The sequence below is a fragment of the Papaver somniferum genome, chromosome 8, assembly GCF_003573695.1.
Source record: "Papaver somniferum cultivar HN1 chromosome 8, ASM357369v1, whole genome shotgun sequence".
Taxonomy (NCBI): domain Eukaryota; kingdom Viridiplantae; phylum Streptophyta; class Magnoliopsida; order Ranunculales; family Papaveraceae; genus Papaver; species Papaver somniferum.
In genome coordinates, this window is record NC_039365.1 from 19081130 (window position 1) to 19153218 (window position 72089).

The following is a 72089-nucleotide window of genomic DNA, read 5'->3' on the forward strand; positions in this document are numbered from 1 at the left end:
GCTAGGATAAATTATTGTGCATATTTTCTTTATAAAAAGAAATCTGTTCATCGTAGCTCGGAGAATAATGATTTTGGTTCACCAGGGACAAGGGACCAATTTCTAGCCATCTTGATTCAGCACAAGGCAAATGTAAACATTCAATAAAGAAAATATGTCGAAACCCAATTACTGTACCCATCATCAATTTTCGAAGGAAGGAGTCTTTACCATGTGTGTGGTATCACATTCCTTATTTGGCTTAGCATAGACTTGGTTTCATGCACGTATAGACGCAGTTTTGCAAGCAGAAGCACCTTCTTAATAGTTCCCCACAAACTACCTTGTATACTCCATCATCAGTCCATTGTAGCTTTCCTTCTAAGTTCCAACTCTCTCTTGATTTTCCGTCATCAGAACATCATGAAGTTTCTACAGGTGATGATTCTCTCCATGATCTCCTTACTTCTTCTTCCAGCAACATCACAAGACCTACTTCATCTCTTTTTCCTTCTCTGAATCATACATCTCCAGTCGGAAACATAACAAGAGGTTCATCTATTTCTAGTTTTGGGAATATTAGTCGTTGGCTTTCTCCCTCCGGGACCGTTGCTTTTGGTTTAGACCAATTATCATGTCCAGATTCTTCACCACATTGTCCTGATCAATATGGAGTTGGCATCTACTCTGTCGAATCTCAGTCTCCAACCTTGGTCCAAACTGATCATTATTATTACAAACCATCTGTAGTTCTCTTCACCAGCGATGGAAAATTGGTGCTGCGGACAGATAACAAAGAGGAACCCTTAATACCCAGCATACAAGAACCATTGTCATATGCAATGATGCTTGATGATGGAAACTTTGTGTTATATGGTTCAACATCTCAAATTGTTTGGCAAAGTTTCCATCATAGCGGCGGTCAAAATTCAGGATCTGGAGGTGATCATGATATGAGTCTACTTGACATATGCTTAGTCGCAGTAATGGCAGTTGTTGGTTCTATTGGGCTTTGCTTACTTCTGATGCTCTGGTTTCCTTGCTGCTGCGTTTGTTTCGCTTTGGTTGCTGTGCTTGGCTTATTCCTGATTTTCTGGCACATACTTATATATTAAGATTTAGCTCGTGTTTATTTTACTCTAGTCTATTGGAATGTTTAGCAGTTATATGTTCATTGTTAAACATTTGTTTCATGTTCAGTAAATGCACCTATCTATAGTTGCTGCTTCCAATTTTTACCAACGCCATGTTGCATAGTTTGCTAAGTTCCAACTTATAGATTATGCAACAAAAAATTCATCAGCTCTGTTGGAGATGCGACCTTACGACCCATGAGACCTAGCCGAAAAGACCAATTACACTGACTGAGAATTTTTTTCTTTTCTCCGGTCTGCAAAATGAAGGATTTTCGTATTAAATACTGTGACAGGTTAAACTAACTCGGCAGTCATGCGAATGTCAAGTACAAAAAAAAAAAAAAAAATCTATTGGCTTCGCCCAGGTTTGAACTGGAGACCTTCAGTGTGTTAGACTGACGTGATAACCAACTACACCACGAAACCGTTGGTGCCCATTTACCTAAGTTTTATTAATTAGACTCTCACTTAGTTCAAAATCACATATGATTCTGATAGCAGTAAGCTCATCAAAATATCGTCTAAAAACTCATGTAACTACAATGCTTCATTTACGAAAACTGGGCACCTAATCACGACGTATCATCCTTGCTGTTTCATGCAGCATGCAAAGTCCGAACCGCAATTGCAAACCTCGATTATGGCCGTCAAGATTACAACATCTTGGAAAAATAAAGATTACAACATTAATGTAGTACAATGAAAATGATTGGAAAAATAACACCACTAAATATCTACTGTAACAACATTCTTTCTTAACAATGAGATCCATAGACATGCTTATTTTTATAAGCAGGAAATTGCCTGGAATCTTAATGCTAAAATTATTCTCAGAGAACAATTAAGGAATTCTAGAAAATTCTAATATGATAAATAAAATACCTTCAACTTAAACTTTCAAGTATGGGCGTGTTACCACACAAATTTCCGCTACCACTTTCAGATCCATTGCATCACAAGCTTTATACAGGACAGTATTTAGCAGTGTTCCTTTTCTATGTTGTTTGACGCGCGAGACGAGGCGATAAGCCGGTCGCCCCACGCATCAGGCGCCTAGCTAGCTAGGTGCGCTTAGAGCGCCTAACGCAACTTGCACGTGGTGGGACTGGGGCGGTTCCTTTGGCGCCTAGCTTTAGCTCGTCTATGGAGAATAGAATGACAAATCAGGAAACAACCGGTTAAAATGGCAACATGTAGATGAGTTAAGAAAATTGGATCAAACTCACATATGGTTATAATATTGGCGGTTAGTATATATTACTTTTAATATGAAGATTTATGACAGGTTTTTCCTTCTTTTCTTTTTTTTTTCTCTTAATCTACTCCTTTTTTAGAGTTATAATATTGGCGGTTAGTATATATTCTCTCCGTCTCAAATTAATTGAGCTAATTGGTTTCAAATTTTGTCCCACAAATAATTGAGCTATCTCCAAATCAAGGAAATATTTCTAAAACTACCATTTTAATTGATTATTGTTACCGTAAGAAATATGTATAATTTGATAGTATAAAATGCTTTTCAATGGTGTTTTAAAATGCTTAAGAGCGGTTCGTATGAAATGAACAAACTTGGAGTTTGTTCATTTTGCTCCCACTATGGAAAGAACAAACATGAAAAATGGATGTTCGAATCAATATATTTGTTGATTTGAATATTGAGATGGAACACCCAGCGTGTGCCTGTGGTAAGGACGGGCGAGCTTTCTAGGAACGCTGGTGTGTGAAGAAAAACCGCCAGCACTTGTACATCCAACGCGCGGCTTGACTTCAAGCGCCAGCGTCTGTACCTTGGGCGCCAACGGCTCAATCTGAACGGCTGGAAAATCTTGTGATCCAACAGCTACATTTTTCGAATTCTATAAATACTCCTCATTTCAACTCTAAATTCACGCATTCTACACATTCTTCTCTTCACTCTCAATTCTTGATTGAACATGTCTCAGCCCCTGTTAGTTCGGCGAGATCCGTATACTAAAGAAGAAGATGAATCCCCTTCTTTGTAGTTGTTGTTCCACCTAGTACTTCTTCTCCATAGTGAAGCTAATGTAATGTAGTCTGTCGTAATTTAGTGAAACCAATGTAAAACGCTTACTTTTAAACATATGTAATTTTATTTAATTAAGGATGTCGTACTTTTAAAACTAAAACTACAAATATAGCATAATTAAAAATTACAATAATCTCTCTAACGTCACCCATCATCAATTCAGAAAGTCCTGGGGATAGACCTGGAAAATCCCCAATTGCCAACATATTATATAAATTTCCAATTGTTGATAGACCTGGGGATAGACCTGGGTGAACAAAATTAGGAGATTGGAAAGGACTTTGTGTACTCGGTCCTCCAAGCATATAAGAGGTTTGTTGTTGTGGTGGTGTTGGTGTGTAGCATTCATTTGGGTTGTATGGCGCATTTGGGTTGTTGGACGGGAATGATGATGAAATGCGCCTAGGTTCAAGCCTAAATGTCTGAGGTTGAGATACATGCACAATTTGTGGTGAAGTATTATGTTGTGTTGCTCGCACCACATTGTGATGTGTTTCTCGCACCACTGTTTCTTCACTTTTGTGTCATGATCTGTTGGTTTATTCACTTTCGATCCATGATCTGTTGCTCCTGGTGGAATTGGAAGAATGTGACCGCTTCCCATCATCATTTACATTTGGACTTACAGTTGGACTCAATCCAAATATTGTGTTTGTCTGCCATTTCCGTAGTTGTTCCAAGTGCAGCGCCTCTACTTGCCGATTTAGCCAATACAAATCGTTGACTTGACTCTGTAACTCATCGTCACTGTCAGTGACGTTGTAGTAAGGATAATCACGGTCCATACCTTGGGAAACAATGGGGATCGTGGTTGGATCACCTTGTGAAGTAATACTTTGCAGCTCCCAACGAATTTTGGGCATATTTGACAAAGATGATGGAGAACTTGCACCCATCCTGGGATAAGTCATAAAGCTTGGCTATTTTGGAGGTGGTTGGCTAGGAACGATATTTGGTAATGGGACATGTTTGATAACCCTGGGAAATCAAACACATAGACGTGCATGTTTTTTGTCCCAATCACAAGCTTCACAGTTGACTTGTACCAGTTGACATACTGCGCTTCAGTAATATTCCTCCTTGTATTTAGTTCATACCTCTCCCAACCGGTTATTCTCAGCCGATAAAAATCTTATGCAGAGGTTTGCATTTGTTGTAGCGGTTTAATACAATTGCAAATATACATTGTATCTGGTACTACACTCTTTCTCTCAGATACCAAACCCCTATTTGTGATTCTGGACTGTAAAAAACAACTCTATGCGTAAAATAATCAAGAATACTTACTCCAACATCATCACCGTACTGAGGTAAATCAACGTAAAGGTGAACAACTATGTTGTTGTGGCTCCGAGTCATCTGATGTACGTAACCTGTAAACAAAACTGGAATCCAAGACGTCGCTACCAGTGTTCTTCTCTAAGTTGTTATTCATATACATGTCCAACATTGGAAATCTAAGTGTCCCGTCTTTTAGGATTGGTTTACCAACACGGAAGTAGGTATACCACCAATACTGCAAATTACTCCATAATTTTAGTATTTTGACTAAATAATCTATATTTGTTCATAAAAATTATTTAAATTTAGTATTAACAATAAATTTAAAAAATAAGAATTTTGATATTTACCTCTATGATGCCCCAGAAACCAGTGAAGTTTTGATCGCCCATGGACGCTTAATCCAGCGCACAATACAATTCTACTAAAATTGCAGATCCCAGGTCATAATCTGGTGCTTTGTCAAGATCTTCTAACGCTCCAAGCAAACCAACATGAGCAACAAAAATTGAGTTTGGAAAGAACGCCTGACCCAGTACCCATAAGATAAACATCCTTTCGAGTTCAGGATAGTCATCTACATGTTCTGGTTTTCTGGGTTTGATTAGGAAAATCTTCAAGGCCGCACATCTAATCCCACCTCCTTTAAAATCTTTATAATCTTGACGTATTTTAGATTCCACAAACGAGAGAAAAAGCGTCTCTCATTTACTATTTGACATCCATTCGTCTTGGTTGAAGGGTGGCGGGTTTCCCATTCCACTTGGGATCCCAACAATGAAATACAAATCAAGGGGAGTAATTCCTACTACAAGTATAATATCAACTATGATTAATTCTTTTCATTATTTAAAAATTTAATTTAAGTTAAGTTAAAAAAACTTAACAATTTCGAAATCCATAAAATGGAATGTGTGCGTCGTCATCCACCACCTTTCTACCACTGCTTTCGGAATTTTGTTGTTATGTTTTCTAGGCTTCATTCTATAAAGCGCACGCCAAGGATATCTGTCAACCCTTTCTCGGACTGCAGGCGGTAGACCAACATAAACATCATTTAATTCTGAAAATCCACCTCTCATGGTATAATAATCCTCAGACCGATCATGATGCCCCGACACATGACCTGGGACTAATGATGGAGAAACAACGATATTTGGCGAAGCAAACTCTTCTTATCGATTTTGAGAAAAATCTACACCTGTTTGAGGCAGCAATGCCGATTCATTTTTTTCGATCTCTTTTCTTCTTTATACTATTCGTCGCTCTTCTCACTAAGTTGTTCATATTGTATTAGAAATTCTTTATTTAGAAGAGTTTTAGAAGAAGAAAATGGCAGTGGTGTGACTGAAAATAAAATCAGTAGAACGAATTTATAGTATTGAAATTCGACCGTTGGAAATATAGGCGTTAGAGAGTCGACCGTTAGAGACTTTGTGTCTAACATCCGCGTTGGGTCTTCCATCCCCCGAGTTGGGTCTTCCAACGCCACCGGTTGTGTCGTCAACGCACGCGTTGTGTCTTCCAACACCAGAGTCTGTTTTTCGGCCGCGCGCCTGATGGTCCAACGCCCTACACTTTACCATAGTGGAAAACCCAGTTTGGTCATCCACGTGGCTCAACAAATGTTTGAGTTTGGCCATTGCCGTAGGAATTGCCCTAAATATTTTAAAATGCTTTTCAATGGTATAAAGTTTACGAAAAACCGTAGTATAGTTTAAGAGATAAATCATTTCTAAGTTTTACTAGTTATCATCCATAAGGGTATAATTGCAAAAAATACTTAAACATACTTCCTTTTTCTCCTTGCCTTAATAATAGTGCAAACTACAAATAGATCAATTAATTTGGGACTGAGGGAGTATATAGATTTAATATGAAGATTTATGACAGCTTCTTCCTTTTTCTTTTCTCTTAATCTACTCTTTTTTTAGAGTTAGAGAACGTATCTCTCTATCGGAGGCAGGACGTTGACAAATAAAACTCCTAGAGCAATTCCTATGGACTCAACAAATATGAACCATATTCATTTTGATCCGTTTGGACAACTGATCATTATTATGACAAATCATCTATAGTTCTCTTCACCGGTGACAGAAAATTGGCGCTGCGGACAATGCCAGATAACAAAGAGGAACCCGTAATACCCAGCATACAAGAACCATTGTCATATGCAATGATGCTTGATGATGGAAACTTTGTGTTATATGGTTCAAGATCTCAAATTGTTTGGCAAAGTTTTGATCCTCCTACTGATACCGGCGGTCAAAATTCAACATCTGGAGTTGATCATGGTATGAGTCTTCTTGACATATGCTTAGTCGCAGTAATGACAGTTGTTGGTCTTTGCTTACTTCTGATGCTCTGCCTTCCTTGTTGCTGCGTTTGTTGCGCTTTGGTTGCTGTGCTTGGCTTATTCCTGATTTTCTGGCACATATTTATTGAGATTTAGCTCATGTGATAGGATTTTAATTCATCAAATTATGTTCTCTGATTGAGAGATTGTTTCTCTCTTTGTGAGAGTTTATTTTACTCTAGTCTATTAGAATGTTTAGCAGTTATGTTCATTTTTAAACATTTGTTTCATGTTCAGTAAATGCATGATCTATGGTTATTTCGTATTTGCTGGTTCTTAATTATTGTTGGTAACTATTTGTTGCTTCGCTTAATGATCTAGATAAAACATTGTACTTGGATCGTCATCAAAATCTAGATAACCTCCTCTGCAACATTGTGCATCGGATGGGACAATGTGCTATTGACGTTCTCTTTAATCAAGCAGTTGAGTAGTATGTTCGTTAATGCTTGTGCATATTCGTTACTTCCAATTTTTACCAACGCCATGTTGCATAGTTTTCTAAGTTCAACTTATATATTATGGAACAAAAGATTCATCAGTTCCTTTAAAGATGAGACCTAGCCGTAAAGACCAATTACACTGACTGAGAATTTTTTCCTTTCTCCAATCCGCAAAATGAAAGATTTTCTTCTTAAAAACCCTGGAAGTTTAACTTGGCTGGGAATTACATATCTAATTGTGGGTGTGGCATGGCAATCATGATATTTGCGTCTCAAACAGGGTTTTAGTTGTACCGATGAAAACAAAAACAAAAAATGCTTGGCGACGTAATAACCAACTACACTACGAAACCGTTCGTGACCATTTATCTGATTAATGATATTAGACAGAGTTTAAAAATTAATGACACTCTAACATCTGGTTCATACCATTTTAAAGTTAATGGCTCAATAATGCTCTCAATCGTATCCATAATATTTCTAAGTTAAACTTACATAAGGAATTATTTTTATTGGGAGTCCTTGAACAAATAAAAAAAATAAAATTATTTGCGTTTATGATTTTAACAAAATTGCCATGAAGTGAACCAAAATTAGCAATTAAATTTGCATAATGTAATATTTATTTAGTTCGTTTTTAGCTTGAGATTGCATTAATTCAAACATTAAAAAAAATATCATTCAAAAAATTATCGCATTAAAATGAATTTTTTTCTTTTAGAGATTTTAAAAGGAAATAATATGGATCCGTCTTTGGATATATTATTAAAATTCACTGGTTTTTCTCACCCATCAGAAGGTTCTAGAATATAACTTTCCATAATAAACAATTCAGTATCCTCTGACATGTTAGAGTTTATATTATTAGTCTTAAGGATCTTTAAATTATAAATAATAAAAATACACTCTACTTTCTGGTCTATAGCCGGGATTAATTCTGTAACCCAGATAAATTATGGTTAGAACTAGACAATATATATAAGCAAGAAAATGTGAATACAAATCCTATGACTCTTGCTTATTTTCCCTACTTGCATTCAGTTTTTTGGCCTCCATATATGCATGCAAAGAAAACATAAAATTAACTTGGTGTTTTATTTATTTCAACTTCACATGATTTTGATGGTATAAAATTTTCAATAAAAAGTCATTTTAGTTTACTAGATACTTATGTATCTTCATCATGACTAGTGGAAGTAACCAAAATTAAATACAAAAAAAACAACATATAACAAAAGATATATTTGGAGTGGGAAATAACTAAATGCAACCTACACTATAGTTAGATATAACACTATCAATATATTGTAAACCTTGTTTACGTGGGTAAACAAAACTCTCCATCTTTTCCCACTAAACCCTGAATGAATCATTAATTAATTCAAGAACAATCAATGAAATTGTTGATCGTATGTTAAAAATCAGAGATTATGATGTTGCTTTTCCTAATATTAATAGGCATTCACTGTTATCTTTTCAAATCGCACTGGTTCATAAATCAAAATATGATAAGAAAAAAATAAAAAATCCTTAAATCAAATCAGAAATTTGAAGTTTACCATTTATGTAAAATCTCGGATGGGTATGAAGCTTGGTGATTTCGATCTCAAATCAATTTTTTGATGGACCAAATGACTGTTGATTTCCACTAAAGCTTAAGGAAGAACAAACCCTAAGTTTTTGGCAAGACAAAATCCAAAACTTGGATCTTGAAAATACAGTAATAATCTACTGTATCAATTCTGCGATAAGTGATTTCTTCATTGAAGTTTACTCCAAGAGCCTTTCTTTAGTCGGTTTACTCCACGGAACACCATTTTTTTTCTTTTTTCAGAGACGTAATATTTGCCCATATTTGTATTTGGATATGATTAATTTGATCATTTTATTTCTTCTGTTTCATACTTATCAGAATCCAGATTCAATTATTTGGATATGATTAATTTGATCTTACATATTGATTTTTGAGATCGTACAAGTACTCTTCTAAACGATTAGGTTCATGGACTCTATTGTATAGACTTTTTGATTGTGAAAAGATAAAGATACAAACTCTATATAATATTGGGAAGGATCATTAAGTTGGTATACATGCAATACATGTTACCGAACGAAAAAGTCAGTGGTGTACTTAATACCCTCTCATTTTTAGATTATGTCTTTAATAATTGGAAATTACAAATGAAAAACAACAGATTTATCTTCAGGATATATCGAAAGATCTTTGAATTTTTCTTAATCATCAAAAAGACTCTTGAGCACTAAATTTCCGTAATAAACAACTCGGTCGCAATAAACTGGAAATTTTTGCGTTTACTAAATTAGAGAATACAAAAAGAAAGAAAGAAAGATTTATCTCCTAGATACATTCAAACACCTATGGAATCTTCCTAAACATCAAAAGACTCTTTGAACCCTCATTTTCTGTAATAAACAACTCAGTTTTCTCCAAAATCTTAGTGTAGACATCGAATTAATAGACGATAAAAAACATCAACATACACTAACATTTTTGTTTAATTTTGGTATGTATCTCAATGTATTATGCTTAGAGCTAGACAATATATATAAACAAGAAAATATGAATACAACTCCTGCGAGTCTTGTTTGTTTTCTTTACTTGCATTTAGTTTTTTGGGCTCCATATATGCATGCAAAAAGTGCATAAAATTAACTTGGCATGTCTTTTATTCCAACTTCACATGGTGTTATTGTGATGAATTATTTTTATAAGAACCAACTTTAGTTTGATAGGTACTTCTATATCCTCATCATGACTAGTGGGAGTATCCAGGATTGAATAAAGAAGAAACAAACGATAAAATTTCCGTGTATTATGGAAAAGTAGATCAATAAGTTTATGTTAAAATATGCTTAATTATCTACTAACTAAAGAATTCAAAATTTACTTCGGGAGAAATTCCGAAGTATAAAACAAGGAAATGCATCCACTTTAACCGCATCAATCCCCATCCTGGAATAGCTGCCAGTGTCATGGCACGCCTGGACCTGCCTCCTGACAAATCCACAGTTACTCAGTCTACTCTCCTTAACAGACTCGGCCCAACCCCACAGTTTACATAAAAAAAAAAAGGAGTTTTCAAGAAATCTCCAAACTCTTGAACGCAGACCGGATCCAGCCTACTCTTCTGAACAGACTCGGCCCAATAAGAAGAGTTTTCGCGAGATCTCCAAACTTTTGAACTTAGACTCGATCACTAACCTCAAGTATGAGTGTTGGCTCCTGGCCACCTGAGCTAATCCTTGTTGGTTCAGTGTCATTGGATTTTCCTTCGGAAAAATTTGGGTCATTTGGCGATTAGTCTAGGATCGTTGTAGCTAAAAACCCTAATCGCAGTCCAGCCAAGGATAACCTTAGTGCTTGCGCACACCAAACATCTGTTCGTTTGTTCTTTTATTTTAAACGAAGGATTTTGTGCACATGTTTGAGAAGTGGATATAGACATGAAGTTTCAGAAATTCAATAAAACCTAAAACCCTAAACCCTTTCATCACCAACGAGAGATAAAAATCAAAACCCAGAAATGTTAGCTCGAAAGTTCTCACCTTTCAAATTCAAACATGGGTTTCACCTCGCCTTCATCAGTTCTTCTTCGCAGGTAAGCAATTTTCAATCTTTAAACTCTCACTTACTTTCCAATTTCAATTCAACCCTTTATAACCAATACCCACACCAATTTCCTTCGAATCGTTCAAGATTTTTCTCTTCTGAATCACAAACATGTTTGAAATTCATAAGGGAAGGAAATTTCGATGAGAAAACATCTCAAAATCATGTAATTTGTCCTGGTTGTGGTGTTCATATGCAAGGGTTAGACCCAAAATTACCGGGTTACTTCATGAAACCTTCAGAGAAGAAGCCAGATTATAAAATGAAATTAGATAGACAACCCATATTTGATGAAACTGAGATCTCAGATTCTATCAAAAGGGGCAGTCTCAATGAAGTTAATAATGAGCCTGAACAACTCCCAAAAGCTACTAAATTTGGTTCGAAACCGGTTGTTTGTGCTAGATGTCATTCGCTACGTTATTACGGGAGAGTGAAAGATGTTACGGTGGAGAACTTGTTACCGGATTTCGATTTCGATCATACAATTGGTAGGAAATTGGTGTCGACAAGTGGGGCAAGGTCAGTTGTTTTAATGGTTGTTGATGCTGCTGATTTTGATGGGTCATTTCCTAGGAAAGTTGCGAGATTGGTTTCGGATACTATTGATGAGAATTCAGTAGATTGGAAACAAGGGAAATCAGGGAATGTACCTAGAGTTGTTCTTGTGGTGACGAAAATTGATCTGCTTCCACCTTCTTTATCGCCTACGAGGTTGGAGCATTGGATTCGTACACGTGCTCGTGAAGGAGGAGCTAATAAGGTTACTAGTGTTCATTTGGTTAGTGCAGTTAGAGGTTGGGGTTTGAAAAATCTTGTGGATGATGTTTGTAAGCTGGCTGGTGCTAGAGGAAATGTTTGGGCTGTTGGAGCTCAGAATGCAGGGAAATCGACGCTGATTAACTCGATAGGTAAACATGCTAGTGGAGGGGAAGTTAATGAATTGACTGAAGCTCCTGTGCCTGGGACTACTCTGGGGATTATCAGGGTAGAGGGTATTCTTCCTGGTCAAGCGAAATTGTTCGATACTCCAGGACTTTTGCATCCTCACCAGCTTACGACAAGACTTACGAGGGAAGAACAGAAATTGGTGCAAATAAGCAAGGAGTTGAAACCAAGAACCTACAGAATCAAGGTTAGTAGATTATAATATTAATTTGAGATGTTGAGTTTGATGTGAGCTCTGCAATTTTGCTTATAGAGTATGATACGTAGTAAATCCAACATTAGTTTACTGAAAGGCTAGTTTGTTGCCTTGAACGATTTATATGATGTTGGTAATTTAGTTAGTGATATCTCAGAAGGTTTGTAGCATGTTTTGTTACTGCTCAGCAGTAAATGTGAAACAGAATCATCAGTCTTTATTCGTTCAACTGAATGAAACTGTTGTGTTTGAATCTAAGTGAAGAGCATTAATGTAGGGACTATAGATATGTCAACTTTGAGAGCCATGATCTACTCGAATATTACCTGTTTCCTCTCATGTCTGTTTTAATGTTTCGAGTATTATGTTAGATTGGAGTTTGGAAAAAAAGCATGTCGAGGATATATTATCGAGGGGGATAAAAATTTCCTTATTACTTTTCAAATTCTTTGTGTAGTTTATAATTCTTTTTCAGCGCCCCCTGATTCTTTCTGTTAGTAATAGCCTGACAAGAATTAGGAAGGGTGTCATATAGGTTGGGACTCTTTTGAGTGTTATTTGTATATATAGGCAGATCTGGTAAAAGTGGATGGGATGACAATTGTTGCATAGGCTAGATCATTTGATAATGGTCAGACCAAGCTTAGTTACTTGGTTCTTTTGATATCTTGATCTTTGTGACGCTGATATTATCATGACAAATTGACAGGCTGGTTATACTGTTCATATTGCTGGCCTAATGAGACTGGATGTAGAGGAAACATCTGTTGATACAGTTTACGTTACCGTCTGGGCTTCTCCTTACCTTCCTTTGCATATGGGAAGAACAGAGAATGTTGAGACTATGCGCGAACACCATTTTGGTCGTCAGTTACAGGTATTATTTTGTCTTTGAAATATCAAGAAGTCTCTCGTGAACAGAAAAATAATCAATATTTAAGGTTTGTTGAATCTGAGCCTTGTTATGCATTTATGTTTTGTAGCCACCTATCAATGAGGAAAGAGTCGAGGAACTTGGAAACTGGGTCCGGAAGAAATTGCATGTGTCGGGAAACAGTTGGGATGTAAGCTCCATAGACGTCTCAGCTTCTGGCGTTGGTTGGTTTGCCGTGGGACTAAAAGGGGAAGCCCGTATAGGTGTTTGGACTTATGATGGCATTGATGTTACATTACGGAACTCACTTATCCCACAAAGGTCAAACCACTTTGAAGTGCCAGGATTTACAGTCTCTAAGATTGTATCTCAAGCAGATCGAGCTACAAATAAACAACCTCAAAGCAAAAAGCAGAAGAAGCAAAAGCATGGCAAAGATGCTGCGTCTGATTCATCACCATTTCCAGATAATGCGGCAGATACAAGTTCTTGCTAGCATAAGAGTTCCATGCTGGTTTCAAATTTCACCTAAAGGTGGACGTTTGAAGTGAAGGTGAAGAAAGGAAGCAACTGACTGGTCTGAGGGAGAAGCAAATTGAGATTTCTCAAGAGCCAGATGGTTGGGATTATTTTGTTTTGCACAACGATCTTGTCATTCCCCGCATAAACCCGAATCAAGTTTGTGTATGTTGGGAATGGCACAGAGGGATCATTGGGTACTTATTTTTGGAGTGGACCTTTAGCAGGTCTAAATTTGGTCGCCGTGTTTGTTATTAGCCAATGTGAACCATCATGAAGTACTCTCCGGCTCAGTCAAATGATTACAATTACAAATAAACATCCTACCCTGTATATGTGATTGATGGTCGTTTTTTTTTTTTTTTTTTTTTTTGCTTGATGATAACTGTAATACTAGTACTTGTTTATGCAGCAAAAAATTCTCTGTCAAACGGTAATGGTAGTCTTAAAAACCGCGAGGTACTACAAACGTATCTGTAGAATTCAGCTAATATCAGTAGAACAACAAAAGTACAAATCAACACACAAAAAAGCCAAAAACATATCCAGATACCATGGCATTTCATCGGTCATATTACATGTCATAAACCAATTCTCCACTCCTCCTTGCCAGACTTTTACCTCCTTGAGTGGAATTACCTCTTCATTAAAGCAGTGTCTGTTTCAGTTAATGGTGCTGCAATGCCAAGTAAAATCAACTTTGAGAAACTCCTATTAACCAGCAAAGGAAAAGATGCTCAAAAGAAAAATGGAAAAAAATAAACAGTGGCACTCAATAATCAGGTCCCAGAAGGAAAGGAACAATGACACTCCAGCAATCAGTGCAGTTGTACAAACCTAACAATTGTAGAGAAAAATCTCATTGTTGATCTATATCCATGTTAAACTTGAAACACTTACAAAACATCTTTACTCCAGCTCGAAGTCACCATTATCTTTATTCTTCTTCAACAACCATATATCAACACCACCAGCAGCACAATGATAATAAGTAACACTTACAAAACCACCTAAAACCCCTATATATCGACTACCAGTTCGTGTCCAACAAGGTGGCGCTGGAAGATGACTACACTTTTCATCAGCTAAATGGAAAGCAACAACGGTTCCTTCCCAGTCCACCCAATGAAGAGCTCCATTTGCAAACGCACCATGACACAGTGGAACATATTTTAAATTCATGTCCCTCGCTCCCGCGTTTCTCCATCCAATACCACTACCAAAAGTGTATACCTGAACCATTCCAACACTTAGGTCTCTCTTGGGATTCTGGATTCTAACAACCTTGTACTCATTCGTTGACAGAATGTAACCAAATCCAGTTAACAAGTTTAGTATGCCTTTCCCTTCAAATTTTGGAAGGTTAATATATTCTCTAGTAATAGGATTACAGATATAAGCAGGTGAATGATGATCTTCGTTTATAAGGTATTCATATTCATTGAAGCAAATTAAGCCATTGCAGGATCCAGCAAAAGAAAAATCATGCTTAACTGAAGGTTCTAAATCCATCCTTGTTATTCTATTAAAGGGTGTCTCATGACAATTCTCATCATACTCAGTATAATAAAATTCTTTAAGCCCTTGTTCATAACTTAAGAAAATGAAACTCAACTTACCAGAATCATTAGTAGAATCAAGATGATTCAAGTACATTTGAGAGAACGATTGATGATGAACAACACCCCTCCATAGTTTAGAGACTAATTTGCAGTGTAGAACCGACTCGGTATGTAAACGGCATAGGATTTCTAACACAATATCTTTTGGTAGAATGTTAAACCTCCCCATCATGAAACCCTTTATTCAAAGAGGAGTGATAGAAATAGCTGAAGAGAGTGTAAATTGAATCCCAATTTCTTTTTTTTGCTAGAGATCAAATGAGAAACGGATCAGAGAGTGGTTCCCATAGTGAAAAATTGAAATGGGTCTTCTTGATTTGGTCCTTGGAGAGAGACTGATAATGAGAAGATGAAAATTTTATTTGGTTAATGAGGGTTCAGGTGAAAAGAGAACTTTGCAAAATGCAAATAAAATGGTAAATGAGATTTAGACTCAGCTCAGTGTCTCTTCTAGGTTTGATTGAAAGAAAAGAAATTTAAAAAAAAACAACTGGCTTCGCCCAGGTTTGAACTGGAGACCTTCAGTGTGTTAGACTGACGTGATAACCAACTACACCACGAAACCATTGGTGACTTTTCCTCAAATACTATTGTACAAATATGAATACTAAAATATGGAAAGGATTTTCATCTCAGATCTCACAATTGATATTCGTGTAGGATCCCTTCCTATTTTTAAATATAAAAAAATTATTGGGACTTAACCCGTTCACCATTTCGGGGCTTAAATGTTTAGGGGAGATAAATTATAGATAGGGGGAGATTCAAGTGATTGAAAAGTCAGATTTACCCTTTTTTCTAAATAATCCTAATCTTAATCTTAAATAAAAACCAAACATCAAAATCCATTCATTTTCTTTATTCTTCTTCTTCTTCTTCTCAAAAACTCTCAAAAACCAAATATCAAAATTCCTCTTTTCTCCATTGATTCTCAAGATGACAACAAGATCAAGAGTGACAAGATCCGGCCGATTGAACCCCGATTCTGAATCAGGGCAAGTTATTGATGTTCGTTTTCATGGAGATGTGGTGAACCAATCTCTCCAAACACCTACAAGTCCTCATGTGGTGAACCAATCTGTCCAAACACCTGCAAATCCTCCACAAATGACTCCTACTAGGTAAGAATCGAAAAACCCACCAGTTATTTTACCATTAGATTGAAAAAATAGGTTCAATTGATGATTTTAGGGTTTTTTCAAAATGCTTTTCTGAAGCCTTTTCGGCTGGGATATCATATCGTCTTGGCCTTCAACCTAACGGTTGGGACATCAAGAACTCCCAATGGTTAACGTCTTACGCGGTTAGGAAAATCAAATGGGTATATTAATTAAATACCCTTAGTTTTGACACCCAACAAATATACCCTTATACAACAATAAATATACCCCTATCATTTAAAAACCTTATCCATTAAAAAATAGATTACCTTAATAATATGGTGTCAACAACCGAAGTTGATCTCAAAAACAAAAATCAGAAAATAAAATAAATAAATAATATGGTGTCAACAACCGAAATTGATCGCCAAAATTAAAAGTTCAGAAAATATCATATTATTTATGGTATCAACAACCAAAATTGATGAACTAAAATTAGTGAACCTGACGTCAATCGAACACGCCTTTTCTGATATGGAGTCGGTTGTGCTACCATTGCACCACAAATTCAGTGTACCACAAATCAAATACATGTCTTCTTATCGATAGTGTGTGGCAAAATCAATATGAAATGTGCACTCTGCTAAACAGACTCTATTCTCAAGGCAAGTTAATCATTTTCTCAACCTATAATGAATTTATATAAATCTGGAGTACTAAAATAATCCTACTCTTAGCATTTCGTTCACTTAAATAGACTACAATAGAACAATGCAAAGTGTTAAAGCACATAACAATAAGGAAAAAAAGGGCATTGAAATAATGTACATGGGAACAATTTAGTTCAAACAAGGAGCAGTACGGAGGTCGAAGAACCAACCGTTTTGTTTCTTGCTGCATTTTCTGCTTACCTTACCAATGTTGAGCCTTCGGCAGTAACATGCTGCACCAAAATAACAGTCAGAAATGCAATTTTTAATCGTGGGAATATTGATGTGGAGCTTACCATAATGTAATTGTTTTTACCGGATAATAAATAAACATGGCTGAATTGGGGGCCTAAAATAGTAATTGGGGACCCCTAGCTACAGGACAAAAAAAGATCATGAAATAGTGATTCGGAGTTATCCCTTATCCCACTTTTTTAGAAATGGCTAAACTACTCCTGGATTATTAGTGTTAATTGAGTGTTGATTAGTTGTTAATTAATTTGGGTAGATTAAAATCAGATTTAGGGATAAAACTTTGATAAAATAAAAATTGTGTTTTTGTGTTGTGGAGAAGAAGAAGTTGAGTTTTGGGGGAAAACTTAGGGTTATTTGAAATGAGTGATTCTAGTGGAGGAAATGATGTTGGTGAAGCTTCAAACAACAACAATGATTGCGTTGATGGTAAGATTGTCTCAACTAATCATATGGATTGGATGTTTGATGAGGAGATGTTGATAGAGGAAGTTATGAACAATGGTCCAAATGAAGATCCCATTGCTCAAAATGAAGAAACCAACACTCAAAATGTGGAGCCCCGAGCTCTAATCAATCAGGTAAACTTCCTATACTCTTCAAATCGCATGAATGGTGTTCCAAGTGGTCGATTCATGGTCACTATGCAACAACTCAGTGTGAGGGTCGTTAGGTCGTGAGTATAATTAACTAACGACCCTGTAGAGTCGTCAATGAATTGGCACCAAAATAAACGACTCCATTGTTCAGTTATAAAAAATCGTCAATGAGGTTCCTAAAAGATGACGACTCCATCTTTTATGTCATATAGAGTCGTTAACTATATATATTTAGAAACGAACGACTAAAAAACCTTTTACTCTCTGTAGCTATCACTCTAAGGATTGTCAGTTAAGCATTACTATATACGGACGACCCTTTCATATTAAATGAGATTCGTTTTTTTTATACATGTCTAATATTAACGACTCAAACTTTTTTTTTTTATTAGAGAAGGATAAAATAAATATTTCACCCTCATTTTTAGAAGCCCCATATATTTTTAGATGTGGGTACAAAATGTGTCATGGTCTCCAATTAATTTCCATGGCCCCCAATTCAGCCTTGTAAATAAATTACTCCCGCATTCAGTGCATCGTTTAGGTCCTGCAGATTGAATGGAATTGCTCGTAAAACATGTGAAGCTTAGCATTTGGTTGTTGGTGGGCTAAAAAAACCCAAAGCAACCAGCTGAACTTTTGTTTTCACCGTTAACTTACCTCATCCACATGGCAGAATCTCACTGGTTCCTTACCTCTTAAATAATTTTGTCAGTATTTTTTTTCAAACCATTAAAAACCCGCTTACACACTATTTATCTTATTACTTACTTTTCTATTATCTTTATTCTCTCTCTTGACTTGACTCTTTGAGTGAAGAGAAGAAGATTTGTTAGCTTTAAGCTTAGCAACAGCTAACTTCCCTTCTCTCTCTCACTGTCAAAACACTGAACCCTAAAAAAACCCAAAAACCATGAAATCCGCTCAGGAGGAGAACATTGTGTTCATTTCCGGTGGTACATCGAAGAAGAGACGAGCAGCTGCATCAGATCAGTGTGTGCAAGTTCCGGTTTCGTCGAAAAAGCGAGCCGCTCTGGGAGAGATTACAAACTTCACAAACTCCCTACCGACTGTGAAATCAGTCAATGTAGTTGTTGAAAAAGCCAAGAACAAGATCGTATTGAAGAAGCGGAAAGTGAAGGAAGAGAAAAGGAAATTAGAAGCGGAAATTGAAGCCGTTTACGCGACTGATATCGATAAATATGTTCATTTCATGGAGGTATATGAACTCAATTTGTGTAGATCTTGATGAATTTTGAGCTTAATTATGTTTTCGGTTGATGTTAATTAGCTTGATATGGGTTTTATTTATTGATTAGGTTGAAGATAAGAGAAGGCCAATGTATGATTATCACTGACGGACCTACAGCTGGGCTAACCTGGGTTTTATTTATTTAGCCCAGGTAGCCGTCACAGCCCAAAATCCTAAAAATGTGAATTATTATGCTCGACAAGGTTATTACCCCGGACAACAAAAATAATTAAGAGTTCTTGGATCCGTCCCTGATGATTATATGGAGAGAATTCAAGAAGATATAACAATTCAAATGCGAGCGATTTTGGTAGATAGGTTGGTTAAAATAGCTCAAGTGTATGAATTTGTGGAAGATACACTTTATCTTACTGTCTCTTACATTGATAAATTTCTTTCGTCGAAATCTGTTCATCGACAAAGACTTGAATTGCTTGGTCTTTCGTGTATGTTTGTTGCGGCAAAGTACGAGGAAATTGATCATCCTAGTATGGAAGAGTTTAGTTGTATAACGAATAATGCTGGTATTACTAAGGATGAAATGTTGAAGATGGAAAGGGAAATACTTAGATTGTTGAATTTTTGTTGGATATTTTCAACGTTTTCAAGGTTTGTCGCTACGCAGAGCAGAATCCGAGACAGCGTCTCGTAGAATTTTTTTTCTGGTTTTACTTTGTAAAATTTAGAAGTTTCCATTCAAAATTGAACAGACGCGTCTCTTCCCATAAGCCACCATTAATGGCTTTTGGAAGCGTCCGTTGGTGATGAAACGACACTACCAACAGGCATGAATATCAATATAAGTAGCGAAGATGTTCTCCCATTCCAATACATCAAAAAAAAAACAATCTGTTTTCTTCTTCTCTAAAAAGCATCATCAGAAAATTATACAGTGTGGTTCTTGGTCGGGTCAAGGAAGTACAATCCTTGAATTCGATTACGGTGTTAGGGCTTCATTGAATCCTGAAGGCATAATTCGAGAGACCGTTTGTACTCGCCAAATTTATTGGGAAAGGTCGAATTATTGTCTAAAAGAATCGAAAGAGCCTTGAAGTCAGGGGTACACCATTTTCTGTTTTTGTTTTCATCCTCTTGTTTAACCCAAAATTTCCAACAATTTTGAAATGGGGAATCCTACAATTAAGACATTTCTAAGGAGATTGATCATTCGGGTCTCCGCGCAGGAGGATTAGTTGTTTGCTGTGAATTTGAAGTTGAAGTTCTTGGGTTATTATCTTGCAGAATTGAGTTTACTGGATTATCGTTGTATCAAGTTCTTGCCGTCTATGGTTGCCGCTTCGGTTGTTTTTCTTTCGAAATTCACAATGCAGCCTAAGATCCATCCTTGGAATTCAGCTCTGCGAACTTACTCAGGTTATGGCTCATTTGATCTCAAGGATTGTGTTTTAGCTATTCATGAGTTGCAGTTGAATAAGAAATGGGGTTCTTTGGTAGCAGTAAGAGATAAGTATAAACAGCACAAGTTCAAGTGTGTTGCATTGTTGATTTCTCCCTCAGAAATCCCATCGACTTACTTTGAAGATGTCATTCTTTGAGACTGATTATGGGTAATTACCCCAATGTTGTAACAGTAGCCTAATGTAGAGCTGAAATTTTCAGTTGTATTCATCTTAACTTGTAATTGAATGTGCATTGGAAGCAGAACAGCTGGCTCTCTACATGTTTTCGAATTACCACAATTCGCAAATTCACAATACTTTCAAATTCAAAAAGACTACAAGTTCAAATTTTATCTTGAAAACATTTTTCAGTAAGCCATTACTGGCCCCAAAAGTACAAATATTAGCATACAAAAGACAACATGATCAAAGATTCAAAAGTTTAACTGGTTTATCCACATAATTTTTTCTTGTAATTTTCCATAAACAGGGTTTGGTGTCAGTTTTGTTTTTCTACTAGAAGAAAACAGCTCTGCGTCTTACTGAGGCTGTTCAGGTAGATCATTTTTACTATCTTCATCGATGTCTATAGCTTTTACACCACCTGCTAATGATGATGATGAATCAGATTTCACATCCTTCCCCTTATCTTCGCCGTCTCCCTCGACTTCATCTTCGTCAAAGGAACCTGTACGTTGAAGTTCTTTCACTTTCCGATACTCATCATAGTGCTTTGTCCTGTGCTCCCTAAAATGTTTCTTTCTATCTGTTTCGGGACCTGATGAAAAACCAAGATACAAGATGAAACAGAGAATAGTGTTATAGGTGAGCTAAGTTCAGATTCAACTAATACCACGTAATCCTAATAAAACTATGGAATATCAGAGAGTAGTATAGAAGGCAGAAGATATGTTGAGTCAAAAATAGTACAAGCAACAAACATCTGGTTCATTTGATACAGAAACATTCCAAATGAGTTCATGTGTAGAATGGCGCAGTTGGTTTCAAGATCTAGGATGTAGAATGTTTGCACATGTGCAGAATCATGAAATGATTTTTAAGATCTAGGAAAAGTCAATATTTGACCAACGGATTGATGGTTTCAAAATCTAAGATATAAAATGTTCCCACATGTGCAGAATCATGAAAATGGTTTAAAGATCTAGGGAAAAGTCAATATTTGACCAAACGAATGGATCAGTTCAGTACCGCACCAAGTGGTAAAATAAGTTTAATGTGATGGTCAACACTTCAAAGTATAAATTTATCAGAAGGTTGCAAGCATTTGACAACTACTGCATAAATACACTGTAAAGACAAAAACTGCCTAATTGCAAGAGAACATGTTTTAGGTTTCCCATTTCACAGGAAGACAGGTTCTAGGTTTCCCATTTCACCACATCATCGTATTCTACAAATACTAGCCCTCTCAACTTACCATGTAAACGTACGTGAGGACAATCTAAATCACCGTCAAACTATTGGGTCATTTCCAAGTGCTATCTTAAATCATTGGGTCATTCCAGGTGCTATCTACATAAAAAAACTCTTCCAGAAAACATTCACCTAGGACTAGCATAAAGAAAAGTTGCATATGTTATATTTAGTAAAGCAAAGCACCTTCATCATCACCATCTTCGTCCATGTTATCTGCCTCATCTTCAGATGATGTCCAACCTCCAGATCGTTTGCCGCTTCTACTTGACGACGCAACATCAGTTAATGCAGTTCGTATAGCTTCTGCATGTTCAGCTCTATCCATGCACTCATCGAAATTATTAACAGGAGACATAGAACCTGCACATTAATTGATACCAAAAGAGTTACAACTGATCAACAATACTTCGTAATATGTTTCTGAAGAAGAATATTATTAGCTGAAAAGAAAATACATCAACAACATACCGTCTTCCTCAAGCATGGGGTGGTAAGGAGTCTTAGGTTCAGTGATTTTTTGCCTCACTGGTTTATTGGCCTCGATTTCCCCCAAGTTAGCCTCATCCCATCTCACACGCCCCCTGATCCCAGAGGAGAAACAAGTGTGATTTGCTTTAGTTTGCCATAAGATGATATAGAGGCTTGGGAAGCCTATTGTCAGTCTCCAAGAGGAGATACAGCAAGTTTACAATTATATGCAGGTATCATGAAACCAATACTTGAATGCCCAAACGTTTTCAGTCATATTTTAACTGTACATAAAATAACAGTGTATCATACATGTGTTGGTAGAAATGCTCACACAAAATGATCTTTAAACCAACAAAATGAAGAAGACAAAAAAAATGCAAGAAGTAAAAGCTTGCTACCATACAGTTCAATTGGTATCATTTTTATACAATCAACAGGTCTACTTCAAAGATGGGCCTTTCATTACGCCCTGGTTGAAGTGGTTGGCGCAATGGACCATGTAAGTGATATGCTCAACATCTCAGTCGAGATAACTTCTAGCTTGGTAAGACTCCACAATGTGAAGAAAAAAAAAGATAAGTTTGACAATTCCTTCATTTAGTGTTTGATTACGTGGGACAAAATCACAAGGGAAAAGGGTGTTTACATGATTAGATAATGACATATTGTAGGACGTGGGTATCACTGAATTGGCCCATAATGGATATATGCCCCATCCAAAAAGGATATCTAGAATATGATCTTCGAACAGTTTTAGTTTTTTCATCTAGTCTGAAAGAAAAGCACTCTGGGTAAAAAGGGTATAGGACTTTCACCACATAGTTATCCACCAAGCTAAACATTCTATACATGAGCATATAATGGAAAGCATACACAACGTAAAAAGATAATATACAAAAAGAAGGCGACAAGATTTACCTCATTGGATTAAATTTAATTCCTCGCGGATGCCCTAACTACACCAAGATATTCCAAAACACACCTAAGTTGACAAAAAGACAAGAATTACACTAGTTAGTGATTCATACATGCAAAAAAATTGCAGCTGCAAGTATGCAAGTAAGTTGAAACAAGTTTGACGTAGAGTGGTTTAGCGACAAAACCTCTATCACAATCTCCCAGATTAATAAACCTAAACTCGAAACAACAAACTTTGCATCTCCATTCTTCAACACAGACAGTAGCTTTACCAATTTTAGACATTATTGTCCATTTGGAACCCGAAATATACACCAAAAACATAATCCAAGTTCTATAAGAAACAAAATTATGGTCCAAAATATCAAATTCATCTCTTACAAATGTCTAGGTCTTTGATAATGAGCCACAAAGGCATTTCTCCGTATTCATTCAGACATTTTGTAGAATAACTCGTATACAACTCAAAAAAAAAAAAACAATAAAATTGTGGAATCAAAAACCAGATACAAACATAAAAACTACTTCTGGTCAAAATTTTATTTCTTCTTTCTCTGCGAATTAAATTATACCCTATTTAGCTTTTTCCACATTGCAGAGAGAAACAAATAACTTTATTATTAATGAGAAATATTTCTAAGGCGAAAATTTCCACAAATCTACTTAGCATCAAAATTTGATCAAATATCCATGTTATAATAACTCAGATTATAGGAAAATTCACACCAAAAAATTGATTTAGGTCTAAATAGATTGACCAAAAGAGGTCAGACGAAAGCTGGAAAAATTATGGAATCATACAAGAATATATTACAAAGATAAATATAAATATACAGAGAGGGGGGAGATTTTCTTACCGAGAGCGATACAGAAAATCGGAATGGGGAAGCAGAGGAAGAAAGAGAGGTCTGCGAAAAATGTTTCCTACTTTCCTTTGAATGTTGAATGATTTTGATTTGCCGATATGAAGAATATCAGCGAACACGATGATTGTATTCCGAAATTACCCTAGATTTAATGATCTTATTCCTTCTTGTCTCCTGTCCTAACAAGATGTGATGTGACCTACTCTTTATGGTACCCAACCACTACCAAGTCCCACCAAATGTAGACCGTCTCGGCCTCAACTGTGTTTACTCCCTATTAACGTAATAAGGTCACTAGAAATAAATATGCTTCCTGAGATAAGGTCAAGTTACTTTTGTTTTCCGAAACAGAAAAATCACAAATTAGTTTTGGTAAAAGCGATTTCAGTTTGACTTCTTAAACTAGAAAATTAACTTTTTGTGAGAACTTTAATTTTGGGCATGCCAAAATCTTCCAAGACATACTACTGAATGAAGACAAAAAAGGTTGTGAAATATCAAAATCAGAAAAATAATTGCTTACTGGTTCGGCACATATGGAGAATATCGTATCAGCCGAAACCTCTTATGTTCAAGGTTCGGCACATAATATGATTATCGTCTGAGCCGAACATGAATTTGTTAATTTTTGGGTTAAAATATTGTTCGTGGTTCGGCACATATTGAGGATATCGTATAAGCCGAAACCTGTAAATGTTTATACTTCGGCACATAATGTGATTATCGAATGCGCCGAACCTTGTTATTATATTCCCTTTCTAGTGTTTAACCTTGTGATATTCTTTGTAGATCGTGCTTGGACCCATGGAAAATCAACCTGATCCAGTAGACATAATTCACGAGGATACCAAGGATCACTTCCAAAATGATTTGGTATGTAAGAACCTTTTGTTTACCTTAATGTTGTCGAAATATTCCAAAGTTTTTCTTACAAATTACTTGTTTTGGAATGAACGTAGATATGGAAAACTAAACCAGAAGTTCTGGATTGGCTTGAGGAACACCCGATGAAGATAAATTGTGTACTAGTTAAAGGACAACAAAGCCGATAGGATCGGTTTGAAATGATTTGTGAGCGTAGTGGAACCGGCGCTAGAAAGGTTAAAAAGGGTACTGTATACGTTGGGAAGACCGGGAGAAAGAATAGGACGAAGACGAAGAAAAGAAATTGCCCTTTCAAGATCGTTTTAAACCTCAAGAATAAGTCCATGAACAAAGAAGATCAATATTGGATAATGAATAAAGATATGGATTGTCGTCATAACCACCCACGTCCCAAAGACCTTCATGGACATGCGAAAGTAGCGCGACTCAAACCCGACGAGATGCTAGAAGTGGATAAAATGACACGGGCACGTTTGCCACCTTCTAGGATTCTTAGCAAATTGAAGGCGGACAACAAGAATAACAAGTCGATTATACAAACTATCTACAATGCAAGACAAAAGATTAGAAGACTCAATTTGCAAGGTAGGATGGTGATGCAACAAGTAGTGTGGTTAGGGGTGAAGAATAACTACGCTTTCCAAAAGAAGTTGGATGACTTCGGTCAAGTCACACACCTTTTCCTTTCCCACCCGGAATGCGCCCAATTGGCTCTATGCTTCCCACAAGTTATTATATTGGATTGCACGTACAAGACTAATAAATATGAGATGCCGTTGATGAACATTGTGGGGCATACTTCGACAAAGGCACCGTTCACTGTGGATTTTTGTTTCATGAAAAACGAGAAGAAAGAGAGTTATGTTTGGGGTTAGAACAATTGAAGTTAATCTTCCGGGAGGGTGCTCTTCCTAAAGTGTTTTTTGTCAGGTTCGGCTTATAATATTATTTCAGGTTCGGCTTATAAGAACAATTCACTGAACAACAAAGTGTTTTTTGTCAGGTTCGGCTTATAAGAACAATTCATTGAAAGCCGAACCTGACAACAAAAAAATACCAGAGTTTTTTTGTCAGGTTCGGCTTATAATATTATTTCACTGCAAGCCGAACCTTGAAACTTTAAAAAATCAGAATTACTTTGCTAGGTTCGGCTTGTAGTATATTTCTGAAGAAATCCGAACCTTTCATGATTCATGAACACAAGAATTATTATATCATTCCAAATAGACTTTTCAAATTCATAGAAATTGTGGATTACATCCCTGCTACATAGTAGGCTTGCAATTAATTTCTAATATCCTAACCGGGTAATGAGAAACCTTCTAAGAATGTGGTAGTGATCTTTGTATTTGAAATTCTTTCCCTTCCATCGTCGCCATTCCTCTAGAGCTCGAACTTCAATCTCAGAGTTTGTTTCACCTTTGAGTCGATATCGACTCACAATCCGAACTAAAGCTATGAAGTCTGTGACTTTTTTCTTAATACTTATAATTCGGCAAAACAATGACGCACTATCCCGGTTGTGAGGATTACCCGTTTCCGTGCTGAAGGCTTCATGAATTCTAACCAAGTAGTACATACTCATCAGACCATTTACTCGTCGTTCTTCACCCTTCTTTGAATAGTATGCTACATAATTAGTGCAAAGAGATAAATCTTCTTCTAAAGTAAACTTAGGAGTTGGGGGTGCCATTTGTTGAGCATATGTGGTTAAGAATATGAAAAAACATGTAGGTATATATAGAATATAGTTTTACAACGGCTATATCTTTCAAAAAAAGAGTCGTTCCTAGATTTTCGTGAAAAAAAAGTAAAGGTTCGGCTTATAGAAATTTTAGAACATAAGCCAAACCTATATAAGTAACAGCTATTTTTTATCTAATTTTGAAAATTTTTACAGATTCGGCTCACCATATTGGTGAGATTTAAGCCGACTATATACTGGATTACACCAATAATCATTTTTAAGGCTAGGCTTATAACTCAAATTATAAAAAAAGTCGAACCTGAAGGACAAATGATTAAAAGGAAGTTGGAAACATAAAAGGGCATTTAACCACGACCCCTCTTCTAAGCACATGCAAAAATTCTGAAATTCAAACAACATTTATTCAGCACAAAACTAATACTACCATACAAGCCGATCCTACGCACATGCAAAATTTCTGAAATTCACAAAACATATTCGGCACAAAACTAACACCATCGAATAAGCCGATCCTAAATATAAGTCTCTGTGTCACTAAGTTCGGCTCAAAACGGATTTCAGATATACGCCGAGCCGTTCATATGCACTTTCAGGGTTCAGTTTCAAGAACAGCTCGGCGCACATCTAAGATTTGTTTTGCGCCGAACCATACCCTGTAACCGCCGCAGAAACATGATTTTGACGAATTAAATCGACCAAACCAATCTAAAACATCAAATACGAGATGGGTTTGTAGAACTAACCTTCTTATTCTCATTTCCGGAGTTGGTTCTTCTTCAATCTCTTCTTCCGGTTGATTTTGTGGTTGATTTTGAGTTTGTTCTTCACTCTCTAAATCTTCTTCTTCTTCAATGGGTTGTTGAGTCGATCGATTTGAACGAGATACTGGCTTACGACGACCCATTATATAGATGAGTTTAATCGTCGATTAAAATTTCACGAATCGACGATTAAATTTCCGCGATGAAAAAAAAAGAAAGGGAAGGATGAATGAGTTTGGCTGTGGAGAGGAAGAAGAAGAAGGTGAATGAAACTGATTTTAGGTGTAGTTGATTATAGGTTTTGTATTAGGGTTAGGGATAAATTAATAGTAATTTAAAGGATTTAAGGGCATATAGGTAATTGAACCACCCCATAGGGTACCCCTTATAAGGTCACCCTAGTTAGGACTAGTGCTTTGTATGCCTAAGAAGATTTCGGTATGCCCAAAATTAGGGTTCTTTTGTGAAGCTATTTGTTATTGCTTTTGCTCATGGTCCACATGTATTATAAAGGATATTTAAATACCATTTAACAAGTTATTTTTTGCTTTCCGGAAACAACAGAATTAGAAATTAATTTAGGTGCATGATTTCTTACTGACTTTTAAAACCTGACGAGATTGGGGTATACCCAAATTAATTGGAGTATACTCATTTTGTTCCCAACCATAATAGAGGGTTAAGGGGTGTCTAATATGTGAAAAGTTACCTAATTACCCTTCTCCTAATAATAACCAAAACCATCCCTTTTGGGTTTTAGATCAAAACCTTATTAATTTCTTTCCTTCTCCTTCATCATCAATCTAATGATCAATTCCTTTCTCCTACTCTATATTTCATCATTTTCAAATGAAAAAATATCGTCGGTTATGATTTTTTTTATTGTCGATTAATCCTTTCACATTCATTCTAGTACTTTGTTTTGTTATTTGAATGACAAATTAATACATAAAATTTGAAATTGTTGAATTCTAGTTACACAGTCGGCATGGTATTTGTTTGTCGAGCATACCGACTTTTCATTTTTATTTTTAGTCGGCAAGCTTATAGGATGAACAACATGCCGACTTTTCATATATTATTTTTAGTCGGCAAGGTTATAAGATGAATAGCATGCCGACTTTTCAAAAAGTTTTGTTTCTGAAAGTAATATTTACAGGGTCGGCACGGTATTCATCCGTATACCTTGCCGACTAATTATGCATTTGTAACACCTTTCTCTGTATGTCAAAAATCGTATAAACGGCACGGTATTTTTTGACGACCTTGCCGACTATAAGGTAGTCGGCAAGGTAAAAAATCAATAAGATGCCGACTAGTAAAACATTTACAACAGTCTCATGTGTGTCAAAAATAATAAAGTCGGCATCTTCTTCATTCACCGACCTTGCCGGCCGAATATAGTCGGCATGTTACTCATCTGTAGACCTCGCCGGCCAGATATAGTCAGCATGTTCTTCATTCTTCGATGCTGCCGACTTTTCATAGTTTCATAACTGAAAGTGTTGATTTCTTCTTTAATTTTGAGTATGATTTCGCACATCAGCTTTGCAATCCCCTTTTTAGAAGTGTTTGGGTAGTATGTTTTCATTTTCGTTGCAAAAAAAATTCTCGAAACAATTTTTTTTCATCAAAAATCTTCCCACATGAGTTCAATCAAAAACAAAATTTGATAACTTAAATTCATAAGTTTTAATCTATTTAATTAATTCATCTAAACTCAATTAATTAACCTAATCAGAATTTTTAGTATTAATGAAACAAGGGTATATTAGCCATTTATAAAATACATGGTTAAGGGGTGGCTTGGTTTTACTTCAAAATGACCAGATTTTGTCTCATTAGGTATACTCCAATTAATTTGGGTATACCTCAATCAAGCTAGGTTTTAAAAGTAGAAATCAGAAGTTGACATTTTGTTTTTGACTTCTCAGATTGACTTTTGCTTCATGAGAAACATGAACACTTTCGCTTCTAGTATCCAAACACGCTATAAGAAAAAAGGAAACTCGAAAGAGTTGGAAGTAAATGAAATAAGAATTTATGATATTGGAACTGACAATAACAGTCAATATAAAATAGGGGAAACAAAAAATTCTTTTTTTTTTAGTAAAATAGTAAAGTTTATTAAGGTATCTCACATTCTTAAAACTCGGAAAATCAGGATTCAGAAGTCTCATACAGTACAATCATGATCGGTAGGTACAATACCTAATTTTAATTGTCAAAATAAAATGGAAAGAATATCCAAAACAGAATCTCTTAGATTTCTTTAACGATATGATTTTACCAAAATACTCACGTCTACTTAGTTTCCTCCAACATCTCAATTATCTTCGATTTAGATTAAAGAAACAAATGAAAGACATCTAAATTGTAGTACTCCGCCGTAAATGATGTTTTACTTACTTATTTTTGGCTGGATTTAATTTTTTTTTCTCGTAACCTTGTCGAGTGTCAAATGAAGAATATATTATATGTATGTATATATATATATCCCCGATAAAATAAATTAGATGGCTAGATATAAACAAAGTTCGACACAATTTTATCAAAATCAAATGGATCATTCTAATTACATGTTAGATGAAGTGTTAATGACTTGCAATCTCATATAGTTAGTGTTTCCTAAAACATAATAAGTATGTGAATTCGTATATAACTTTACATTCAATTGTTTCCCATTTTTTACATAAAATTATATGACTAATGTGTGTAGTAAATAAATTGTAAGTTTTTGATGTGACAAACTTAATGTGAGCAGTAGAGGTATATAAGCACTAAATGTTGGAATATGCAACAACGAACAATGACGTTGACGTATCAAGTATAAATAATGAAATTGATAATAAAATATTGAATGAACATTTTCTTGAATTTCGCCAACAACCGTGTATATTCTTCTAATGTGATTTGAGGACTCATTATCACATGCTTATTTGAAACTCTAATTAGAGTTTCATCTGAACAGAGAAAGTGTTTACTTGATTCACAAATTATCTTAGCTTGAATTCTTAGTAACCCTCAATCTTGAAAAATAATAAATAGAGATGCTCTTTCAACTGGAAAATCCAATTCTTGACACTTTATGTCCTAGTTGATAGCTACAGTCGTCCTCTATTGATCTTTGTTTCCTATGAGAAACGTAATTAGGTCTACGACTAAAAGACTTCGCTTTGGGGATTCGTGAAGCCAGGTTCGACTATCTTTTATCTTGATAGTTCGTGTATCTGATCTTGCTTTTTTGTTATCGAGGTTCTCGTAATCTCTTTCAGGCAAGATAGATAGTAATTACAAATTTCTCTTCGTCTCAGATTTTGTGAATCCTCAATATAGATATCCGAAAATTATTCTTAATTGATAAGTTGAAGATTGTTCTTGAGAGGTGGTAAATAATCCAGGCTTCTCTTCTAAGTGAGTGTAAGTGTACCGAATTTGTGAGGGTTTATAGCTTTCTATATTGCAAACAGATTTCCAAGCCTTGATCTTTGAACAAAAGGGAAATCAAATAGGCTTATTTTTTAGAGGAAGATTAGTATCAAAAGAAATCACTTAGGTTAAAATAACTCTTAGGTTGTAAAAGACATTAGCTAAGGGAATCAATTGTGTGTAGCGTCGCTTGGAGGGTGGATTAGGTCTCAACTACATTCCATTCCGAAGTATGATAATAGGCTAGTGTCTGTAGCGGCTTGATACAGTTTGGTGCTCAAATATAGACAAGGTCCCAGGGTTTTTTTGTTATTGCGGTTTCCTCGTTAACAAAACTTCTGGCTTCTTGTGTTTTTCCCTTTCCGCATTATATTGTTTATCTTTATAATAAGATTTACAAAAGTAGTACGTATTCAGTATTAGTATATATGTCCATATAAATGTGATCGATTACGCGACTTGTTTCTTGTAGAATTTGTATCTTGAAATATACATTTGTAGTTTATTACTTGGCAGAATTCCGATTGTACTATTTGGATATGACTAGATTGATCTTGGATATCGATTTTTGATATCGTCCAAGTACTCTTCTTAATAATGAGGTTCATGGACTTCATAGTCTATTCGTTCTGATGGAGAAAAGATAGAGATATAAAATCGACATACATATTGTCAGGGATTACAAATTGGTCTATTTGCAATTGTATTAAATTTTTTTCATACATATTGCTGAAAGAAAATTTGGTGGTGTACTTGTGTCCCTCTCTTTTTCAGTTCGCCTGCATACTTTAGATCACTTTTTTAATTTCCGAAAATGGGGGTTAACCTCTTACATTAGAAACTGAAACAAGACTGCTACAGGGTTGGTTTTTAAGATTAAAACAAAGCGTTAATCTACTACCATCGACACTTAGGTCTCTTCTCAGTTCAGAGTATCCAACCATTACAACCAAAACAACCCTGCAAGTACACAGGTCAGGTTTAAATGGACAATACTTGGGCTGTTATAAACAGAATCCAACAGTTTAGAACGTGATATATTTTGAGTCATATTAATAATAATTTACACAAATAGGTTCATTTAATTGATTTTGTTTCACTGGAAAAATTTAGTGTCACAATAACAAATAATGTAGTAAGTTTTGGGTCATGAGATAAAGATTGGAGCATTAAGAAAATGAAAGGGGCACCGGCTGTAAAAGAAAAAACCAAAAAATTTAAGTTACACATCAATTGAGTTTCTCATCGAGATATAAACGTTGGCGTCGTGACAAATATTGTTGTGATTACCGATCCTCGTCGAAGTTTGATTAAGTAGAATGTTGAGAGCGTAATTGATGAAATTAAGCTCCAATGAAACACTTTCTATCTGATATTACTTGAGATTGATCGAATCAAGAAATGACATCATCCAAATGTCAATGCCACCTGATACAATTGTCGTTTAAGTTGCCACAATAAGTGAAAGATGAGATTTTGAGTATATGATTAAAGTTGATAAATTATGAAAGCTCATAAATTACAAATATCGAATGAAATCTAATTTCAAAAATTAATAATCTCAAATCTCAAATATGGTTACCAGATAAAATTAAAATTTGCATTCATCAACCCTTGTCGAATTCTGAATTGTATAAGAAACACAAGGTCTTAAGGATGCAAACTAAAAAAACTCCACGCCTTGTTTAACAACCTAGCTACTTTAAAAACCCATACTTTGGTAGAACCATGGCAGCTTAGTTTCCACCAATATCTCAACTATTCTTGTCTTAGAATAATCAAGAAACCAAACAGCAACAACTATTACTTTAGGTAGTTAGTGTATCTTCTGGTGGGATATAACTTTTCTCTCGTAACCTTCTCAGGTGTCAAATGAATAGGGATGTTGATCTCAATAATATTTCAATAAAGAACTTTATAATTACATGTCAAATCAAATTATCATAATCGCCTGTTATACACATTGCTTCCCATTGTCAACAACAAATTATATGACTATAAGTGAGGTAACTAACTAATAACAACCGTTGACATGCAATTATTCATGGGTTTGGCCAATATATGCCCATCGGGAAGGGACCAGTAAACTTCCGTGTATAACTAGGAATTTGGACACCATTATCATTAGTTTAAACAAAGTAGGTGAGATAGTTAAAAACGAAACTCTACTGTAGGAAGTTATCAAATTTCACTATGATTTATCAAACACCATATATAATTGAAGAGTGATTTTTACTTGATATAGATAACTCTACGTGAATTTCGTGACGATTATAACAATTTCGAAAAACTCAACATGGATACAATTCTGGTTTGAGTGACGAAGCATTAGCGATATTAGACTTTCCAAAATTCTATTGTTCTTTCCCCAGACTTGCATATTTAAAGTACTATCAGCTTTTGCCTCACTTGAACTAAATACCATTTTAAAACATCTCCAACATAAGGTGGAAGATTTATTTTTAAATGACACATAGAATTTTATATCTATATTTTAACTAAATCCATCTCCAATAGTAGGTCCTACAAAATAAGAGGGATGAAATACTTATTTTGAAGGTTTTGAAGAAAGTCTTATTTTGACCTTCGGAATGATCTCCATGTCATATTTTTTATTTTTAATAATTAATTAAAATATAATTAAACGGTTAAGAATTCATCATGTAAAATTTTCTAAGGGTCAAACCTCTATAGTATTGGAGATGGTTTATTAGTCATGGGGTCCCATATTTATTATATATATGCAAATCCTCCTAAAGGAGAGTTTAAATAAAAAAATTCACGTAGAATTTTTAACACCCGCTATTGGAAATGCCTCTTAGAGAGTGTTTGGACACTAAAAAGAAAGTAATTTTACATTTAATTAAGTTGAACAGTCGAAAATTTGTATGTGGACCTAATATCATAATGATTTTAAAAGAAAAAATATGGTCATGAGCCCTTATATCATTAATGAGACTAACAAAAGTGTCAAGATGGTTGTATGGTCATTTTGGAGTATCAAAAGTGGACGACTAAACCCAAATATAGTGTCCAGTTGATAGGCATAGTGGGACGGACCATCGATTAAAATTTGATCAAAGACTAAAATCCAGACCAAATTTGGTCTGCGACCAAGACCAAACCCAAATATAGTCGGGCGTTTATATAGTCCACGCCCCATAACCAGACGGACGTATACTCTACGCCCCACACCAGGCGTTGATATATTCTACGCCCCACACCAGGCGTTGGTATAATGTCCGCCCGTCTTTTTTTTTTTTTAATCTTTTGTGTGGGGCGGGCTTAATACCTCCGCCCCACTCTTTACAAAATTCAAATTCATGGGGCGGGCATAATACCTCCGCCCCACTTTTTTTCTTTTATCTTTTTATTTTTTTTTTCTCCTTCAGGCGAACGTATACTCTACGCCCCACACCAGGCGTTGATATATTCTACGCCCCACACCAGGCGTTGGTATAATGTCCGTCTGACCAAATTTAGTTTTTCCACCGTAGGGTCACACACCAGATTAAACCCAAAATTTGATCTTTTTTTTCCTCTTTGGTCTTTGGTTATACTCGCACCACTGCAGTTGCTCTAAGGATTTCCCTTGGTATTTTTTACGGTAACTCTTTGTTTTTTCCCATTGTTTCTTTTCTTGCCTATGAGAAAAGCTTTTCAATTATGAAATTTTCAATTTTTTTACATGAAGCTGGATGGGAGTCTCGCGACAAGCCGAGATCCTACATCCTTTTGAATGGCAACCCCTAGTCCATGAAATAAAAAGCTACATGCCTTACTATCCGCATCATTGTTGTTCAAACAATTTTTAAGTCTTTTCAAAAAATATATTATATTTTCACCAAGCTCGCCAAGGGTCGAAAAACCAGAACACCGAATACATAGCCATGAGCACGACCCGGTGGTGGCTCTCTAAAAGAGTCACAGAAATTATAGCCGCAAGTGCACGGCGTCGAAAGTGGCAAATGTGCAAGTACGGGTCGATCCACAGAGACTTGGGGATGTGTTGAGATTCTCCTAAGCTAAGCTAATTCTATATGCAAGGCAGTGACAATGAGGGATAGGCCAAGGCAGGGAAACAAGGCTACAATACATATGTACAACGACAGTGGCAATGGTATATAGAAAGGTAGCAAAGGTATGTACAAGGCAACAAGAAATCCAGGATGCATATCTACAATGACAGTGAAGGTGATATATTTACAGTGAGGTAGTGATATAGTAACAATGTGACAAAACAAAGACAATGGCCAAGGGCCAAAGGCAGTGACAGGGAAACAAAGTGGAAAAGTAGTGAAGAAAATGAAAACAGTGGGAATGGAAGTGTATGGAGATGGATGAGAATTCTCTTTCACCTATCTAGTTAGCCTGGGATAAATCCTTGTCCCTAATGGACAAGAGGGTCTAGTTCAAGCTAGTCTCTTGGCCAGGGCAATTCATGTGGCAAGTTATCTAACCTAAAATCCTTAGATTAACCCCTAGCATTTCCTATCTGATTAAAGCATAAACAATCACAGGTCATTTAGGTTTCTAGGCCTCTAACTAATATGGCTGGTTAATCCCTTAGAACTACCACTAACCCCTAGCATTAGTGGTCTTTTTACAGCACCACTAATCACAAGTCAGTGAGGCTTTTAGGAATTTAGCTAGCCTAGACTATTTTGAGTTCTACAAGAATCAACCTAAAGGCTAACCAACAAGGCTTAAGGGTCTTCTCACCCTAGTGGTGGATTTAGAACATGCTGAAGTTAGGAGTTTTCATGTTTGTCAAGCATTAAGACTCAAAACAAGAACATGTGAGTCAAACAGGGGAATTACATGAACATTAACGTACACAAGAACATGAACATAACATCAGAACAAAGTTTAGAACACAAGAACAAAATTTAACAGTGAAGAACATGCACTGATAGTATTATGGAATTGAAATTGAAATTAAACATGAAATTAACCCAATTAGGGGGTATCTCGGATGACCCAAGAACAAGTTTTGCATTCTCTACAGCTTCCCTTTTATAGTTTTACAAAATACCCAAATTTTCAGAAACCCTAAATTGGAAACCCTAATTTTTAAATTGGAAATTAAACTCACTGATTCTATGAATTTGTCTCCCATGTGCTCGACCCATGCTTCCTTCTCGTCCTCTCCTTCTTTTCCCATACTCTCTGATGCTTCTGTCGACTGGTACTCAAACCCTAGCTCTCTTAGATTTATCTCATAGGATGATTGAGATAGAGGTGAGAGAGATAGAGTTTAGAGTGATGGGTCTTGGTTTCTGGGATGTCGGGTGAAGGTGGAAATGGTGAAGCTCGAGGTGGATGCAGAGAGTAGTTCTGCCATGGTCGGGGAAGAAGAAAGAAATTTGGGGAAGAGAAGATCGATGGGAAGAAGGGAAGGGATTGTTTGGGTGAAGGGTATAGGTTCCGATGCTAGGGTGTGAAGCGGGGATAACGAACTTTGATGAACAACGAGTAAAGAGCGTTGGACGATCTCATATAGATTGAATCGAACGGCTACGATGGAGAGGTATGTAGCGACCGTTGGATTATGAGATACAACAAAACTGACGGCTTCAGATGGAGTTAGGTACTATAGTGTTTGACGGGAGCTTCAGAGTTTGATGCACAATGATGAGGCGACCGTTGGATGATGAGATGGATCCAATCTGACGGCTCTCATGGAAATGGGTATGGATAATGGAAATGGATTTGGGTAAGGGTCTTGGGTATGCCAAGCCCATATCTTCTTTAAGAACAATTCTTCCTCTTCAAGCCCACTTCTAGTTGATCCGGCTCTTGCAAACATCATTCTTCGCTTCCTCCTAGCGAGAGTCTTTGCCGTTTCTTTGCTCTTTTTGCTCCGTGAGTTAACCAGGCTTTATTTAGTACCTAAAAATGCAAAATTAATTAAGAAAAGTATTTATTCTTGAAAACAACGAAAACACAGAATATGGGATAAAATGTAGAATTAATGCACAAAAGATGAGTTAAATGCCAAGAAAAATATATAGAAATATGCACTTTTTAGCACTCATCAAATACCCCCAAACCTGAATTTTACTTGTCCTCAAGTAAAACAAAACTAAGGAAATCCTACCTATACCACTGTCGCTGGTCTCTCGAATGCATTTAGCGTATGCACTAAGCCTTTTAAACTACTAAGTGTCCCTAGTGGACGAGTGAAGTCTCGTGAAGGTTTGCTTAGAACGTACCTACAAAGTTCTAGGACAAAATATAAGCTCAGATTCCATCAAATGTGACATGTGCAAGATAGTTTAAGCTCACAGCAAAATGGAGATGTCAATCTAGCTATCAAAGGCACAATCCTAGCACTGATAACAAATAAAGACATGTGATAAGAGTGTAAAGTGTATCTACACATGTGTAAAGAAAGATCGGATGTTATGACTACTAATCACCAAGAGATAGTTTCTCAGGCTAAGAACCGAGGTCGAAATCTAGCTAGTTGTCCGGACTTTACGAGAATTGTGAATGAGTTGGAGGTATTTCACAATTACTCGCGTTGTACATCAATGGCATACACCCTTCCTTGCTTATTACAATAAAACACAAAAGATGACTCTTTACATGACTCTTATTTACATTGACTACTCTCTTTTATTTTTGGAACAAGAGAGGATGGAATTGATAAATACTTGATTGATTTTTTCATTTTTTTTCATTTTTTTTTTTTGACTTTTTTTTTTTTCTGAATATATACATCATTATTTTTTTATTTTTTATTTTTTTCTAACAAGCAATACTTTTGATACATATACAAAAGGAAACAAAAAAATTACATGACTCTTAGCAAGAGGTAGCCCTTTTTGATGCACCCAGTTAAATTCGATGGTTGTTTTCTTAATGTAACCTCCACCTTCTATCCCAACCAACCAAAGAACAAGCTAGTCAAGTTTCGTTCAGTATTCTAAAGTGACTGGCAACTAAAACTTCCGATAGAACACCTCAAGGATGAGGCTATACATGTATTGGTAGATCGTGCGCGTGCAAATTTCTTATCACTATGTGAATTGTGCTAGAATCAGGGTGCCTAAATATCTAGACTAAGACTCCTAAAAATTACATATTTGCACAAGAGTCAACATTTCAAGGTAAATGAGCTCCATTTTTATGTTTTTTTATCATTTTTTAATTTTTTTTGGAATTTTTAAATTTTTTCAAAAAGAAGGAGTTCTTGTTTTCAATTATGGCATATTATCAAAGTATCTACTTTTCACTCCCAAACCTAAACTAAACATTGTCCTCAATGTTTCAAAATATGAACAAAATTATAATACAACATATGAAGAGGATCATGTTGAGTAGAGAAAAAGGAAAGAGAATACCCGATTTCGGCGAAAGCAATATTAGAACTCCGTTATTCAAGGCAAGAATCCAACATATGTCAGCCGAGATCATATTGGATTAGCAAAATATATACAAAAGGAACAAAAAGGTTTTTAAGAAATTTCATCTACTGGATTATATACAAAAAATTCACCATACACTAACAATCTAAAGAGTTTAGGATCAACCCAAAAGACAAAGTGTAGAGGTTTCAACATCTTCACACAAATATAACAGGAAAGAAACGCAAGTGAAACTGTGAAACAAAATGAGCTACCCCCAAACCTGGATTTTTCAACGGATAAAATTTTGGAAATAAAATCTCGCAGTTTTGGGGGTTCATCATGCACAAGGTTTAACTCAAAGTGAACTGTGCTAGGGACGGGCAAACATGCTAATTCCAACTGTGGTTCCTCAAATGTATTATACTTAGATGCAAAATAGTCCAAAAGGACTTGGGAAGCACACAGTTCCAAACCTAGATTAGGGACTCTCAGAAAAGTCGGTTTGACAATATGGGTACAAACCAAATCTAGGTTAGGTGGAAGGCCATCAGATTGTGACTTATGTAGGACGATAGGCACATCATTACTAATCACATCAACATCTCCTAAGTCTTCTACACGTGTCACAACATGCTCACAATCATCAAACAAATTGGCAAGATCACAATCAGAATCATCATCATCAGAAGAATTATTCTCATGCATCGGCAAATCAGGAGAAATATCACAATGTGACCTAGGTAGAGAATCAGACACATCAAATATATTTTCATGCATATTAGTGTCAACAGAAGATTCTATATTACCTAAGTCATTTTCATAGGACAGATGCACATGCTCAAAATCAGTATCAACATCACATGTATATGGAATACTAGAAGAAACATCATTCATGAAGGTCGAGGCAGAGAAGCCTAATGTATTTGAACCCAAAGGTTCCATAACATTTTCAGTATAGACATGTTCTTCTAACATAACATCATAATCATCATCATCATCATGATAGGGATTTTGCAATCTAGGATAATTTTCAATCCTAAGGTCGGAGCTATCACAAGAATAAGACTCTAACTCATGGGGGTGACTCATACCATGTGGTGTTGTCCCTGTTTCCCTAACAGATTCCCATTGATGGGTTTTCTCTGCAATCTCAGCTAAAAATTTCCATGCATCATCCACAGATTTATCAAGAAATTTACCATTACACATAGACTCAACCATGGTTCGAGATTTAAAGTCTAGTCCCTCATAGAGGATGACGACAAGTCTCCACTTCTCAAATCCATGGTGCGGACATTCGCTCAACAAATCATTAAAACGTTCAAAATAGTGAAAAACAGTTTCCTCATCCAATTGGACAAAACAATTGATACTTTGACGAATAGCGATGGTCCTATGATGTGGAAAGAATTTTCTGAAAAATAGATCTGTGAGTTGGTCCCAAGTGTTGATTGATTGTGGTCTCAAACCGTAAAACCATGTTTTGGCCCTTTCCTTTAGAGAAAATGTAAACAAACGCAATTTCAGAGAGTCTTCGGACATATGATCAGGTTGCATAGTCCGACAAATTTGTTCAAACTCTCTTACATGAGTATAGGGGTTCTCAGAATCGAACCCTCGAAATATAGGAAGTATTTGTATCATGCTTGCATTTATTTTAAAAGGGTTATTGGTTTGAGGTAAGACAATACATGATAATGGAATTTTTATTGTGGGATACATGTATTCATGGAGAGCACGAGGTTGGCCCATATTGAAAAGACACAAAGCCCACTATTTGGTTTTAATGGGTTTTCAAAAATTTGGTTTTTTTATGGGAAAATTTTGGTTTTGATGGGAATGAAAAACATTTGGTTTTTATGGGTTTGAAAAGAAAATTTGTTTCAAATGGGAGCAAAAATTTTGGTTTTAGTATTGGGAGCAAGCCCACATTGGTGGGAGAAATTGCTTTGCCAAGGGAAGGTGAACTAAGCCCACAATGTGTATGCAAACTGAAGCCCAATGTAGCTTTTGAAATAGCCCAACTGTTGCTTGTTTGGTCTGAGGCCCAGTTGGGCTTTCAAAAGTTCAGTTTTTCTAATTTAAAACTATAGGCCCAAATCAATCTAACACCACAAGCCCACACGCAATTAAACAAACAAGCCCACAAGAAATTAATTACAAACCCAACAGAAAAATGGAAAAAATTATTACAAGCCCACAAATTAAAAATGGAAGCCCACAGGTTGGGTTCTCTTAATGGGTTTAGGCTTACTTGCTTAAGCACAGCCCAGCTGCTCAGTTTGGTTGCAAAAGCCCAGTTGGGCTTTGGTTCACCTTCTGCAGCTTACAGCCTAGTTGGGCTTTAATGGCTCAGTTTAGCACCAGGCAGCAGGGGTTGCAGCAGACTTGGCCTGGCACCAGCAGGAGCACCACAGCAGCACAAGCACAGCAGCTCAGCAGGAGAGCAGGAGTACAGCAAGCACAGGAGCAGCAGCAGCAGCAGCTCCACAACAAAAGCAGCAGGATAGGCAGGTACCTGCTGGCTCAAAGCAGAAAGTGAGTAAAGATGCAAGCTATGATGCAGGAATGTAAGTGAACAATATGCAAATGAGTATGCAATGCAGGGAAAGATGCAAATGCAATGAACTATGATGCAAATATGAAGATGAAAGTGAATGCAACAAAACAGCAAAGAACAAATCAACACACAGCGCCAAGTCCCCGGCAGCGGCGCCAAAAACTTGGTGGCTCTCTAAAAGAGTCACAGAAATTATAACCGCAAGTGCACGACGTCGAAAGTGTCAAATGTGCAAGTACGGGTCGATCCACAGAGACTTGGGGATGTGTTGAGATTCTCCTAAGCTAAGATAATTCTATATGCAAGGCAGTGACAATGAGGGATAGGCCAAGGCAGGGAAACAAGGCTACAATGCATATGTACAACGACAGTGGCAATGGTATATAGAAAGGTAGCAAAGGTATGTACAAGGCAACAAGAAATCCAGGATGCATATCTACAATGACAGTGAAGGTGATATATTTACAGTGAGGTAGTGATATAGTAACAATGTGACAAAACAAAGACAATGGCCAAGGGCCAAAGGCAGTGACAGGGAAACAAAGTGGAAAAGTAGTGAAGAAAATGAAAACAGTGGGAATGGAAGTGTATGGAGATGGATGAGAATTCTCTTTCACCTATCTAGTTAGCCTGGGATAAATCCTTGTCCCTAATGGACAAGAGGGTCTAGTTCAAGCTAGTCTCTTGGCCAGGGCAATTCATGTGGCAAGTTATCTAACCTAAAATCCTTAGATTAACCCCTAGCATTTCCTATCTGATTAAAGCATAAACAATCACAGGTCATTTAGGTTTCTAGGCCTCTAACTAATATGGCTGGTTAATCCCTTAGAACTACCACTAACCCCTAGCATTAGTGGTCTTTTTACAGCACCACTAATCACAAGTCAGTGAGGCTTTTAGGAATTTAGCTAGCCTAGACTATTTTGAGTTCTACAAGAATCAACCTAAAGGCTAACCAACAAGGCTTAAGGGTCTTCTCACCCTAGTGGTGGATTTAGAACATGCTGAAGTTAGGAGTTTTCATGTTTGTCAAGCATTAAGACTCAAAACAAGAACATGTGAGTCAAACAGGGGAATTACATGAACATTAACGTACACAAGAACATGAACATAACATCAGAACAAAGTTTAGAACACAAGAACAAAATTTAACAGTGAAGAACATGCACTGATAGTATTATGGAATTGAAATTGAAATTAAACATGAAATTAACCCAATTAGGGGGTATCTCGGATGACCCAAGAACAAGTTTTGCATTCTCTACAGCTTCCCTTTTATAGTTTTACAAAATACCCAAATTTTCAGAAACCCTAAATTGGAAACCCTAATTTTTAAATTGGAAATTAAACTCACTGATTCTCTGAATTTGTCTCCCATGTGCTCGACCCATGCTTCCTTCTCGTCCTCTCCTTCTTTTCCCATACTCTCTGATGCTTCTGTCGACTGATACTCAAACCCTAGCTCTCTTAGATTTATCTCATAGGATGATTGAGATAGAGGTGAGAGAGATAGAGTTTAGAGTGATGGGTCTTGGTTTCTGGGATGTCGGGTGAAGGTGGAAATGGTGAAGCTCGAGGTGGAGGCAGAGAGCAGTTCTGCCATGGTCGGGGAAGAAGAAAGAAATTTGGGGAAGAGAAGATCGATGGGAAGAAGGGAAGGGATTGTTTGGGTGAAGGGTATAGGTTCCGATGCTAGGGTGTGAAGCGGGGATAGCGAACTTTGATGCACAGCGAGTAAAGAGCGTTGGATGATCCCATATAGATTGAATCGAACGGCTACGATGGAGAGGTATGTAGCGACCGTTGGATTATGAGATACAACAAAACTGACGGCTTCAGATGGAGTTAGGTACTATGGTGTTTGACAGGAGCTTTGGATTTTGATGCACAATGATGAGGCGACCGTTGGATGACAAGATGGATCCAATCTGACGGCTCTCATGGAAATGGGTATGGATAATGGAAATGGATTTGGGTGAGGGTTTTGGGTCTTGGGTATGCCAAGCCCATATCTTCTTTAAGAACAATTCTTCCTCTTCAAGCCCACTTCTAGTTGATCCGGCTCTTGCAAACATCATTCTTCGCTTCCTCCTAGCGAGAGTCTTTGCCGTTTCTTTGCTCTTTTTGCTCCGTGAGTTAACCAGGCTTTATTTAGTACCTAAAAATGCAAAATTAATTAAGAAAAGTATTTATTCTTGAAAACAACGAAAACACAGAATATGGGATAAAATGTAGAATTAATGCACAAAAGATGAGTTAAATGCCAAGAAAAATATATAGAAATATGCACTTTTTAGCACTCATCACCCGGCATGAAAGTGCGGATACCACCAGGAGTGAAAGGTGAAACACCCGTAACGTCTAGACATATATCCTGACCGTTCTCCCAATTATAAACAAGAATATCAGCCGGCTTTAAATCACGGTTGTCGTCGGTTAAGAATCCTAAAGAGACTTCTTTACGTGCTGAAACACATTCCTTGAGACACATGTCTGCGACAAAATCTCTGACTAAATCAAGTCTAAACTTGAGCCCCACATCGTTAGCACAAAGTAGTGCATGATCACCAAAAACGTCCATATTCCCCTTAGAGCTGGAACATTAGATATTCTCGGGGAAAAGAGGAATTCCAAATCGATAACTAACCATGGCCTGAATTTCCTAGGTCTAAGGTTTGGTTACGCCCATTAATAGGTATGGCTAGGAGGAAATCTTGTGCATGTTGTATTCTGTTGCACTGCCACAGTGTTGAGTCTCGTTCAGACATGGGGTATTGGACGGGCATCTTGTTCATCACTGCGTCGAAATAAGGTACCTCCAGAGAGTGCATGGGATGGGGGCAGTAAAGTCGACGTTGTAGGTAGAAGGAGAGAGGCCACATACCTGAGCATATGTCTGTAATGCTTGTTGGTAAGTGTAATTGTTGTCTGCAAGAGAAGTATTGATTAAGATGACATTCAGTAGAGAATGTGTTTGAATGTGAGCATCCAAGAAGCAATAATTAATGGTGTTTTCCATAGTATAGATACCCAATCCACCATTCTTAATGGGGATTGTTGACAATCGTAGTTGAAGAGGGCCAAAACCAGCACCATGTATTGTGATTAATTCCCTTAGATATTGAGCCAATTGATCATCAAAGTATGTCTTGGCTTGTTGAAGAGCAGTTGGGCATGTTGTGCACATGGTTAACTATAGTCTAGATACACCGGTGCAATTGCGTAGTAATAGCAATTCACTTTTTCGATCTTTAAGATTATTGATCGAAGACATCAGATGGACAGTCTTGTGTACCCTGTTCATTACCATATCGCACTAACAGGTCCGCCAAGCAGTTTAACTCCCAATGAAGGCCTAATAATATTAATCGGGAAAACCCCATCTGCAACACTCCTTGGATGTTCAACTGGCCAGAAGACTTTAGTTTTACGGATATTAAGATGAATACTTTTTTATTTGCCTCCAGAACAGATGATACTGAAGCCTTTTGAGACTTCTAATGTGTCTCCAGTTACAGTGCCATCATCTAAGTACCAAGCATGCAACATTGAGATGCAATTTTATTCACAAGGGTGTGTAGAGTGAGTGAAAAAATAAGAGGACCCAATGGATCACCTTACTGAATTCCCTGAGACGAAGAGAGAATGAACTCATTGTAGTATAGTATAGCCTAGCCGTTTTAGCGTAATAGAATTATACCCATCTAGAAATAACAGTACATTATTGCCTGAATTCTCTAGTGAGGGTGGTTCCATCTACCATGTTAAAGGAATTTTGGAAATTAATAAGAAGCATGGTCATTGTATTCATGTTACCTTTCGCTTCTATCAGTTTATTGACAGAATGAAGAATGCTTTCACTTCCACAAGGAATTCCAACACCAAATTGGAAATCACCAAGGTAGGTAGCCATTTCTTTACCAACAGATGCAAATGCGACTTTAGAGACAAGCTTCCTCCATATGGTGTCCACGGAAATGGGTCTTATACCTCCATCAGGATTCAATAAAGGTGTGAGAGGTGCACTGGCTGTATATTCACCCAAAGCACTAGGACAATTACCTGACAACCAGAGATTAACAACCTTTGTAATGGCTGATAATAAATCCTGTGCTACAGCTGCAGCATAACTACTCATTGCATCCAACAAGTGTTGTGCTCTTAACCCATCTCTACCACATGGAGTCCCTTTAGGAAAGATTCTTATCTTCAAAATTCCCTTTACTAAAACAGAACTACAAAATTCCTTCGTCTAAAATGATGTCATGAAGAATGGAAGGTAGGGGCTTGTGGGTGTTTATTCCTCAAATCAGATAATGTAGCTTCATTACTAGGTGAAACACCATTTGATGAGAGAACTTTAATAGTTGTTGAATAGTTCCCATGGCCTATCTTTTTTCGAAGATTGTTGTCATGTTTTTTCTTTCCATTGGGCCTGTGCAATGTCTTACGTACTGGTAACCCAAGCTGTTTATTAAGAACCATTTTTTAGGGACCATGATTTTTTTGTGGGGACCATGATTCTATTTTAAGCAAGACATTATAAATAATCCTAAGTCACCCTTATCTAAATGTTTTTCTTAATACCAAACTTACCCTCCTTAATTAAATATGTTAGTTTAATAATTAGTTAGTTATTAGATAATGATTAGTGATTAGTAATGATTAGTTACCATTAAGAAGTTCTATTACAAAAAAAATGGAAAATTTTCTTTGCGAGAAATTTAAAAAAAAAATTGGGTTTGTGTATCCAAATTTATGACCACAAACGAACTCAGTGATTAGTATGATTAACAATGATTAGTATGATTAGTTCAGTAAGAAGTTCGGTTACAGAAAATTGAAATTTTTTCTTGCGATCAAACCGAACTATATATTTGGTGTGACCATTAAATCGTTCGTTTGGGAAATGTTTTTTGCAACTAACCTAACTACAAGGTTCGGTTGGGAAATGTTTTTTGCAACTAACCGAACTATTAGGTTCGATTGGGAAATGTTTTTAGCAACTAACCGAACTATTAGGTTCGGTTGGGAAATATTTTGGGAAATATTTTGTGAAATAACCGAACTAAGGTTCGGTTGGGAAATGTTTTTTGCAACTAACCGAACTACTAGGTTCGGTTGGGAAATGTTTTTTGCTACTAACCAAACTATTATGGTTCGGTTGGGAATTTTTTTTTGCGAAATAGCCAAACTGTTCTTCATGTTCATCATTTCCATTAGGTTCGGTTAGTTCGACAAAGTTTTTCGCATAATTCCTAGCCGAACTTCTCTCTGCAACTTCCATTTTAAATCATTTGATGGTTAATACTCATTTTTCGATCGAACGAGGAACGTCAAGGAAAGAGAGAAAAAAAAGAGAATAATCTTTTTTTTTCAAAACTAAAAAATTTCGATTCCCCATTTGTTTTTGATTTTGGTTAATAGATTCATTTAGATTAGATATACATAATTAGATTTATATAATTATTAGGTTAGTTTTAATTAAAATTAAAGTAAAGGGTAAATGTGTATTTATCCAATTTTAGGACACCCCTTATAAGTATAGGGAGGTTGGCCTAATTAAACCATGGTCCCTAAAAAAAATGGTTCTTTATTAATCAAAAAGTAACACAACCACCTGGTTCCCTCCAATTTAACAACGCATGATTGATATTATTAGTCTGCAACCTTCTCCTAGCACCTGACTCCCATCTGATGAGTTCTTGGGAATGTACAAGTTGAGGGTACAAATGGGTAAAAGTAACAACTGAATCTAGGGAATTGTATCCATCGGACTTAGAATGACTCTTTCTAAACAGGATTTAAGAATCCTGGAGAAGTTTAGACGGCAAGGCAGTGGGATACTAGAGATTGTAGAAAATTGTCTTTGAACAACTTCATTAATTCCAAAGAAAGAGACATGTATGTATTCTCCACCATATTGGGTATTATCGTATTGATCTCAGTAAGCGGTTTATCAATGCCATGGATGACAAAATCAGCATACGTTCCATTGTGCTGAACTGTGATGACATCTCCCCCATGATCACGACAGGATCTTTTCCAAGAGTGAAAATGCATGCATCTGCTGCACACCACATCTGCCGCTGATGTAAAACCCTTTCCCAAGCACTGTACACCATTATTCTTCCTTATACTTTATACATTTTGTAAAATTCTCTTGATTTCTAATAAATTTTTCTTTCCTACAAAGAAAAAAAAAATAGTGAGCAACTGAAAAGTCAAAATCCGTTCTTGAAAAGTTGTAAGTCAAAATCTGCAGAATGGACTTCCACTTGAATCTACCCGTGATGCAGTTCTCTCCTTGTGATGCAAATACGTGGGCCGTAACAGGTGAATCATGTCTCTAAGACTCTCGAGTCTTGACCGAGTAATACACAATAACAACTAGCCCTGTCTCAAGAGTCCAACTTATTTCCGAAATGAAGCTTGTCTCCTCTAGTTATAGGAAGTACAATCCTCCATCACGAATTTAGGCTATACAGTCTTGCAAGAACATAATACACCATCATCATCAATACCCAGTTGAAATGTGTCCCTAATTTCATTGGAGTTCATGGATTTTGGTGTCTCTCATTTCTCATTTCCACCGATTAATATATTCTTTAATCTTGCATGCATATTTACTAACTCATGAATCAGCTACTAGACAGCAGAACCCAGAAGATTAGATTAGAAGAAAAGAAAAATGATCTCCACCAAACGCTTTATTTCATTTGGACTTCAAAAATAAAAAAACATCGTATGTCACCATGTTTTTCTTATTTATTCAATATATTAAGTTTTATTGTAAGGATTGTGACGAGAACCTGCAACTAAAAGTTACAACAAGATGGAATACTACTGAAGATTTTGCACCGCCTCCCAGCAAAAGGAGCTTGATCTTCAGATGGTAATGGAATCGAGGGCTTAGAACAAAGACACCTTAAAATCTGGACATTGCTCCACATAATGTGCATCAAACAAGTCTAACAAAGATTGCACGTAAACCATCTAGATGTTTTGGCGCTGCAGCTTAGTTCAAATATTGTATTTGACAGGAGCATATCGTAAATATCTGCATGGAAGGACTGACATGGCGAGCAAAATACTGTCCAAACACATCGATATGACATACTATCAATAACAAACTGAGAAGGGAAAATCACACTGAATGGAACATACATAACCGTTAAAGAAACTCAAGTATGGAGAATGAGTGGTGCTGGTGCAAGTAAGTTGGCTTGTGAAGGAATTCTTTCATGTTTTTTGGCTTAGCAGTCATACAGAAAACTACCACATTTCTCGGTTAATGAGTCCCCAAAAAAACTTTCAAATGATTACAATCAGATTAAAGAAGACGTGATACCCCCAAATAAGGCTTACATTGCCAAAACACAGATCAAACATCAAATACTAAAATCGAGCTAATCAATCTCAATCAGTGCTTGGCCCTGATTATCACTATTACTACCCATATAACTACAGAAATCAGAGCCAGCATACATTCAAAAATGACTATCTGTTACCTACAGTAGTTAACTGAGCTGTATCAAGAGTATGTTGAAGGTGACAGATACAAACAACAGTAACATTCTTAAAGTCGAGCATAACTAAAATCGAAGGACATGGCTTTAATCATTTTTGTGCTATCTAAGTTTCTTATATTTTCCCTGAAGTGCATAAGAAGATATTTAGTTATTTACCTCTACAAGTTTTCATCTCAGGCTTTAGCTCATGTTCCCATTGGTTCCTCTTGTTGGTCCTTCATTCTGTAGGTGAAACTAGGCTGACACCATAATCCTTTTGTAGTTATATAAGATTAAACTCACATCAACCTGCAACATAACCTACTTTTCTTCTTTATGGACAGTGAATATGATAAGAGTATAATTTACTTCCATTGATTTGCCTCACTTTTTCTCTTGACCTGCTACTCAATAATGAGTTGAACTCATTAAGCCAAACACGAAATACTAACAGTTGTACAGCAGTCTGGGGACAAATCTACACATGACTCTGCTTTTACCTCTGCAATTGCACGCAAAAGCAATATAGAATACGTATTTCTAAAGAACTAAAATACAAATCACGTATCTGCGATGATTTTTTTTTTCCTGTGCATAAGGTTCCATACTTCCATTCAAATGATTCAGAGAGGCACCATTGTGTAAAATTTTAAAGGTGCCCGGTCATGTTATCATGAACAGAAATGAACCTGCAGTCGATCAAGTATCAGCACTACAAAACAAACAAATTATCTTCTTCCTCTACTGCTTCTTCTTAAATGGAATAATAGATGACTAACTCCTAATACAATGTTCTCATTTGTCGAAGAAACTCTAACAGTATGATATAGTAACTTAATTTTTTCAAATTAATAAAAACAACGGGATTAATATCTGTAAAAAACGAGAACTTAAACTACGACTAATTGTACAAATATAAGAATCTTCCTTCCGATGTTCAAAAAGTAGCTGCTTAAGGAACCACAAGATATGGCAAAAGTTACTTGAATTGAGTATGAAACAAGGCGATACAAGAAGCATTAAGGAAAGATATCTGTTTATGCAACTACCAGAGTTTCAAAACTACAAAAAGATGCATGAAGTGACGCAGCGGTAACGATACAAAAGGCCTTGAATCCACAAGGTGTGTTTTGAATCCACAAGACAATATATTCTGAATCCACAGAACAAAACGGAAACTTCTGCAATTTTGTATTAGCAAACTTCAATAAAAAATGTTTTACAAACCAGGATCCTAAGGTTAAATACTAGTAGGTAGTTACAGGAAGTTAACACACATGTCAAACAGAAAACACTTTTTTTTAATCCACGGAACAAGGGGTTGTTGTCTTGAATCCACAAGACAAAATATTCTGAATCCACAGAACAAAACAGAAACTTCTGCAATTTTGTATTAGCAAACTTCAATAAAAAATGTTTCACAAACCAGGATCCTAAGATTAAATACTAGTAGGTAGTTACAGGCAATTAACACACATATCAGACACACAAGATAAGAAACTGAAACTAGAAACTGATAATACTATTAGATATTATTTACAAGTTGTAACTGTCAGGTGTGACTATCCTTGTTCTGCATCATGAATGGGATCTAGCCAACAAACCACTTAAGATAATAAGAATGATGAAAGTTAGTGTTTCTGGCCGATCTTGGATTCTCCTTACTGCTTGTTAATAACCATAGTAGAGAATACAGAAATACAGCAGCATGGAGAGACTATAACAGCATTTAATAACATGATTCTCACTAAACGTGGAGAACTTCAGAATATTAATTGGATGAGTTTAAGGAAAAGATATAAAATCAAAGACAAAACAGTTACGTACTTCATTGAAACCCTATATGCTCAGATGATCCAGAGTCGATACTGGATAGAAAATAAAAAAAATTCACTCCCATTTCATGGTATACTAAGGTCCTATAGACATAAAAATCTTCGGAAAGCAAAATGTAAAACTGTGGGTTTGTGACTTCTTACCTCATTCATGTTTTCAGTTATTCTTGCACTTATCATTGTTTCATTATATATTAACTAAATATCACATTCTTGTGATTTTCTTCACAGGCTCAATTGATTCCTCTGTCATTCACCCCACTTAAGTACCTGAAGTCAAGTGGAACTAAGCTTTCAAGACAATTGCATTCATCCCATTCTGAAATGGGAATATTTGGTTCTCTACATGCATATTTGGTTTTCTAGCACTTCCATCGTTTGGGTCATACAGAACCAGATCAGCAAGATAACGACCACCGGTCGCGAATAGAATCTCCCCACTGCTGAAAGACCACATGAGCTTCAAAGTATAGGCTCTCGGAATTCCCTCATGGGTTATAGTATAATATCTGGTCCAAGATTCTTGAACTCCATAATCCTGCATCACTCGTACTTCAACATTAATACCAGAACAAAGTACAGAAATGCAGTCTTTCAACACTCCAGCACTCAACCCACATTGCTTTTTCTCTAAAGATACTTTTTGTGGTTGCAATGCTTTGAATTTCTTACCGCTGATATCCAGAGAGATTATAACATCAGAATAATTGTCAGTCATGTAACCTAGCCAATGAAAAACTCCATTAAGAAGTACTCCAGGCTCTTCCACCGGATACATCCGGTGAGGGATGATTCGAGTGCTTTTCCATAAATTTGGACCAATCGTATAAACATCAACTGAAGAACCATCGTCAACGTCATCCAAGCATATCACTTTGTAATAACCAGCACTGTAATCATAACCAAAAGCATATGGAGACCTAATTCGGTCCACAGATTTATTTGGAGATTTGGGTAATTCCTTGTATTCATCACTGTGGGGATTCCAAAGAATTGTTTCTGTTGACTCTAAAAGCAAACAAAACCATTACAAAAACCCACAAACTGAATATCTTCTTCTAAACATCCCAATGGCGTACCAATTTCCACACCATACAAATGAAATTCATTCGAAGAAAAAGATAATGGATCATAGCTTATGGAGTGGATTACATTGTGTAACTTATCGTCGTCGAATTCAGATATCATGATACTAAAGTTGGTTTTATGGATTGTAAGATTATGGTGCCGTGCGCTCTAACAAAATTAGGGTCAGAGATTAGGGAATACCAATTCTTGCAAACACACTTACAGACAAGTATTGATTTCACTGGTAACCTTTGAAAAATATCGAAGCAGATCTCTTCAGCAAGACTTGACATTGTTGACGGTTTTTTTTTTTCTTCTTTTCAGAGGTAAAGTTAGGGTTTATTCTTCGTGAAGCTGATAAAATGTTAAGGACATTTGGTATTTGGATCTCGAGGAACGAGGGGCAGCGGATATGTATCAACTGATACGGCTTCAAATATCGGTCCTATGGATATGTTCAACTGATACGGTTCTATATCGGCGGATATGAATCGTATCTAGTTCAACTATATTTCCATTATGTATTTGTTCTGCTAGTAGCATGTGTCTATAAGTTTTTTCTAGTTAAATCTATTTGCCATTGTTTTTTATATGAATCATATGATCTTGCAATCTTCTGACTGGGATAATTGGCCTGAAGTGTTAGGTATGTTGTATTCTTCTTTTTCCGGAATGAGACAAATAAAAGAGCAATTTAATATTTAGTTGAGTATTTTTTCTTATGTTAAACTCATGAATCACGGGATTTAAAGCCATGAAGTCAGTTTTGATTATCTGCCAAACTATCTTGTAGAATTCAATGGTGTATCCATCTGGCCCTCTGAAGATCTGTTCTTGCCGCAAGACTTAATTATATTCCATATTTTCTCCTCGATGAACGGTCTCTCCATCCATTTCTTATCTTCTTAAACTTTTATTGGAAATGAGTGCTATCAAGTTGCGGTTTCCATTCATGTTGTTTCTTGAAGAGAAAAGAAAAATAGATCCAAAATTCATGTTTTATCTCCTTTGGATTGAAGTTGTCATGCTCTTGTATCACCAGCTTATGAATGTTGTTTTTCCTTCTTCTTCTATTTTCTATCTGATGCAAGTATCTGGTATTACAATCTCCTTCCTTCAAGTTCTTTTCTTTGGCTCATGTTAAGCATTTTTTTATACTCCCCAACTCTAATTTGCTTGCGTTATGTTTCTACTGCATCCTCAAAATAAAGTCATCAATGCCCATCCTCCCATTTTTTTCTTGTGCATTCATAGCATCAATGTTTTCGGATAACTCTTTCTTTTTTTGTGTCATTTTCGCCCATATTGTTTTCTGCTCCATCTTTGAAGAAAAAACTTCAAGTTTTATAGTTTCTTTGTCCATATGAAACTTGGTGAACCAGTTTACACCATTGCGTTCCACTAAATTTTCAAACTACTTATGTAACAGCCCGAGTTCCGGACCAGGGTCAAACCCATATGAAGATCTGAACTCGAAGCATTACGGGTCGGAACGAGACTTATGCGTATAACTATTTTCATTGTTTATCATATTTCACCAAGTACAATTAAATTTAAAGACAAGGATTATCTTATTAAAACATCTTTAATAATATTTTAGTTCAATTTACATTTCAAGTAATACAAGAAAACAATGATGTCAATAATAAGCTAACTAACTTCTTAATCCCACTTCCACCTTTAATGAAATCTGCAAGGAATGTTAATTGGGGTGAGATGACAGCTCAATAGAATGCACCTCCATTCTCTAAAGATGCGGAAACAAAATCATTTTACCAAGGAATAACATACAATAAGAAATACAGTGCAACTTCAACGAATATATTGAACCAACAACATTACCTCACAAACATTATTTTCACTAAATCATTTAATTTATTTGTTCAACCGTGAATTCAAAATACAAATATTATTGCTAATAAATCATCCATTTAGGATTCAACACACCAATTAACATCATCAATAATATTTCCAACAGTCAATCCTTTTAAGTTCCAAAACATGAGTTACATATCAATATTGTCACCAACAAACCAGGAGTTTACATACCGAAATAGTTGTCAACAAGTCATTCATCAATGCTTCAACACATCTATTCACGTATTAATATTGTCACAGAGAAACCATGAGTTCACGATACGAAAACCTTGGCTCTTACACCCACCTATCGTTTATCGGCACGGATAACTTCCATCTATGGCCAGGAACAAAAGTTCCTATGGGGATCATACCCATATGCTCTCGGGGATCATTACCCATTTCATTCACCGTACGAAAACCTTGGTTCGTTTCTACGAGAAAGGCAATTAATATTAATCTCTCAATTCTCTCTCCAAAAATCTAATATAAAACTTATACTAATAATAATAATCATTTTTTTTATTTATATTTATTGCCTTTCTCATTTTTTTATTCATTTATTATTTAATAAAATATACTAGGTGACTCTATTTCCATCCCAACTTTTAGTCTTTTCTAGTCCAAACAACTTTTGACAACCTACCGCCCAACTCCATCGATTCCTACAGCCAGCTCACTAAGAGATTCTTAAGAACGTACATGTACAACAAGGTTGTCAATGCCGGATGGATAGCTCTTTACGCTGGCAATAGTTTACAAGGAGACAATCAGGGAATATACCGACAGATGGCACAAGATTTTTCAAGCTATAGGGAACGTAGATCCAGTGGTTAGCATCAATTATTACAAGTGGGGTTTAGATAGGATGAACCCACTATTCGTCGAGATCCATGGAAGTGTGCCAACAACCGAAGGAGATCTTCGAATCATCATCGAGAAGCATGCCCGTTTGGAAGAAATTCAGCGAGAAAATCCAAGGGCTCAAATGCAGAGATCGCATCGTACCAACTCAGTGGAACAAGTCAGCGGATCCAAAAGGAGTAACTCACCGGAACGTTCACGCGAAGATGGTAGAGGGCGAAGAGATGATCATCACCGTGATGATCGGAAATTAGAATACCAAGTCTTCACAAAGTTGAATACCAAATACACTCACATCCTACGATAAATCAAGGATCGAGAAGGCCTGGAATGGCCTTGGTCCAAAGGGAAGCAGCCTCCGAGATCAGAAAAATCAAGGGATTACTGCGAGTACCACTGCTTTAACGGGCACCAAACCGAGAAATGCAAGAATCTCAAAATAATGATTCAGAAGTTGATTGACGCCGGTGACCTCAAGCAATACGTACAGAAAGGAGAAACCGAAGAAAAGGCTAAGCGAAGAAAGCAAGTCCAATTACCGAAGGAAACCGAAATATCAACACCATCTCATGCTCCGAAGCTACCAGACCTTCGCTGACCTCCCAGATAGGGAAGAGACTAAGAAAGCAATTCGAGGATTATTGTGAGTTGTACAAGATCGATGAGGTAGAAGTGGAAGAACACGAGCAATGGATGAACGCACCTATGACCTTCGACGCTGAAGATATAGAGGAAGACATGGAAGATCACAACGATCCCTTGGTCCTCACTCTACCAGTGGCTGGGTGCAACAACAGGAAGATCCTCATCGGCGGAGGAAGTTCATTAATGTTCTATTCTATGACATGTTCAAGCGGATGGAGTTGAACGACGAGCAACTCATGTCCTCTTATTACACCATCTACGGATTCAATGGGGCACCAACGAAGCCATTAGGGGATATCGTTTTGCAAGTAGATGCAGGTCCAATGAAGGTTGATACTCGATTCAGCGTAGTGGACGCTCCTTCCCCCTACAAAGCTATCATCAGTCGAACATGGGTGCATAAGCTCAAAGGAGTAGCAGCGAACTATCATCAATACCTTAGATTTCCAACACCCGAAGGGGTAATGGAAATAAAGGGAGGTCAGATTACCACTCGAGAATGTCAAGCTTTGCAAAACCAAATCAACAATGAACAAGGGGAACAACGGAAGTCCCGAAGAAATAAAATTAAGGCAGCTGACAAGGAAAAAGCAATTGACCTTTATCTCGAAGAAATCTCAGGAAAAAGCCTGGCAAAGGAAAGTATTGTTCTGAATACCGAAGCAGGCACATCCGTAGCTAAGGGGGCTGAAGATCTTACCAAATAGCAATTAAAGAACTTCCCTCTCCTAGGGGAGCCTAAACCTACATTCATATCTGTAGAGCCCACGAAATAGATCAATATAGGGACCGAAGAAAATCCGAAGATGATCAAGATAGGCACTCTGATGAACAGAGAACGGGAAATGGCTCTAATCAAGCTACTAATAGAGTACGCACACATATTTGCATGGAAACTATGAGACATTCCGGGAATTGATCCGAGGATTATCCAGCACAAACTTCGTATAAAGCCAGGAACGACCCCATTCAGATAAAAGGTACGAAAAATGGCACCAGAATACCATCAGGCGATCGAGAAAGAGCTTCGTAAGCTTTTGGAAGCAGGGTTCATCAAGGAAGTAAAGTATCCAACTTGGATTTCGAACATGGTCATCGTTACCAATAAGAACGGAGAAGTAATGATATGCATCGACTTTACCAACCTCAATAAAGTATGTCCAAAGGACAGTTATCCACTCCCGAGCATCGACCAATTGGTAGAAGCTGTCGACGGATACGAAGAATTGTCATTTATGGATGGATACTCTGGTTACAACCAGGTGGCTTTGGCGGAAGAGGATCAACAACACACAATATTTTACACCCCGAATGACCTCTATTGTTACACACGAATTCCCTTTGGGCTGAGGAATGCAGGGGAAACATACCAGAGAATGGCTGATACCATCTTCAAACCGTGGATCGGGAATACTCTAGAAGTCTACGCCGACGACATGCTAGTCAAGATTAATCTAAGAAAGGATCACCATCAAGACTTGAGGGATATCTTCGATGCCATGAGGAAGCACAACATGAAAGTAAATTCGGAAAAATGCATGTTCGGCGTCACATCGGGGAAATTCCTAGGATATTTGGTAACAAAGAGAGGCATCGAGGTCGATCCTGCTAAGATCCAAGCCATCGTGGAAATGCCGTCTCCAAAGAACCTGAAGGAGGTCCAAAATCTCAACGGATCACTAGCATCACTGGGGAGATTCATCGCCCGGTCATCAGAAAAATGCAAGCACTTCTTCAACATCCTCAAGAAAGGAAGTAAATTCGCATGGACCGACGAATGTGAAGAATCCTTCCAGAAGATTAAGGAGTACCTGGCAACGATCTCAATCCTCCAGAAGCCCGATCCCGATGAAGTGATGGCCCTCTACATAGCATCAACAAAAGATGTAGTCAGCGCAGTACTGGTCAAGATCAACACGAAAGTCGAACAACCTATCTACTATGTCAGCAAGACTCTAAACCCGGCAGAAAGAACTATACGAATATATAGCAACTCATACTAGCATTAGCATGGGCAACGCAGAAGTTGAGAACCTATTTCCTAAACCATTATGTTCGCGTCCCTTGTAAGGTACCACTGGAAGCCGTTCTCAAAAACGCTGGGAAAGTGGGAAGAATAGCGAAATGGAATACTCATCTCGATCAATTCAACATTATCCACGAGATCCAAACTGCACAGAAGTCCCAAGTCCTAGCATACTTCTTAGCATACGTACCCTTGGACAATGACGAAGAAGTAAAGGACATCCCCGAAGCAGTAGAAGACCATAAAGATCCGATCGATATACTTGAGCCATCAAATCAAAGACGATGGGAAGTCTTCGTTGACGGATCAAGGAACAAAGAAGGAGCAGGTATAGGCATCGTGATCACCTCCCCAGCTGGAGACAGAATTGTGCATGCGCTAAGAATAGAGTTTAAGGAGCATATGAACAACATTGTGGAATACGAAGCCGTGGTGCACGCCCTCGGGTTAATAATAGAAATGAGGATAAATGATGTACGTCTAACAAGTGATTCGCAACTGGTCATTCGACAAATAGAACTAGAATATAATGTCTACGATAGTACCCTCTCCGCATACATGGTTTTGGTTCATACCTTAGCTTCCCAGATACCGAGCATCAAGTTCCGACACCTATGCAGAAAATATCTCAGGCATGCCGACGCCTTGGCTTACATATCATCCATGCTGAAAGATGAGAGCGTTAAAGCCATAAAAGTAACAAGAGTATACGAACCTTCGATCACTCCACAACATTCCTTTGCTACGAATCTTGAAGACAATGTAGGGGAGGACGTTGATGACGACAACATAGGGGAGGATATTGCTGAAGACTTCTTCGAAGATGATATCATGATGACGGCAGACGAAGATGAGGACTTCAGCAACGAAGAAGATTGGAGAACAGAAATTCACCTCTGATGAGTGCCAAATATTGTATATATTTATCCCTTTTTGTTGGCATTTAACTCATCTTTTATGCATTAATTCTACATTTTATCCCATATTCTGTATTTTCATTGTTTTCAAGAATAAATATTTTTCTTACTTAATTTTGCATTTTTAGGTAATAAATAAAGATTGGATGAGTTGCGGAGCAAAAAGAGCAGAAAAGTGGTGAAAAGCCGGGAGAAATTACGCAAGGAAGCCGCAAAGAATGGAGCGCACGTCCAAAAAGCTGGAAATGGGCTCAAGAAGAAGAAAGTTGCTCTTAAAGAAGAAGTGGGCTCAAGGTTTTCCAAGCCCAAACTCATTTCCCAAACCCATATTCTATACCCAAAAGCCTAAAACCCAAATCCATACCCGCTTGCGTCTTCAGCCGTCAGATCAGTTCTCAGGAGCATCCGACGGTCGCTCCCTTGCTGTGCATCGAAGTTTGATATCTCCGCCTTACACTACAGTACCTAACTCCATCAAGTACCGTTCGTTTCGTCGTATCTCTTCAACCGACGGTCGCTCATCGCCTGCCTCCGCATCGCCGTCAGATCCACCTACCATCTTCCCATCCATCGGTCCAGCTTCGCGAAACATCAAAAATCGCTGAACCCGCCTCACACCCTAGCGACCTAACCCTATACCCATCGCCAAACACTCCCCTCCTTCTTTCCATCGACTTCTTCCTTCCTTCTCCTCTGCAACTGCTCCACCACCAACTCCACAACTGCTCCACCGTACCACCTGCTCCACCATCTCTACCACCTCACCTCTGCAGCGCCATCACTTCTTCACCATCATCACCCGACACCACACCATCCCCCTAGCCGAGTTGCTTTAACTCCTCTCACCAACTGACCTAGGTGAGGGTTGATAAAACATCTCGAATTAGGGAGAAATTGACGCAATTGGAGGCAGAGAAGGACCGAGAGAGAAGAAAAGAGGCATGGGTCACCACCAATTCAGCGGATTTGGTGAGCAATTTCGGAATTTAAATACCTAATTTTAATTTTAGGGTTTGGAAATTATTGGGGCTTTTGTAGTATAAATAGCTCATGGTGTAGAACGAGTGAAGGGTGTTCTTGGGCTAGCCGAGATTCCCCCAAAATTGGGTTAGTTTATGTTTAATTTTAATTTCAATTTTAACTGTTCAATTTTAGGGTTTTTATAATTTAATGTTCTTATTTTTAATTCTGTTTTGATACTAATGTTTAATTTTTGTATGATAATTTCCTGTTTTGATGTTTAATTTCAATGTGTGTGCTGTTTCATGTTCTGTTAATGTTAATCCTGTTGTTCCCTGTTAGTGTTAGTTTATTACTGTTAGATGTTTGTGTTCATTGTTAATGTTTGTTTCCTGATTAATGTTAAATGTTGTAATGTTTCTGTTACATGTGTCCTGTTAACATGTGTTGTTCTTGTTTATGTGTTAGAGTCATTGTTAATGTCCTGTTAGTGCCATGTAATGTTTAGTGTTAATTTTGTGATACATGTGAAGTGATGGAATGCTAGGCTAGAAGCCTTAGAAGCACTGAACTGATTGTGCAATGGAAGAAATCAGTGCTCATAGCAAGCTGATTATCTTGCCATTCCTTGTGTATGCTTAGGTTGCACTGTGGATTGAGCATTGGGAGAAATTAGTGCTCATAGCAAGCTAATTCTCTTCCCATTCTTTTTGTTTGCCTGTATTCTTGCCTTAGCCTTGCTCTGTTAGTTTCACTATCATCCTTGCCCTTGGCCTTAGGCCTTGGTTCATTTATCTTGCTCACACTGTTTTCTTCATTGTCATCTTTGCTTGCTGTTATCTTGTTGTTTACTGCATTGCTTGTGCAGCTGTCTAGTTTTTCCATTGCTTTTGCCCTATTGTTTTTTTTCCTACCCTGCTACTCATTGCTTGTGCAGCTGCCTTTTTGCACTGCTACATTGCATTCCCTGCTGTGCAGTACTGCTACCTGGTGCTGCCAGTTCTTCCCTGCTGTTGCTGCAGCTGCCTTTTCTTTCCCCTGGTGCTGTGCACTTGCCTTGCATTGCTTGTGCAGCACTGCTGCAACCCTGTTGTTGCTGCTGTTTTCTTGGCCTTGTGCTGCTGTGCACTGCTTGTGCAGCTGCTGCTGCAACCCATCTGCCCTGCAACCCTGCTGTTGCTGCTTTCCTCTGCATTGCTGCATTGCCTCCCTTCCACTGCTGCTGCTGCTGCAACTGAGCCCAAAGCTCACTTCAACACTGAGCCCAAGTTCAATTCAGTGAAGCCCAAAGGCCTAGCTAAACCAAGCCCAGTTTCTAAGACCAAAAGCCCATTGTAAATTGTTGAAAGACCACAGGCCCAGCTCAAACCAAAGCCCAATTCAATCAACTGTGGGCTTAATCAAAAGCCTAATTCAGAGACCAAAGCCCAAGTTCTCAGTTCATCATTCAAAGGCCCTAAGCACAATCATAACCCATTGGTTACCAAAATCCATTGGTACCCAAAGCCCAACAATAGCAATTTAGAGCCCAAATAGCTATAAACACTCCAAAACACACCCGATCTCTGTGGATCGACCCGTACTTGCACGAGCTACAACCGATGACCGTGCACTTGCGGTATTACTGTAGGCCCCCGTTTTTATTGCGCTTAATTTTCATACAAATCTCCGGGCCCACCAAGTTTTTGGCCGGGGATAATTTTTTACACCTCTTCAAAGCCTACCAAGTTTTTGGCGCCGTTGCCGGGGATTGGTGCTGTGTTATCTGTGTTTTTCTTTAGCTATTTTGTATTTCATTTCATAGCATTTGCATCTGCATCTGCTTCACTTCATTTGCTGTTGGACCTGCTGTTCTGAACCTGTTTTTCCTCTGCTGGGACGCCACCAAGGAAAAGAACCAAAACCCAACTGGGTTTTTGCAACAATATCAGAGCAGCTGGGCTGTGCTAAAAAGGTAAGCCTAAACCCATTCCATTGAGAGAACCCAACCTGTGGGCTTCCAAATTTCTTTAATTGTGGGCTTGTAATAATTAACCCAATTTTTTTGGGCTTTTTATTTTTCTATTTTGGGTTTGTAATAATTTATTTGTGGGCTTGTTTGTTTAATTTGTGGGCTTGTATTTATTTTGTGTGGGCTTGTTTAAATTCTTCCATTGGACTTGTATTTTGTACTCTGGGTTTAAACCCAGCTGAGCTTATAACTGATTGTGGACTTGTTTCCACTCAAGAGTGGACCTCGAAACCAAAGTTTTAAAACAAACGTCGGGCCTTAACCAACTGGGCCAAATTAAACTTTCAAAATTAAAACTTAGTGTTTCTTGAGCCGCAGCCTTCCATTCCATTAGAGGACAAACAGTGGGCGTGCTCCCTTTCAAAAACCAAATTTATTTTCTTCATTTTACTCTTAAAAAAAAAAAAAAAAAAAAAAAAAAAAAAAAAACCAAATTTTACTGCCCATTTTAAACAAATTTTTTTATATCCCACCAAAACCAAATTTTTCCCAAAATCCAAACCCATCAAAAACCAAATTTTTGAAAACCCATTAAAACCAAATAGTGGGCTTTGTGTCTTTTCAAAATGGGCCAACCTCATGCTCTCCATGAATACATGTATCCATCAATAAAATTCCATTATCATGTATTGTATTACCTCAAACCAATAACCCTTTTAAAATAAATGCAAACATGATACAAATACTTCCTATATTTCGAGGGTTCGATTCTGAGAACCCCTATACTCATGTAAGAGAGTTTGAACAAATTTGTCGGACTATGCAACCTGATCATTTGTCCGAAGACTCTCTGAAATTGCGTTTGTTTACATTTTCTTTAAAGAAAGGGCCAAAACATGGTTTTACGGTTTGAGACCACAATCAATCACCACTTGGGAACAACTCACTAATCAATTTTTCCAAAATTTTTTCCACATCATAGGACCATCGCTATTCGTCAAAGTATCAATTGTTTTGTCCAATTGGATGAGGAAACTGTTTTTCACTATTTTGAACGTTTTAATGATTTGTTGAGTGAATGTCCGCACCATGGAATTGAGAAGTGGAGACTTGTCGTCATCCTCTATGAGGGACTAGACTTTAAATCTCGAACCATGGTTGAGTCTATGTGTAATGGTGAGTTTATTGATAAATCTGTGGATGATGCATGGAATTTTTTAGCCGAGATTGCAGAGAAAACCCATCAATGGGAATCCGTTAGGGAAACAGGAACAACACCACATGATATGAGTCACCCTCATGAATTAGAGTTTTATTCTTGTAATAGCTCCGACCTTAGGATTGAAAATTATCCTAGATTGCAAAATCCTATCATGATGATGATGATGATTATGATGTTATGTTAGAAGAACATGTCTATACTGAAAATGTTATGGAACCTTTGGGTTCAAATACATTAGGCTTCTCTGCCCCGACCTTAATGCATGATATTTCTTCTAGTATTCCATGTGATGTTTCCCCTGATGTGCCGATACACGAAATAAATCTGTTGATGATGTTGATAATTCTGATTGTGATCTTGCCAATGATTGATGATTGTGAGCATGATGTGACATGTGTAGATGAGTTAGAAGATTTTGATTTGATTGATAATGATATGCCTATTCTTCTACCTAAGTCACAATCTGATGGCCTTCCACCCAACCTAGATTTGGTTTGTACAAATTTTAAACCAACTTTTCTGAAAATTCCTAATCTAGGATTGGAACTGTGTGCTCCCAAGTCCTCTTGGACTATTTTGCTTCAAAATATAACACTTTTAAAGAGCCACAGTTGGAAATTGCATGTTTGCCCATCCCGAAAACAGTCCATTATGAGTTAGACCTTTTGAATCCTGAACCCTTAAAATTAAAAGATTTTGTGCTTAAAAGTAAACCTGTTGAAAAATTTTGGTTTAGGGGTGATTCATTCGGTTTTTCACTCTCACTCCCATTTAAGTCCAATTTTAGTGTTTTGAAACTTTCTATGTCTCTACACTTTTTCTTTTGGGTTGATCCTCAACTCTTTAGATTGTTAGTGTATGGTGAATTTTTGTATATAATCCAGTAGCTAAAATTTTAAAAACCCTTTTGTTCCTTTTGTATATATTTTGCTAATCCAATATGATCTCGGCTGAAATATGTTGGATTTTTGCCTTGAATAACGGAGTTTTAATTCTGCTTTCGCCGAAATCGGGTATTCTCTCCTTTTACTCTACTCAGCATGTCCCTTTCCATATGTTGCATTTTAATTCTTTCCATATTTTGAAACATTGAGGACAATGTTTAGTTTAGGTTGGGGGGGTATAGAGTAGATCCACGATAATGCATAATTGAAAACGAACTCCTTCTTTTTGAAAAAATTGAAAAATTCCAAAAAAATTGAAAAATCAAAATTCAAAAAAATTAAAAAAATTAAAAAATCATAAAAATGGAGCTCATTTACCTTGAAATGTTGACTCTTGTGCAAATATGTATTTTATTAGGAGTCTTAGTCTAGATATTTAGGCACCCTGATTCTAGCACAATTCACATAGTGATAAGAAATTTGCACGCGCACGATCTACCAATACATGTATGGCCTCGATCTTCAAGGTGTTTGATAGGAAGTTACGATTGCCAATCACTTTAGAATACTGAACGAAACTTGACTAGCTTGTTCTTTGGTTGGTTGGGATAGAAGGTGGAGGTTACATTAAGAAAGACAACCATCGAATTTAACTGGGTGCATCAAAAAGGGCTACCTCTTGCAAAGTGTCATGTAATTTTTGTTTCCTTTTGTATATGTATCAAAAGTGTTTCCTTAAAAAAAAAAAAAAAAAAAAAAAAAAAAAAAAAAAAAAAAACGATGTATATATTCAGAAAAAAAAAGAAAAAAAAAATATATCAGAAAAATACCAAAAAAATCAAGTATTTATCAATTCCATTCCCTCTTGTTCCAAAAATAAAAAGAGAATAGTCAATGTAAATAGTCATCTTTTGTTGTTTCGTTGTAATAAGCAAGGAGGGTGTATGCCATTGATGTACAACGCGAGTAATTGTGAAATACCTCCAACTCATTCACAATTCTCGTAAAGTCCGGACAGCTAGCAAGATTTCGACCTCAGTTCTTAGCCTGAGAAACTATCTCTTGGTGATTAGTAGTCATGACTTCAGATCTTTCTTTACACATGTGTAGATACACTTTACACTCTTATCACATGTCTTTATTTGTTATCAGTGCTAGGATTGTGCCTTCGATAGCTAGATTGACATCTCCATTTTGCTGTGAGCTTAAACTGTTTTGCACATGTCACATTTGATGGAATCTGAGCTTATATTTTGACCTAGAACTTTGTAGGTACGTTCTAAGCAAACCTTCACGAGACTTCAACTCGTCCACTAGGGACACTTAGTGGTTTAAAAGGCTTAGTGCATATGCTAAATGCATTCGAGAGACCAGCGACAGTGGTATAGTTAGGATTTCCTTAGTTTTGTTTTACTTGAGGACAAGTAAAATTCAGGTTTGGGGGTATTTGATGAGTGCCAAATATTGTATATATTTATCCCTTTTTGTTGGCATTTAACTCATCTTTTATGCATTAATTCTACATTTTATCCCATATTCTGTATTTTCATTGTTTTCAAGAATAAATATTTTTCTTACTTGATTTTGCATTTTTAGGTAATAAATAAAGATTGGATGAGTTGCGGAGCAAAAAGAGCAGAAAAGTGGTGAAAAGCCGGGAGAAATTACGCAAGGAAGCCGCAAAGAATGGAGCGCACGTCCAAAAAGCTGGAAATGGGCTCAAGAAGAAGAAAGTTGCTCTTAAAGAAGAAGTGGGCTCAAGGTTTTCCAAGCCCAAACTCATTTCCCAAACCCATATTCTATACCCAAAAGCCTAAAACCCAAATCCATACCCGCTTGCGTCTTCAGCCGTCAGATCAGTTCTCAGGAGCATCCGACGGTCGCTCCCTTGCTGTGCATCGAAGTTTGATATCTCCGCCTTACACTACAGTACCTAACTCCATCAAGTACCGTTCGTTTCGTCGTATCTCTTCATCCGACGGTCGCTCATCGCCTGCCTCCGCATCGCCGTCAGATCCACCTACCATCTTCCCATCCATCGGTCCAGCTTCGCGAAACATCAAAAATCGCTGAACCCGCCTCACACCCTAGCGACCTAACCCTATACCCATCGCCAAACACTCCCCTCCTTCTTTCCATCGACTTCTTCCTTCCTTCTCCTCTGCAACTGCTCCACCACCAACTCCACAACTGCTCCACCGTACCACCTGCTCCACCATCTCTACCACCTCACCTCTGCAGCGCCATCACTTCTTCACCATCATCACCCGACACCACACCATCCCCCTAGACGAGTTGCTTTAACTCCTCTCACCAACTGACCTAGGTGAGGGTTGATAAAACATCTCGAATTAGGGAGAAATTGACGCAATTGGAGGCAGAGAAGGACCGAGAGAGAAGAAAAGAGGCATGGGTCACCACCAATTCAGCGGATTTGGTGAGCAATTTCGGAATTTAAATACCTAATTTTAATTTTAGGGTTTGGAAATTATTGGGGCTTTTGTAGTATAAATAGCTCATGGTGTAGAACGAGTGAAGGGTGTTCTTGGGCTAGCCGAGATTCCCCCAAAATTGGGTTAGTTTATGTTTAATTTTAATTTCAATTTTAACTGTTCAATTTTAGGGTTTTTATAATTTAATGTTCTTATTTTTAATTCTGTTTTGATACTAATGTTTAATTTTTGTATGATAATTTCCTGTTTTGATGTTTAATTTCAATGTGTGTGCTGTTTCATATTCTGTTAATGTTAATCCTGTTGTTCCCTGTTAGTGTTAGTTTATTACTGTTAGATGTTTGTGTTCATTGTTAATGTTTGTTTCCTGATTAATGTTAAATGTTGTAATGTTTCTGTTACATGTGTCCTGTTAACATGTGTTGTTCTTGTTTATGTGTTAGAGTCATTGTTAATGTCCTGTTAGTGCCATGTAATGTTTAGTGTTAATTTTGTGATACATGTGAAGTGATGGAATGCTAGGCTAGAAGCCTTAGAAGCACTGAACTGATTGTGCAATGGAAGAAATCAGTGCTCATAGCAAGCTGATTATCTTGCCATTCCTTGTGTATGCTTAGGTTGCACTGTGGATTGAGCATTGGGAGAAATTAGTGCTCATAGCAAGCTAATTCTCTTCCCATTCTTTTTGTTTGCCTGTATTCTTGCCTTAGCCTTGCTCTGTTAGTTTCACTATCATCCTTGCCCTTGGCCTTAGGCCTTGGTTCATTTATCTTGCTCACACTGTTTTCTTCATTGTCATCTTTGCTTGCTGTTATCTTGTTGTTTACTGCATTGCTTGTGCAGCTGTCTAGTTTTTCCATTGCTTTTGCCCTATTGTTTTTTTTCCTACCCTGCTACTCATTGCTTGTGCAGCTGCCTTTTTGCACTGCTACATTGCATTCCCTGCTGTGCAGTACTGCTACCTGGTGCTGCCAGTTCTTCCCTGCTGTTGCTGCAGCTGCCTTTTCTTTCCCCTGGTGCTGTGCACTTGCCTTGCATTGCTTGTGCAGCACTGCTGCAACCCTGTTGTTGCTGCTGTTTTCTTGGCCTTGTGCTGCTGTGCACTGCTTGTGCAGCTGCTGCTGCAACCCATCTGCCCTGCAACCCTGCTGTTGCTGCTTTCCTCTGCATTGCTGCATTGCCTCCCTTCCACTGCTGCTGCTGCTGCAACTGAGCCCAAAGCTCACTTCAACACTGAGCCCAAGTTCAATTCAGTGAAGCCCAAAGGCCTAGCTAAACCAAGCCCAGTTTCTAAGACCAAAAGCCCATTGTAAATTGTTGAAAGACCACAGGCCCAGCTCAAACCAAAGCCCAATTCAATCAACTGTGGGCTTAATCAAAAGCCTAATTCAGAGACCAAAGCCCAAGTTCTCAGTTCATCATTCAAAGGCCCTAAGCACAATCATAACCCATTGGTTACCAAAATCCATTGGTACCCAAAGCCCAACAATAGCAATTTAGAGCCCAAATAGCTATAAACACTCCAAAACACACCCGATCTCTGTGGATCGACCCGTACTTGCACGAGCTACAACCGACGACCGTGCACTTGCGGTATTACTGTAGGCCCCCGTTTTTATTGCGCTTAATTTTCATACAAATCTCCGGGCCCACCAAGTTTTTGGCCGGGGATAATTTTTTACACCTCTTCAAAGCCTACCAACCTCTACCTTAAAGAAGGCACGCTACCTGAAAACTTAACGCAAGCTAGAAAGATATAATCAAAGGCATGGAGATACGATCTTCGTGATTGAGTCATGTACAAAAAATCCTTCCTCGGACCACTACTACGATGTTTATCAAGAGAGGAAGGGCATTTTATTTTGAAAGATATCCACAGAGGAGACGCAGTTAACCACAGCGAAATGAGATCATTGGCGGATAAAGAAAAAATGCAGGGGTACTATTGGCCGCAGATGATACGAGATGCCGCCAGGATGTCCAGGAGATGCGAGAAATGTCAGCGATTTGCTAAGAAGATTCATGCTCCTGCTGCAAAGATAAATTCTGTAGATAGTCCTTGGCCATTCTCGAAATGGGGCATAAACATTGTTGGACCCCTGATCGAAGGGTCAGGGAAAAGACGATTCTTAATCGTAGCCACAGACTACTTCAGCAAATGGGTGGAGGCCGAATCCCTAGCTAGAACCCGATACGTGGATGTATTCACATTCATCTTTCAGAACATCATTTCCAGGTTTGGCATTCCCGCGGAAATTGTCTCTGATAACGGCAAGAAATTACAAGGGGAAAACATAGATATGCTCTTTGATACTTCTCCTTGGAAGACTCCACGTGATCAGCAGAATTCTTCGGTTGAGACGAAGAAACACTTCCTCCCGAAGAAGGATCAGAGGTATAAGTCATCGGATCGGGTACAGGGAGACGAGGATACTTCTTGGTAATACCATGGTCCTTCAGAAGGCTTTGCTATTGTTGATCTCCTCGGCAAGCTGACTACGAGCCTTGTATGCAATCACAATGGCCTTGAGCTCAGACTTCGACAATGAAGACTTCAGTTGAGATACCTCCTTAGTTTCCTCCTTTGCGGCTTCGTCCCGAGATCCAGCCAGCCCTTCATAATACTTAGCCTGACCCTGCTGGTATACTAGGTCATATTGAGCCGTTTCAAGCCTTTTGATTTACAAGGCTAAGCTGTCCCTCGAGCTCTGAAAAAGAAAATACAAATAAGTGAGAAGATCAGAGTAAAGAAAGTGCTCACGACCATACAAATATATACCTTCGACATTATCCGAAGCTATTTCATATTCATTTACTACGGCATCCCAGGCATCGTCGAGGAAATCATATTCGTCGGAAATTTTCTTATAATCCAATTAAAGATTTGTGAGAGCAAACTGACACTCATCCAACTCTACCTGCTTCATGGAATCTAAATGTCGAAGGTGGTTGACTTCGTTATTCATCTCTTATATCCCTTTATTAAGCCTGTACATGTTAATTTCAAGATATTTCTCGGAGTCCATTAAACGAGCAACATCGGCCCGAGAAGTAGCTAAAGCTTTGCTGAGTGCATGATCCTCAGCTCTGGCTTCGTCCCTCTCCCGAACGAACCGCTGTATATAATCCTGAACCTCAGGGTCAAGAGATGAACGATCTTGACGCAGCTCCTCTTATAAGTTTGCTACTTTGATTTCTAGACGAGAAATACTCTCACGAGCTTCGTCTAGACATTTTTGGGTCCTCTCTAGGGTCTCATTGAACTGTTGGTGATCGACATTATAACGATTTTGCATGTCAACCGCCAGCTACCGTTGCTGTCGATAATGAGCCATAAATTTTTATGCTCATCTGCCCGAGCGTTCCACTTGTCAGCCTCTTTCTTTCTCCACTAATTCCTTAATCAGTGAAGCTTGGCGAGTCCTCTCATTCCGAAGCCATGCCAACTCTCGGATATCAACCGCTGAAGATAGGGCTGGAGACTCAGAAAACACACTAAGAATACAAAAGAGGGATGCGAAGGGAAGAAAACAAACGAAGACAAACCTTTAGAAGACGAAGCATGTTTACGGGGTTTCTCCAACTCGCTACGAATAAGAGCTAGTTCCGTACGAAGATTCTCTTCATTAGCACCAAGCTGCCCTTCAAGCGATTCTTCATCTCTAAAATCTCTTGGTCCTTGGCAACAATAAGTGCCTCAGCAGCGGTCAACTCACCTTCTCTGTGACGAAGCTTTGCCTCCAAATTAAGGGCCTTAGCCTTGCAGAATTGATACAAGGTATGATTACAGTGTTCACTTATCATCAGCTACATCAACGACAAGCAAGCAATAACTGTAAGAAAACGATCAGATCATTCGGCTCAGAGGGAATTTTCAATACCTTACCTCAAGAATCCGCTGCTGAGGGAAACCGTAATGATACCCATCAGTAATTTCCATCATATCTGCCACAGAAGAGGGGGGATCAACTAAAAGACTAGTGGAAATAGCTCCTAAATCCCTCTCCTAGATATCTGCAACCTCATCATGGGACGTTTGTTGCATCTTCTGACGAGTAAAAGTATCAGAACTCTTCTCACCAGGGATCACTGGAGCAGGATTAGACACGAACATCAAGTTTTTCTTCATCATCCAGTCAAGTGTAGCATCGTCACCATCGTGCATCATGGATCTCTCAAAACCCTCTGAAGACGCCTCAACGGAAGATTCATGAACAACAACGTTCTTTTTAACATCATAACTACTCTTTATATGGGCATCCTTGTTAGCAAGAGCATCGACATCTTCACCATCAAAAATCTCCTCCATCTCAGTTTCTTTCTCCCCGCCAGTCCCGCTAAGAACATCTCAATCATCGTTGGGCGAAAGTATGGAGAAATCTGAAGCTTTCCCCATAGCAGCGGCCATATTGATCGGGTCTCCAGCGGAACATACCTTGCCGAAAGAAAACTCCTGAGTCGATATAGCAGGAACGATTGTTTGGAGATCATCAGCGGGAGCATCCTTTTCACCACCAGGGGCAACCTCCTCTTCAGCGGCTTCACCACCCACATTCTCACTATCCTCGTGATTTTGTGGAGAAGTACATGTACGTTCCTCATCATCGGTAACTTTTTAATATTTCTCGACGCCCTCGTCATTCACAGGGCTGGTAAATTCATCAGGAATTTCAGTCTCCTCAACAACAGCGGTGGAAGATTGAACCGGACCTATCTTTTTCTTCTTTGTTATCTAAGGACATAGTACAGCGTTATAAACTAAGACCAACTATGACCAAATCAAACTAAGAAGAAAAGGGGAAAGTATATACATTTTAAACTCACAAAGAGCCATACCTTGACATTAGCAACATCCTTCATAGGAAGAGTAGCGTCAGAGCTTTCCTCTTCGTCTACATCAGCAGTATCGAGGGCATACTCAGAGTCCATACCATCAAAATTCAATTGCCGAGGGCAGAAGTTACCATAACGAGCTGGGGCACTAGCACGAGGTTGACTACCAGCGACAGGGGGCCATCCGTGCTGACCAGGTACCAAACCATAAGACCAAGGACCGACAACCTCAATAACGGTGGCGTGCCACTCATAATCATGATCACACTTGAGTCGCTCACGAGCATGAAAAAAATTTCACTGAGAAGTTCCTTCAGTACCAGGCACGTAACGAAGCTTCGATCCACTCACCTCACTCAGGAGACGAACCTCGCCCTGGGAAGCAGGAAATAATACGAAGATCGACACTCCATGGCTTGCGATTCTTACTATTAACGTAGGCACCAAAGGAAGCATTGAAGTTTTCAGGAGTATACCAGTTTCTCTCAGCCGGGTTAGGAACGTAGCACGTCATCATCGTCTCCCTTTTACTCCGAAGATAGCACTCCTTAATCGATCGAAGGTAATTCCCAGTCAACTGTACCACCGAACGATGATAGAAACATTTTTGTGTCTACGTTGTCCTTAATTTCATGTATTGTTGGTACTCGATTTTTGTACTTATTATGGTATTTTATGTGTTTGTAGGAATTTTTGGGAAATAAACATTATTGGAAAAATCGGCTCGAGAAGTCGTCTAAAGCACCGGAAGGAACGTGTTATTCAGACTCTCACTTGTGGATAAGGGGCTCCCAAATGATAAGGGGTACACAAAGGATATTTACACCCAAGCAGCTGATCAGAGACACCCCTCATGGCATCTGCTATTCGCACCTCATGACCGGATAGGGGGCACCCATATTCTTCTTCACGGGAAAGATATTTGGCGGGAAAAGAAATCTCAACTGTGTGAGATTCTGGTCATGATATTTTGGGGATATTTGTGTCTTTAAGACATGATTATCTTCTTACCATGATAATAAGATTTTGTACGTGTCTTGAATGGAAGGAAATCGTATACTTTTGGATATTTTCGAAAACAGGGAAGGAATTATTCACGGAATTAATTGAAGATATTCTCTTCATTATTTGGCTCAATTAAATGAGAAGATTTGGATATACTATACAACTCAGAAGACGTGTGAAAATGGAGAGGAAATATTCCCGTGAAATACTTTCATTAACTGCAAAGATATTTTGGAGTAATTGAGATGATTGTCGACCTAAGATTGGCTTCACGGTATAAATAAGAGTGTCTTGGGTATCAGTGAGGAGTGATTAGGGGAAGAGTTTTTAACACCCGATTTTCATCATTTTCTCTCCATTTTATCTTTGTAAACAATTTTTGAAGCAATGAACAAATATTTTGAGCTTGTGTTACACAATGATGAGCTAAACCCAATCCTTGGGGCTATGGAGGAAGCCGTTGTTTCGGTAAAAGTGATATATTTCTATTAATTAATTACAAAAACTCTATTGTGATTTTTGCATTGAACTAAAAATTATTTATATGATTTTGATTAGTTAGTATGCTTGCTTCAGGGTTTTGATATTCTATGCTTGGATTAACATCTATTCTTTTGGAAATCTACATGTCTAGGCAATACTATAAGAATCAATTTGAATGTTGAGTTGCATAATTATTGTTTTATTAAATCATTAATATCAACCAATGACGGAATCATATCTCTATTCTCTCCATAATTTTTACAACATCTTTTTAAATTAGTTCGCTATTTTTATTTATTAAAAAAAAATCTAAAAATCCGCTTTCACAAGTCTTGAACGAATCTTACTACTACAACAACTTTGAAAACACATCAAACGACAATGAGTATGTGGAGTAGAGTCCTCACAATGATCTAAGGCATCGTAATAAAAAGAATCACCCGAATTATACAGAGGCAACATAAAGCCAACCTCGAAGGCCCCCACGGTGGTCAGCAGATGAAAGTCATCGTAATTATAATTCTTGATGAAATCATAAGTGAGATCATCATCGGGAGCGTAAAACTTAATGTCGAAAGCTTCGAGCTCATGCTTTACCTTGAACACCTCGAGGTCTATATATTTGAAAGTAACCTTCTTCTTACCAACCGAGACACTTTGTATAACTGGGCCAACAACGGAATCATCAACTTTATCCGACGATGGCCTCTTCGGGCGACTCATATCTGAAGCTTTCCTCTTGGTTGGAAAATTTCTCGATGGGTCAGCCTTCGGCGCAACACTTTTGACAAATTTCCCCTTCACAGGAGCAGTAGATAGTGGGACCGAAGATTTCTGAGA

At 37.5% G+C, this 72089-nt stretch overlaps 5 protein-coding genes and 2 non-coding genes across 8 annotated transcripts; 3 read left to right on the plus strand and 4 right to left on the minus strand.

Annotated features, from left to right (window-relative positions):
• Positions 1–1467: 1467 nt before the first annotated feature.
• TRNAV-AAC lies at positions 1468–1541 on the minus strand. The gene has a single exon. It is a non-coding gene; the product is annotated as a tRNA-Val (tRNA).
• An 8977-nt stretch (positions 1542–10518) lies between these two features.
• Positions 10519–13745, plus strand: LOC113306742 (GTP-binding protein BRASSINAZOLE INSENSITIVE PALE GREEN 2, chloroplastic-like). Of its 2 annotated transcripts, XM_026555653.1 has the most exons (4): positions 10519–10862; positions 11279–12008; positions 12727–12894; positions 13001–13745. In XM_026555653.1, the coding sequence occupies exons 1-4, from the start codon at positions 10825–10827 to the stop codon at positions 13385–13387; spliced, it is 1323 nt and encodes a 440-aa protein (XP_026411438.1). In that variant the 5' UTR covers positions 10519–10824; the 3' UTR covers positions 13388–13745. The 2 variants fall into 2 exon arrangements, with proteins under 2 accessions (XP_026411438.1, XP_026411437.1); XM_026555652.1 differs by having other exon boundaries at positions 10519–12008.
• A 1778-nt stretch (positions 13746–15523) lies between these two features.
• On the minus strand, positions 15524–15597 carry TRNAV-AAC. The gene has a single exon. It is a non-coding gene; the product is annotated as a tRNA-Val (tRNA).
• A 2884-nt stretch (positions 15598–18481) lies between these two features.
• Positions 18482–19702, plus strand: LOC113304435. The gene is made up of 2 exons (XM_026553553.1): positions 18482–18912; positions 19013–19702. Exons 1-2 carry the CDS (start codon positions 18607–18609, stop codon positions 19049–19051), a joined length of 345 nt encoding a protein of 114 aa, XP_026409338.1. The 5' UTR covers positions 18482–18606; the 3' UTR covers positions 19052–19702.
• On the plus strand, positions 19208–20501 carry LOC113305213 (cyclin-A3-2-like). Its single transcript, XM_026554298.1, has 2 exons — positions 19208–19469; positions 20188–20501. Exons 1-2 carry the CDS (start codon positions 19208–19210, stop codon positions 20499–20501), a joined length of 576 nt encoding a protein of 191 aa, XP_026410083.1.
• Positions 20502–20645: 144 nt separating this feature from the next.
• Positions 20646–24144, minus strand: LOC113304434 (protein phosphatase inhibitor 2-like). Its single transcript, XM_026553552.1, has 5 exons — positions 24029–24144; positions 23172–23235; positions 22251–22363; positions 21966–22142; positions 20646–21123 (listed from the first exon to the last, which is right to left on the minus strand). Exons 2-5 carry the CDS (start codon positions 23174–23176, stop codon positions 20885–20887), a joined length of 534 nt encoding a protein of 177 aa, XP_026409337.1. The 5' UTR covers positions 23177–23235; positions 24029–24144; the 3' UTR covers positions 20646–20884.
• Positions 24145–50367: 26223 nt separating this feature from the next.
• On the minus strand, positions 50368–51269 carry LOC113305214 (F-box/kelch-repeat protein At3g23880-like). Its single transcript, XM_026554299.1, has 2 exons — positions 51161–51269; positions 50368–51089 (listed from the first exon to the last, which is right to left on the minus strand). Exons 1-2 carry the CDS (start codon positions 51267–51269, stop codon positions 50368–50370), a joined length of 831 nt encoding a protein of 276 aa, XP_026410084.1.
• Between the last annotated feature and the right edge of the window lie 20820 nt (positions 51270–72089).

Excerpts from the sequence above, each read along its gene's own strand:
- LOC113304434 (XM_026553552.1), bottom strand. Across the intron at positions 22,143-22,250 it reads CCCCATGCTTGAGGAAGACG|GTTCTATGTCTCCTGTTAAT; the intron begins GTATGTTGTTGA and ends ATTAATGTGCAG. Across the intron at positions 21,124-21,965 it reads CGAAGATGGTGATGATGAAG|GTCCCGAAACAGATAGAAAG; the intron begins GTGCTTTGCTTT and ends GTTTTTCATCAG.
- LOC113304435 (XM_026553553.1), top strand. The coding sequence starts at position 18,607 with ATGAAATCCGCTCAGGAGGAGAACATTGTGTTCATTTCCGGTGGTACA. Across the intron at positions 18,913-19,012 it reads AATATGTTCATTTCATGGAG|GTTGAAGATAAGAGAAGGCC; the intron begins GTATATGAACTC and ends TTTATTGATTAG.
- LOC113305214 (XM_026554299.1), bottom strand. The coding sequence starts at position 51,269 with ATGATATCTGAATTCGACGACGATAAGTTACACAATGTAATCCACTCC. Across the intron at positions 51,090-51,160 it reads TTTGTATGGTGTGGAAATTG|AGTCAACAGAAACAATTCTT; the intron begins GTACGCCATTGG and ends GTTTGCTTTTAG.
- LOC113306742 (XM_026555652.1), top strand. The coding sequence starts at position 10,788 with ATGTTAGCTCGAAAGTTCTCACCTTTCAAATTCAAACATGGGTTTCAC. Across the intron at positions 12,009-12,726 it reads CAAGAACCTACAGAATCAAG|GCTGGTTATACTGTTCATAT; the intron begins GTTAGTAGATTA and ends ACAAATTGACAG. Across the intron at positions 12,895-13,000 it reads ATTTTGGTCGTCAGTTACAG|CCACCTATCAATGAGGAAAG; the intron begins GTATTATTTTGT and ends TATGTTTTGTAG.
- LOC113305213 (XM_026554298.1), top strand. The coding sequence starts at position 19,208 with ATGGAGAGAATTCAAGAAGATATAACAATTCAAATGCGAGCGATTTTG. Across the intron at positions 19,470-20,187 it reads TTGTATAACGAATAATGCTG|AATTGAGTTTACTGGATTAT; the intron begins GTATTACTAAGG and ends ATTATCTTGCAG.